Here is a 72,089-nt window from a genome sequence, read left to right as displayed (position 1 = left end):
GGGGGGGGGGGGGGCCGGGCCCCCCCCCCCCTGGATCCGCCACTGTCTACTGCTACTACAGTTGGTTTTGGTGTCTTCTATGTGTCTTGTGATGGCTGAAAAGGCAAATGTTGGACTAGTGAAGATGTCCGCAGGCAAGGAAGGCAAAGTTTGTGATTTTGTTATGCCTCTGGTCGTTTCTTAGTGCTCGTTTGACATCTCGAGCATGGCGCGTCTTGAATTCGGAGCTTGCTGCACCCTTTCTTAATGATTATAATAATTATTTGCTATTAGATACCCTACAGAGTACTGACGTAGAGCGTCTGACTCGGAGTCACAAAATATTATTGTAGTCAATGCTCTCACTACCTTTCTTTTCATTTATGAATTGTAATGTTATTTGGCCGACAGAATAGGTGTTTTTTCTAAGCAAAGTTGTACCACTTATATAAAGGCCCTTTTTTGTTATAGTGGTTACCTGTATTTTCTTCCTCTGGAAGGAAAAATGTAGTCGAGAATCTTTCCATATAGCCCACTTGTCTATAGTGGTCAGTGTTGTATTCCCCTTTGGTGGCCTCAATAGACAGATTAGACTGTATCTATATTTATATATAACGGTATCTTCATTATCTTCGTGCTTGTCGTGAAGTGAACTTCATTCTAATACTGATAATCATTTCGACATTCAACTACTTTTATACAATAACATTCATACAATAACAGCAAACTAACTTTCACAAACAAAATAATAAGTCTGCATTCCTCTTTATTTCTGATCAAAATAATGCTCTTCTCCTTTCCTTCTTTTTTCCACCCCATCTCATTTCGTCTGCATCATTTCCCTTTGTCGTTTTACTTTCTGTCTTCCATTTGAATTATTGACCTAGCAAGCAAAATAAAATCGAGCACCTGCGCCGCATTAAATTCTAATAACACAGGCTGAATGCAGCAACGATTCTTGATATATATGGTAAGCATTACATCTTTCTTAAGCCTGGATTAAAAATGGGTTCTATGAAATATGGTTCGTGACGCACATTAGTGTGGTTCTGTTTGAGAAACGATTATGGGTGAAAAACCTTTACATCCGATTGCAGGCTCTGAACTCTGATGCCCGGCATATACGTTTCTGTCATAAGTCGTATGTAGAGCTTTCAATATTCATATTAATTTGATGACGTATTTGGGGAAAATAACTCTAACTTGCTAGAGGTTCCACAACAGAATTAAACCTGAACGACATGATCAGAGGCGTAGCCTGGTTTTTTTTTTATTTAAAGAGGGAGAGTGGGTGGGGGTACAGGATGGACAAAAACGAGAAAACTCACTGTCTGCATTCTGCAGTAACGATTTATCTTACTTTACTTTAAACCACAATATGTCTGATATAGGTGAGGATATTTTTCATACAACAACTGACCCCTTTCCATTTCAATTTTCATACTTGGAATCCTCCTCCCCTCGAAAGCATGTTCAGTGCCATTTTATCATCGGGAGACAGCATGAGTAAATTAATAAACACCAATAGTGACATTTGCGTGCGGCGCAAATTCCATTACGCCTATTGTAACTGCAAATTACTGTCAAGCTCAAATATTGTTATATGTTTTTGTCTACTTGAAGAAAAAAAAGATAACTGATGTCAAATTCTTTATTTTCAAATATAGCATACTGTTCCGATTACTCTACCAAAAGGCTAACCTATTCGTTTAAACAGGTGAAAACTATAATATCTCATTCCCATTTTTTATAAAGGGTCTATCGCTGCAATACATTTAATTTTCTTCACGTGTATCATATTATTTCCTGATTGTTTTGAAATTCTCTCCAGAGGAAAAAAATGAACTTTAAACTAAGCGTTCATCTATTAAAGACGTACGTTCTTTAAAAAAACTGATTATCAAAACGACAAGGCTTTTTGTAATAGGTTAATTAAATTTACTGCTCTCCGTGCCCTAATTGATGTAGGGAAAAGGGTAATAAATTGTATACAATAGAATTGTTCAGCTAGAGCTAAGCTTAAGTGATCTATTACGAACCTGGCGTTGACATTGTGCTCATATTGCAATTATTTCGTTCGATTTTCCGAGATTGGTTGAAAGATTTCGAGTTACTACTTCTCGCAGTCCGAAGAATGGCGTGCAAAACTTTTTGCAATGAAAACAAAATGACCTTACTGATTTCTTTTCATTTTTATACCTTATTTATTTATTTATGTATTGTTACTTTGGCTCGTGCGATCCAATCAGCACCCTAATGATTAAAATTTGTTACCATGTGGCCCTTTCCGTGTATGTCTCCATGTCATTGAGAGCCCGAATAGTGCGAACTCTATAATGTTCAATGATAAGAGCTACCGCCAGTTTTTTGCTCACCATTAACGTCGGTTGCCCGGCAAAACGTCGCGTAGCGCTACACTACCTTTTGCTGGGAAGTTAAATTGCGCGTTCGGGCTTTTTTGTTTCCAGCGAAACGTAGAGTAGCAAAAGAAAGATATATTGCAAATTAATTGAGAACATAATAAATCAGGTAAATATCTTTCTCTAAGAATAATTTTGGCTGCATGGAACATAGAAACATTGTCGTTTTTAGCACCTGAAGTAGGTGTTAAAACTTCAAAAGCGTTTTTCTCGGTTCCCCCTTTTTTAACCAGCGCCCACGCTACGCGACCTTTTACCGGGCAACCGATTTTGTCCAGCTCCCCGCTGTCAGCACTTTCTTTCCCGCTATATCATATTATTTGCTAATGTCGCCGTTTTTTTCTTGTTGTTTAATTGCTTTCCTTATCGCTATCATCTCCATTTTCTCAATCGTCATCCCCATAATCTCAATAACCTTTCGTGAGAGCCAGAATGGTACTAGCTCCGTCTACAAGTGTATGAGCTAACTCCCTTCTGGCTTTCAGCAGACGACATGCTCGACCTTTAGCTTCAAGAAATGAAATGGCGCCAATTCATTTCCCATGGGGCGTCTCGTATTCTTTCTCGCGATTATTGCCATTATCGCCGAACCCATTCTTTTTTCCATCACTCACTTTTTTTTTCAAACCCTGCGTTCACAGTCGCCCAAAAACTTATAAAAGTCATTTTCTCGGTTTCACTTTGAAACATATATCTTAAAGACATGAAAGTAATTGATTCATTTATTCATATGCTGTCAGCATTAGTTAAAAAAACACACACAAATTTCGAAACGAATTTGTAAATTGAAGTTAGATTTAATCAAAGTCTTGTTAAACGTCCCCTTGGCAACATTTACACGTAAAATAAAAGACAGTAATCGTTTGCATACTTCTCTCTTTTTTTGGTTGATATTCCTCTCGATATTTTTCGTGCAGCCCCTTCGATTGATTTACGTCATTTAAAGTATTAATCATAAAGCCACATTACCATGGCTACAATTTGATTTTCATAATTCTTATTATTTTTTATCTCTAAAATTCCTTGATAGCATGTGGAGACGACCGGTTAAGCCCCTTTAACCTTATGTTACGTGATACATGGCGGATAATGCGCATGGATTGATGATTTCCCGGGGCTATGGAAAGATTTTTGTTCATGTCGCGGCGGAGCGAAAGAAGGAAAATGCATCATTCCGCCTATTGCTATGAAAATGAGCCGGGGAGATTGGCCCGGGAGAGCATTAACAGTGATGGCACTTCAATTGATTCTAAATTGGCAATCTCATGGGTTCACAGGGGTTTGCAAAATATCGAAGTCGATTCGTGTTTGAAATGAAACCAACGCGCTTTTTGAGGGGTTGTTGTTGATATTATGACGGGGGATCTAAGGATGAAATGAGTATGAAGCAGCGATATTGTCGAAGATAGTTAAGGAGTGGATTTGGGGAGATTATAAGATCTCTGCTCGGATTAGGCTTGAGAGGGGCTGAGGGGGTGGTATTTTTACGACTTAAGAGCCGATTATTTCTGAGTTAATAGTAAATGCATTTCGCAATCCAATGAAAATGATGGATAAAAAGTGCCGATATTCAGAAGTGGACAGTATAGGAAGTGATTATAAAAATGATGATGATGAAGAGGAGGAGGAGGAGGAGGAGGAGGAAGAGGAGGAGGGGGGAGGAAGGGAAGAAGGAGTAGGAAGAAGAAGAGGACGAGGAGAGGAGGAGGACGAGGAGGACGAGGAGAGGAGGAGAAGGACGATGATGTCGCGACAACATATGATAGTCGTTAAGATATTGGTGATGATCTTGATAATAACGACGAAGATGTGGAAGCCGATAAAGGTACAGCAATCAACCAGGTACCGGCCACATCGCGGGGGGGGGGGGTAGGCCGGGGGAGGCTGGGACATCGGTCTTACCCGGTGAATGATACTAACATTATCTAGGCCATTACTTAGCCTTAGGGTAAGGGTGCAGGAAGGAACCTATTTCACTTTCTCCTTATCTATTCTTTGTTCCTTTTCGATTTAGGGGCATGTGCCCCCATGCCTCCGTTCCTCCAAGCCCCTGATAGCTACCCGTCTATTGATGAATGTGACGATGGTTATGATAACCATGATGTTGGGGACAATGATGATGACAATGATCATGAAGGTGAAGATGATTACGATGATGTCGACGAGAGTAACGGTAACATTCCTCAATGGCTTCAATCGCCATGGATCTAAATATAGCCACAACAAATTTGAAGAATGGTGCTTGGTGCTGCCTTCAGGGATGCAATGTCATCTGCTAAGCCATTTGACTTTCCATCTTTATTACTATAATATAATATCGGCGGCCATGCTGGTCATAAGAGACCGTTAGGATGCTGCCTTATAGCTCGTTTGGATGTCGATATTTTACACTTTACAGGCGCCAGTGCCGACAATATAACCCCTGCCGACAGTGCAACCAATTTGAATTCTGATCAGAAAATTTGTATTTCAGAATTGTTGTATGATTTAGGGACGGAATCGACTGAAACAGTTCCGAAATTTTGATACATTTGCAAAGAAAATGTCACAAACCCAGCGTGCTATGAATACAAATAACCTTCGTTTATTTGCCTGTCTCTCTTTAAAGACCCTATCCGATGAAAAATACAACTTTTTATCAATGGAAAGCTAAATGAACTTAGAATACAAATATAAAAGAACTCAAAATATTTCCCCTTTCAGTATTGCACAAAAGCGAATTAAAACTTTATTTTACACACCTCTCCAAATTAGGGGTCAACAGGGGTCAAATTTATAGCTTAATGCAAAGTCATTGTGAATATACGTACTCCACATAAGATGATGTCATCAATTTGATAGTTAGTTTTAAGGTCGACAACTCCCGATTTTCAAAGCTTTAGATTTCGAGTTTCAGAGAGCTGTTACTCGTCTGACAGGCACTAAAGTAGCATAACTATAATTGGTATTATTGTAATCTGTGGCTTGTAAGCTTTCCTTTGATACATGTATATCATTCATCCATTTCATGTTTTACTTCCGACAGGGTCTTTAAAAATGTTACTACATCGACAGTCCGGAGAGGCTATAGGAGATCAATCAACATTTCCTTTTCTACGGAATGTTTATGATTGGCATTTAGAATGCATAGTTATTTCAGTCAGGTTTTGAAATCTAGCAACATACTCACATGAATTGCCTATTTGCATGAAATAAATTGGTTTTGAAGTTCAATGCATACAATCCGCATGCACAGCGGCCATTTTTGTTTCGTTCTTGTCCAACGTACTGTAACGAAGCAAAATGCAGCCTGAATGCCGAGTTCGGGAAGACATCATAAAAGAAAGAGTAACAAATCTTGACAATCAAATTTTAATACAAATTGTGAAATAAGCTAATGAAAAGATGTATAATTGCAATATTTTTATCGTACGGAGAGAGAGAGAGAGAGAGAGAAAATATATAGTTCTTACAGATTTATTTTATCATTAAACAGCTTACCAGTCGTGTCTGTAATATTTATGTTGTAAGAAATCACATTGATCAGGATTTCTTCATTCTAAAATGTAAAAAAGGAAAAAAAACAATCGAAGTCAAAAGGAGTATCATTTTCTCTTCAAGAGTTACGGGAACTGTCAGGTTTGATGATAACGCCAATAATTTGACATCGTTGCGTTGTACCTTCAGGCGTTAGATTTAACACGAATCTCTACTTAATGGAGCCATATCAGAACGAATTCAGCCGGTCCTCCATCCCACTGTTGACTTAAAAAAAACCCACCTTTTTGTTTCATAATTTATAGCTAATGGTTCCTAGAATATTTGATCGTTCTTAGTCTCGAAGGTAATTGAAGGACCGGGGGCAGTAGGATTCTTATGAACTTGGAGCTCTAAAATGTCGACACTCCTTTGAACACATTCAATAACGCACTTTATGGGCGCATCAGTGTTAGAAATTTTTACTCTTTGGATTTTATTTTACATGTGGGGGCTCAAACTTTTTTTTGGAGTGGATCATGATTCGTGCATGCATGAAGAGGCGTCGTGGTCTAGTGGGTACGTCACCGGATTGTAGATCTCATGGTTCGCGACTCGCGTCCCATCGCGGAACTTAATGTCCTTTGGCAAGACAGCTATTATCGTACCCTCAAAACGTGGATAAAAGCCTCGCTAGACCGTTATTTCGTTCTCTTGTGTTGTAGCGATATTTTTGTTGGGGGTGCATGATCATGAGAAGGACTATAACAGTGATGACAAGGAACATGATTTTGATGATTATGATAGTGGTGGTGGTAGTCGTGATGATGAGGATCATGTTCCTGATACATGTACACGACTTGTGATGAATATATTGGCTATATGCTGATGATGGTGATGATAATGGTTATGCTGATAATGGTGATGATATATGCTATGCTAATAATGGTGATGATAACTGTATGCTATGCTGATGATAATGATTATGTTACATGCTTGGTAGTGGTGACGATGATGATAAAAATGATGATGATGAATAGGAGTAAAGACTGCCAAGGTTGCGTTACCAGTATACAGGAAATGTGATCATGACCTATACAATGACCATCGAGTCCTACGTAAACTCGTCGACGGTCCCAGAACGCTCATTACTCGAGGCGCTTCTTGACGTTGACTTCAAATTAATTGGCAATATCACCTCAAACCTCGTACACAAGTTGAAATTGGTAGGATTTGACCGATTATGGATTCGATATGCAAGATGAATTTTCCTCTCAACCATGGTGTATGATATGAGGTGATATTAAATTTCAATCCAGTAATCTTAGAAAAAAATCAAAGTGCCCATTCCCCCTCTTTTTTAAATCCCAAATATCAACCCTTCTGTCTGGACGGATACTACTACCCTATAAAGCTCTGACAATTTTGACAAACTTATTGCACCCTACCCCTGATCAATACCCCTCCCTAATTTCAACCCCTAAACCATCCCCATTCCTACGTCAACGATGCTCCCCCTTAAACAAGAAAGCTCTCGCAAATGTTGAGATTATCATAAAAACACCGTACTCCCTGACCCCCTGACCGCCCCTTTCTACCAAACCAACCCATCATATACATGCTAGTATATAAAAGCGATGCTTCCCCATAAGGGTCTCGCAACTTTTTACAATATCATAACAACACCATACCAAAGAGATGACCATACCCCCTGATCACCCCCTCCTTTCAAATCACCCCCACGCCTTCGTTATAGGTGTGAACGTTGCTACCCTATATAGCTCTCGCAAATTTGACAATATCATAACACCACCCACCCTTAGCTTAGCCATGATCACGTTATGGCGTCCAGACAGTTTACCGGATTACACCGCAGTCCCGTCGTAGTCATATTCCATTTCCAATTTCCAGCGTTTGGACGATGAAATATGCACGAGCACGGACGCGGATGAATTTTTTTCTTTCTTTTCCTCACGTATCATCAAGACATGCCCGAAGGGGGCTTGTTAACACATGCAACGTTAGCTTTGCAAATAACTAAAGAAAATCGGCGGCGGATTGGGGGGTGTTTTGACATCCGCATGTACTATCGTGAACTTTACTTAATAGTGTTTGAAATAACAAAAGTATTTAGCATTGGTTTGTATTTATGTCTTCTTATTTACCTAATTTCATCCAAACAGCTCCTTTGTTTTTTCATCAGGAATCTTCGCTTCATACTTTGATTATTTTGTATGTAGACATTCATCGATACTCTCGAAGGAGGAAAATAGAAAGAAGCTGATTGCTATAAGTTGTTGTTTTTCTGCCCGGCAACCTTTTTCTCAGATTACTTCTCTTTTTTGTTCATTTCTACTTTCTCTATAATATATTCCACAATGGTGGCCTTTTTCATTTCCTTTCTCATCCTCATAATTTGTAAATTGGTGATGGTATGCTTGATCAGAAGATATCTTAAAGGTAGTATACTACTATTTTGAAACAAAATAATAAACATGTCTATTCAATGATCGGTCCAAACGTTTAACAAAAGAAAGAGACAAGATTGTGTATTCTTAGATTTATTTCTGCTTCCGTCGGAATAGAGTTCTCTTTAGAAATCAGCATAAATTATACTTTTAAATCATGTTTAGCCATAAAAACATATCTTTCTTAGATTGTGGTTTAAAAAAAAACGGTTCAAATTGCAATGTCATTATCTTCACAATTTATTGGAGAAAGCTTAAGATATTAACGTATCATCTTTCTACAATCCACCCATCTCGTCACGCACGACATCCAACGTTTTCCACATTCTTCTAATCTCCACAATCTTTCGACCCTTTCCCTTTAAAATTCTGATTATTTAGCGCTTCCTTGGTCTACCGAGCAATTTACAAGAGCGAAGACGCTTTTTTCACGAGTCACATCCGAGAAAACAGTCGATTATCTTCTTCCCAATTTTCCGCGGTTACGCGCTTTTTAGCAATGTTTTTTCACGGAGTCACCTCCTTGCTCTACTTATATTTAATGAAGGTCGAGGCCATGGATGAGGTCCGATGGGGTGGGGGCTCTGAATATGGAGTCGCTTTACTGTTCTACTTTTATCTAAAAAAGGTGTGTGTATGTGTGTGTGTGTGGGGGGGGGGGGACTCTGAAGATGGAGTCGCCTCACTGCTCTATTTATATTGAATGAAGGTCGAGGCCATGGATGAGGTCTGATGGGGTGGGAGCTCCGAAGACGGAATCGCTTTACTACTCTATTTGTATCTAAAGAAGGTGTGTGTATGTGTGTGTGTGTGTGTGTGGGGGGGGGGGGGGACTCTGAAGATGGAGTCGCCTCACTGCTCTATTTATATTGAATGAAGGTCGAGGCAATGGATGAGGTCTGATGGGGTGGGAGTTCCGAAAACGGAATCGCTTTACTATTCTTTTTGTATCGAAAGAAGGTGTGTGTGTGTGTGCGTGCGTGTACGTGTGTTTTTTTTTTTGGGGGGGGGGTTTGAAGATGGAGTCGCCTAATTGCTCCACTTTTTCCTTTATGAATTTGAAAGTGTATCAAAAATATATCAAACAGTGTTAATATATCCATACACATTAACACAGTCCTCTGTGGATTTTAATGAGGGTGCTTAAACATTGTCCATGTTGATGTGTTCGAAATACAGCCTCCAGACGCAACATCTGTGCCCCGAACATAATTACCCGTTCCTACACGTGTGCAGTCCGTCTCCATGCAAAGGTAACATTATCACAAGTTTACAGGCGATGACCAAAAGGTCAAATGAACTATGTTCATGATGTAACACGTGCTAAGTTCTTTGCTTAGTTCTGTTTCCCGAGGCTCTGCTCCGAGAACACGGACCAAAAAAACGTTACTTTAATAACGCGCCTCCATGCGAAGGGTTTCCCGCCTATACTGTCTCATCAGAGTGTGCGTATAGAATCCCTTAGGGAGCAGAACAAACTCGAACAAAACGTGCCCCAACATTGTTGTCTTTTCTCGTCTTCTTCCCTCCTACTTCTCTTCCCTAACCCTTATTTTGTTCTTTTATTTCCAAATCCTTCTTTAGGGCCCTCCGTTCTTCCGTTGTACATCCTTTATACGCTGTTGTTGGTTGGCATAAGACATGCTCATCCTTCTCCCAAAGTGTCTGACATTTTGATGTGGTTGCGAAATCGAATTATAAAAACCTCCGTCTTCCTCCCTCGCGGGTGTGCTATCCGTCTCAAGTCTCCCTTGCTTATGTTATGACTGACATTTTGTTTTAAATTCTGGTTGTAAGCTATTTTTGTCTTTTTCTTTCAAAACCTCACCCTTCCTCGTCTTTCATAATAGATGGTAGACTTCTTCTTTTCTTTCCTATTTCTTCCCATTGTCTATTTACATTTCTCTTGGGCAACCTTCCATCACTATCTCTCAAGTCTAAAACCAGGATGTGAATTACTCTGGGATTGTCGTGCTCGTTTTAAATGTCAATCAGGCAACAAAACCCTTCTATTAAAATTGATAAATCGCTGTATGTAGAATTGATGTTAATTTTGTTTAAAAAAAAAACTTTTATCGGTATAAATCATCGTTGATTTTATGCAGAAAAGCATTATTTTTTCATGTTTCGTTCAATTCTACACGTAGGCATAAATTATATATATATATATCAGTTTTATGAAAGTCTTACGATACTCAATTCAATGTTATGTTGTTTCTTTTGACTATCATTTGACTTAGCTTCCTTCGTCGCATTGTATCTCATTCCCATGCGAATTCTTATAATTCCTTTCTTGCTCACACCATTTTCTCCTCATTTCCATTTTCTCAATCCTGTATCAAATTGTTTCCATTTTCCTCATCTTGCATGAACTATCATTTTATTCTTTATCCTATATTTCAGGCCTTGTTTACCCTACTAAACTGCCGTCTCTTATTTTACTTGATATTTATTTAAAATGAAGAGGTGATTCACCCCTACCCTGCCTGCCCCCACCCTGAACTTGTTTTTAAAGACTTTGCCATCTCATCAACGTTTGATTGTTCGCTAATGCACTTTGCAATCGACAGTGTCTCCCTCGCCCACCACCGGGGGAGCTCCTATGACCGGCTCGGCGCGTGCTGTTACTACTTTTAATTTTACCCCGGTGGTACGCCGCTGCTACGAGTGTTGATGTTTGCAAGAAGAAAAGAGATATGAGAAAGTGAGAGAGAGAGAAAGGGAGAGAGAGAGAAAGAGAGAGAGAGAGAGAGAGAGGAAGAGAGAGAGAGAGAGAGAGAGAGAGGAGACCCATAGGGAAACATCTATAGGATTTATAATCACTTACACGGAAAAAGGGAGGCGCATGACTACAGAACACTGAAAGTCTAAATAATAAGTTACCATCTTCATGAGATAACATTTATCAGTAACAATATGATCCTTATCTTATTACGTAAAATTGGATAAATTTGAACAAATTTTCATAAAGCAAAATCATTTTCTTGTCAGAGCATTGACGTTAATGACCGTACGTCTGAAACCACTCATATCTCTAGCCCTCCCCCCCCCCCCATGATATCCGACAGAGTTGACAAGGTTGAGCCTTTTGCCAGAAGCAGTGTTCCATGTACAGTATTAAATATCCTCTTAGTCGCTTCCTCTTTTCTTTGGCCTTTACACACTCCTGTTGAAATTTCTTTCATGATATTATTTCATCATATCTGGCACACGAGGCGTTATTTTACTGATGTAGTACTGCGTCAGTCCTTGACGCACCATGTGAGAGTGACGTCATATGAAAAAAAAAATCGTTAAATGCTGTAAAAGATGCATTGACTTACTGGCGTATGGGCTACTTGGCTGGAGATGTTTCTATTAGCGCAGGTAATAACGTAAACGGATTGATGCATGATGGGTAACAGGTATAACATCATCTGTCACGACTGAGCAACATTAGACATAATAAGCAGCGATGCCACACCCTGTCTCCGGTCCCGACCCCCACATGCTTCACATGGGTTTTTTGGGGCGTAACCCTGGCTAGACAGGGGAGTTAACTGGTTGCTATACGCCTTGCTCACATAGGTGACCAAGTGATGTATTTTAACGTCTAACCGAGGACGTTAAGTAAAGAGTGATGTCCTGGTGATGACGTTCATGAAACCTTGATGCGTCAATAGAGGAGTCAAAGCCTTCCACATCTCCTCCTCTTCCTTATTTAGCCGTCACCTCCTGTCGCCCGTTTCATAAAACTTACCATTGATGGTAACTTTGCCATCAATGGTAACTACCATGGAAACCTTGATTTTAATTGGCTGTTGAGCCCTGTTACCATGGTAGTTGCCATTAATGGCAAAGTTACCATCAACGGTAAGTTTTATGCAACGGGCCCCAGGTCAGCATTCTGAGTAGGTGTATAGCGTTGTTAATACATCATTTATCTCTCTTCCTTAAGAGATGATTCTTTGAAATCTTATATTCCTAGTTATTATCTTTTAGCCCACTCATGACTGAGGGAGTTTTGTCGGGGGCAGGACTGGAGGAATATAACCTTTTTAAAGAATTATGGCTCCTCACTTGTACCCTCTCCCTCCTCGAATGATTTGTTGAGGCTAATGCTGGTGAAGATCCTTACTATCTGTTTGCCCCCATTTGTTGTTGTTGTTGCTGTTGACAGATTCTCGTATCTGTATATTGACTCCCAACATTCACAGTTCAATTATTAATTTAAAGGCATGCAGGCCAAAGACACTGCAAGAAAAAGATCATGAAGGTCAAAATAAAGGGATCACCATGAATTTACCAGCAATCGAGAGACGGAAAAATATAATATATATTTAAGTAAATTTTCAAGCTTTCTCCCAGGCCTGTTGCAATTTGACATTTTCTTATACCGACCAGTAACCATGGAAACAGTGATGTGCTCGAATAAGCATCCTCTGTAATTACCATGAACAATGCCGCGCTGTCAGGCAAACGAACGATATGTATACTTTGATGAAAAGTGTTCTTATGAGTAATGGCAGACAGGAGGAAAGGGGTGCAAGGGGAAAGTCAAGTTATGATGACAATTTTCTTTGTTTTGTATGTCAGAATTAACACAAAATCATTTAAAATGTACCTGAAAACGGGAAAACGTTATTGTTGTACTTGTCGCTTGTCCGAGTTTTTTTTCTCGGAATCATGCTACCCTCCCCTTTGCAAAAAAAATCAGCCCCTGCTGTTGTTGTTGCTTTTCGTATTTTTTTTTTTTTTTTTTACTTGTGCCCCCCCCCCCCCCCCCTCCTGCAAGAATACTGGATACACCTCTACCATTGTATCATTCTTCCTTCATCATCTGCATGCGATATCTTCAATCACGCTATCTGTCAAAGAAAGATGGGTTTGAGTGATGAGTTCCCGGTGTGAAACAGTCTCAATAGCCTGTATCTAATATCACTGCGAAAGAAAACCATCCTCATGTTTATTTTGCTATCCAGTCAGATATATATGGATTACGAGTATACCTAAACATGTAACGACGAGCTTTTACTAATATTCTAAACGTTTTGTGCTTTCAGCATGTTCAAAGCTTAAAGTTAACAGGCGAAACGAGTATTATTCTAATAGCCTAACCTTTAAATATAGAAATTTGAATAAAATGAATTTTAATATCGTTTTACCCTATTTTTCGAATACTTATTCATCATAGGTCGAGCTATCATTAAAGAAAATGTATTATGAGCTCAGTTAGGATGTGACAAACTGAAATGTTAAGCTCAAAGTACAAGAGGAGAAATAAATTTGTCGACATAAAAGGCACAATACTTTGTGATAATGCTCGTAAAGAAAAATCCATACCCACGTCATACTCGTGCAATCAAGATTAGAACCCGGTATACTCCTATAAACCGCGATTAATAGCATTATCGTAAACCTTCAATACATTCAACATAATTATGGAACTTCGTTGTTGCTACAGACTTTCTTTTATCTAGGCCTTTCTCATGATCACCACGGAATGACTCAAACAAGAAGGCCTTGTTGTGCACATCCCGCTGTGAACACAATCTACATACTTTAACACAAACATAATTATTTGGGAAATGACAGCTCAGTTCGATCAACGGGTATTGTGGCGACATTCTACTAAGCTAACACTACAGGAGCTGTAACTCATGTTTCGAAATGTGGCGGTGGCATATTCCTCATTTCCAATATTTGAATCCAGCCGTGCAGGCGCGGTTTGTATGGCTTGGGATTATTTATTTTTATTGAATCCCCCGTATTTCTTTGCATAATTCTATTTGTACAGTTGTATTCTCAGAAGATTCAACTCCACCGCTGCATAATTCTTTCCAGTGTTTGACCATCCGAGAGAATCAACTCTTACCCCCACTAAAGGGAAGTTTTCACTGTACCATGGGGGCACAGGGGCTGCGGCTGTACCCCCTTTCTGAGTTGTCTGATTGTAAGGGATAATACTAATGGGTTTTAATAACCTAGGGTAGCCACATCAATATCAATTCTGCTCTCCCTGCGAGCCCTGGAATTATTCTTACCCCAGCAATAATTGCCAGGTACCCATTAAAGCATGGGTGGAGAATGACACATGTAGGTTAATGTACTGTCAAAGAACGTTGGTGCCGGGCTGAGATTCGAACCTGCAACCCTTCGAAGGAGAGTCAAGTGAATGAACCACTGGTCATATCTGGGGGGGGGGGGGGTGAAGGGGCAGCGGCCACCCCTTTCTTTGGAAACATGATTAAAATAATATTCGGTCAAAAAGGTGTTACTCCGACTTCTCTCTCTCTCTCTCTCTCTCTTTCCTCCAATAGATCCTTGAAGCGTTGTACCAATGTATTGCCTCCTTCCAATTCGGACAGTTCGGGATCTGCCCCTGCAAAAAGAAGGGAAAAAGAACATGGCCATAAAGGATCTATGTGGTACATGTAGTACACCCTTCTCATCCAGTCCATTCCTCTCTGTATTTCAGTATACCCTATCTTCTGCAACGAACGATGACCCAATTTCGAATTCGCTGAAATGTCTATATATGCTTTGAGCTATGTAAAGGAGACGAGTATCCTATTACTGTTTGACCAAGACAGTGTATTACGATACACATAAATGGCTAGGGACTGGGGCAGTGCATATTGAGTTTATCAGCCGTGTGGGTGCCGTGTGATTAGCGAAATTCGTGTGATATAATATTACATATTTTAAAGTGCAAGATTTTAATAAATGGAATACAGGAACAAGAAGTGAGATTTGTCACTACATGGGGGATACTGAGGTTGTATTTCACTTCAGAATAATTGCTTTCTCAAAATTGTCATCAGTATTGAAACATTATTATCATTATTATTTTAAAAAAAATTATCATCATCATTATTATTATTATTATTATCATTATTATCATCACTGTCATCATTATTATCAATATTATCATTATAATTCGCAGTTGAAGTATTAGTAGTAGTAGTAGTATAGTAGTAGAAGTAGTAGTAATAGTAGTAGTAGTGTAGTAGTAGTTGTAGTAGTAGTAGTAGTAGTAGTAGTAGTAGTAGTAGTAGTAGTAGTAGTAGTAGTAGTAGTAGTATCGTCTTCTTCATAGGCACGTAGCCAGAGTTTGATGTTGTTGTTTTTTTTGGGGGGGGGGGGGTGGAGCACATACATGTAATCGATCGACGTCCTTGGGAGAGGTCTAAAAAAGTTCAACCGATCTTGGATTTTTTTGGGGGGAGCACGTGCCCCCCGTGCCCCCCGTGCCCCCCCCCCCCCGTGGCTACGTGCCTGCTTCTTCATCATCACCACAATTACTCTAACTGATTAAACCACTAAAGTGTGTTTCATGTTTATTGTCCCAAGTAGCCCTTCATATGCTTACAATATACATGTATTATTAAAAAACTGCTTTTTATGTCTCCTATAGTTCCTCTGCCCAACCTTCAATGATATTCTGACTTCTTATGTATACTATCGCTTTGTTAATCAATAACATAGGTTGTACAGGATATAACTACTTCAGAAATCAGATGTGATCTGTCCAGTTAAGGTTGCCATAGTAACCCCGAGGTGAGATAGACATGACTTCGTATTATAATTCCCATGAACAGTCTCAACCTTAGAGTGTATGCCGCGACGTCATATTTCGCGGTTGACTTCCCCTTCTCGTGCTTTCGGTATTCTTACAACATGGCTGGCATTGCGAGGATTTTAACGGTCATATTATTGTTTTTCTTCATGTATAACATTAATCATAATACCCTACACGTTCTTATAAATTCGTTTAACTGAAAAATGAAAAACGTAATACATTATGTATCGTATATTATTTTTTCTTACTTCATAAAAAGGCGCTTTAAAATTGTTTGTATTATTATCAATATTTTTATTTTATTATCATGGTGACAAATAATGATATACAAGGTCATGTATTTATTTTAACTTATATTTTTCTCTCACAACCATCATTTTTTTTCTGAAATTGAAATTTAGAAGAAAACTCTTGCGCGTAGGTTTGAAAACTTTCGGTGAAGTGCCCGCAGAAAATGGTGTATTGTTACCTAATGTTGTAATCTAAATGCCTGTGCATGTTTTGGTTCCAATGACGTTAGAGGACATCCATCTCCATTTTCTGGTCTTGAAAATGTCACCAACCCGATCTTTTATTCATCCCTGCTCTCGCTTCCAAATGCATGTATGAATGTTGGTCATCTCCAACTAATTTTATTACACTTGAATATGATATCAAAATATTATCATTTGAAACAGGCGTCTGTTTTCATAATCATTTAGTGTCCCGTGCGAGGGCCATTCAAAAACAAAACAAAATATGTGTTAACATTACATCTCTCAGGCTCCCACCATTCCAAAGCCCTGAAGAGCATAAACATAACAGTTTGAATTACTCCCGTGCGGTCGTGTGAACCGAGCGACATCTTGTTATCACCATAACACGCCTCGAGCTGTTTGTATTCACACGGTGATTTGATCTCGCGGGAGAAGTCATGATAACTCGCATGTTGCGTGTAAATACCGTTGTAGCACTGCTATGAAAGAGTTTTTTTACTCTCCATTTTATTGAAACGATTGCCACTTCATGCTTTATGTCGCAAATAGCATACGATAATAATTAAAGAGGAGAGTAGTTGATGCTGTTTATTCATCATTTTTTTTTAAACTGCAATTTATTGACTAACGATATCATAGAAAAAAACAGAAATAAAAAAAGTTTCTTAATTTTTATCTTGGATTTCTCTATTATGTGTCTTGTAAATCATACAAGACGTGACTTTGCAGTCGAATACTTGATTTGTCAAATTATAAGGCATCATCGGATAAATTATGAGCATGTGATTTCATTATTTTGTAAAACGTGATCCTATTCTTAGAAAATATTCTCGAAATAAAAAACGCTGTTTTTCACATGTTGTTTTTCAATCATGGCTGCAACAAAACATATTTCCCCTTTTCGTTTTTTTTTTTTTACCATTTAAAGAGGAGGTCGAGTTCTGGGGAGAGGTGAGACATAAATTGTGAGCTTTATCATTGTTATTATGCAAGTGTGGAAGAACATTAGAGAACAAATTCCCGAAAAGCATGGCTCTTCAAATGCCTTCATATTCTAAATATGACACGTAACAGCTTTAAAATATGGGCCTCATTGTTATGCCACATGTTTTTGTAGTCCCATTTACATCTTTATGTGGACAGTGCTTGTTACTTTTACCAACTGAAGACTGGGACGAATATCTTATCCTTTTTTATGATTCCAGAACCTTGCAATGCACACCAATACTTAAATGCTACATGATAAACTTTTTCTGATCGATTCCACACCGTTTCTTTCACAATGCAATATGATTATGACCAGAACTCAACTTTATCTTTAAGTGTATGTCACATAACAAATTTTGTTGAATTTAGCAATGATCTTGGCCAAAACATCCAGACTAACGTCTGAATGAAAACGTTTCCTGTCTCCTGAAGGTTTTACTTTATTCTTCAGTCATAACGGTGATATTCATGTTCTATAAGAAAGGTATTACATCGAGATAATTTGACATGGTCGTTGCGTAGTACCATCATGACTGCATTAATGTCGAATCGAGGAAGGCATGGAGGGGAGGCACAAAATAAAGTCGGCTTGCCAAATAAAAATGACGAATGAACGGAGTCGGAAATTAAACTGTCACGGCATGAGCGTGGCTGGATATCTCCACGGGGAATAGGTGAACAAGTTTAAAGAAGATTAGAATTTCGGAAAATGTAATGGGGAGGGGTAAAGGGAGAGAGAGAGAAGAAGACAGGAAGATTGAGGTTCCTTGAGATGAAATATAGAGAGAAGAGGGGGAGGGGTGAGACGGACAGACAGACAATGTCAGACAGAGAGAAAAACAGGGTGAAACTGGACGGAGGTTGGTATAGCACACATTATTCAAACGGACAAATATTGTATTAGTGTACAGTGAATACAGTACCTCGGAGGGGGGGGGGGGTCGTAGTTAGATCATTTTGAATGAGAGTATCGGACCAAAATATTCATTAAGTTTACCGATATCAAACTTCCCAGCACACAAAAAATGAAAATGAAAGGCCTTAATTTTTGTTTACATTAATTTTTTGCAGATGGGAGTTACGAATTTTGTCAAATCAAATCAGATTTAAAAAAGAAGGAGGTAGCTGCTGATCCATTAAAAAGAATATATATATATCATTTTCGAATACAACGGCACATCCGCGCACCGCTGCTGGGCTCAATTTTACTAACGTTCATTCCCTCCTCTGCATCGTCTGAAGGATCATTGAAGTTCTTGTCAACAAATTTATGGCGATATTATTATGGCGGTATATGGCGGATATGCAATGATGGCATGTCATAACGTCCTCGTCCTCGATATTGCTATCATGATCCGGGGTATTGTTTTTATATACGGCAACCTTTTATCGTATCAGTTGACGTTTTATTGGAAGGAATGGCGGTCAATAACTGACTCATTGCCTCCCATCAACATGATGAATACTCGCTATGATGGCATCACTAGGAAATAGATTTCGGAAGTGAGAGTGATATGAGTGGAGAGAAAAATGGAAAGGGATGGGATGGAGAGAGGGAGAGAGGAAGAGAGAGAGAGAGAAAGAGAGAAAGAAAGAGAGAGAGAGAGAGAGAGAGAGGGGGGAGGGAGAGAAAGAGAGAGGGGGAGATGGGGAGGGCGAGGAGGAGAAGGAGAAAAAAAAAGAACGAGAAGGAGAGATGGAAAATGGAGGAAGAAAGAGAGAGAGAGAGAGAGAGAGAGAGAGAGAGAGAGAGACGGGGGGGGGGCAGAAATACAAGGACATTTAGTAGGATAGACGTTCGAACCGAGAATAGCGAAGACACAATAATCATAAAGACAGGGAAAATATAATTGTCTACTACACCACATTGTCTGTGAAATTACGTAATGCTATCAAGGGGCATTAACAATATAGTACTGTTGAAACCATGACAACGGAATCCATTTTCCTTCAATATTGTCTGACATTATTTTTTTCCCCTTCAGTCTTATAAGATCATAATCTCATTAGATGAGTGTTGCTTTCTGTCTGGCGTATGTGTGAGAAAAAGTGTTTATGTGTGTGGGTGGGGGTAGATGTTTGGGTGCGATGGGTGAGGGGCGGCTAAAAAGGCTAGAACATGGATTAACATTTCAAACCAAGCATAAGTACAGGGTATTAACAAAAATATCGTATTCACATTGATAATGTGATTTTTCTTAAATCAATACGCACAGGAAATAATCGTTTCAAATCAATCATGTTAGTTCTGCATTGACCCAAAGATGCAAATACAGAACCTCATCTGTATCTTTCTTACTTGATAATTATATCCTTAATAAGAACCAACCTTCAGATAATGTTGATTGCAACCATCGAACATGATGTAAGCAAGGAAGCCCCGACACATATTTATAAGGCAAATAAAAAAAAAAACATGTTTAGCGTCCTGTTTTTTCGAAAAATAGGAAGGAGGAGGCCCTTTTTTTTTTTTCTTTCAAAATGGCCGCTCAAAATGGCCGCTCGTTACATTTTCCCTCACAGTCGGGGCTATTTTTCAAGATGGCCGCCGACATTTTTTTTAATTTTTTTTAATCAGAAATAGATCCATTTTAGCAGTTTTTTTCATGTTTTTTTCTTTAAACAAAAAAAAATCAACAACAAAAAATTTCAAAACAAAAAAAAAATAGGAGACGGCCCCCAAAAAGGAAGCGGGCGGGGACGCTAAACATGTATATATTTTTACATGGCCTAATTGCCAAACGAAAAAAAAAAGTTAATTAGGTAAGGCTTACGTAATGATAGTTTCGGAGCATAGGACCATTTACACTTGGAACCGTGGAAGGAAGCAGACGACATTGAGATCCAATTACCGAGGGTTGGCGGGAAACCATAATCAACACATTCCACAATGAATCACCCATGGTAACAAACAACAATTAGGCTAAATGAGCGAGAGGTAGGGGTATTTGTAAGTTCCCCTATGAGTGCAAGGTGTACCAAGTATTGGTAATGGAGAGGGAGAGAGAGAGAGAGAGAGAGAGAGAGAGAGAGAGAGAGAGAGAGAGAGAGAGAGAGAGGGTGGGGATGGTTACACTTCAATCAATGTGCATGCAAGAACACGCATAAGGCTTGCGAGCGAATGATAAAATGAAGTGTTTGATATTAGTAATGTATGATTCATTCGCAAAGGCGTGAATTAAAAAGGTCATAAATCTCAAGTCACTTTTCCAGCGAGCCAATTGGCATACATAATTAAGTCATGCACTTGCTCACTCTATTTCTTATCAATCACTGAAACAAGGATATATCCTAAACTTTTTTTTAAGGATGTAGGCCAATGGTGGTGTTCGAATAGTATTATTAAAGGTAAAGACCAGTATTGGAAACGCCCCAATTTCAAAAAATGAAATGGAAGCTCTCATTACCAATCATGTGAAAGAATATGTTTTGACTAATACATGATGATAACAAATTTGCCGGGAAACCGCCTACTAATTCATATATTTGGTAAATTCGTTTCTCTCATGGTCTGTGAGAGATATAGGGTAGTCCCATATACATGTTTCTGTGTATAGTGCTTGTAACTTTACAAAGAAAGGGCCAAATTTCTTATCATTTTAATGATTCCAGAACCTTGCAGATGCTAGATGCTAGATGATCAACCTTTTCTGATCGATTCCACAACGTTTCTTTCACAATGCAATCGCATGACCATAACTGGTCTTTACCTTTAAGATATATGATATATAGAAGATGTGTTTTTCTGAACAAAGAAGCGAACGAGAGATGAAATGAAAGAATAGCGAACACCAAACAGATTAGAAAACTAGTTAGGTAAAATAAGTGACCAGTTAACGCTAATTAATTAATTAATTAATTGTGAACCAAAAAAAAGAAGGCAATTATGCCAAGTTAGAGCTGCACAATAAAGTAGCGACATGGCTACTAGCACCCCTCCCCCTCAAAAAATGAACAATGATTTGTTTTTTTAAGGAGAGAGAGAGAGAGAGAGAGAGAGAGAGAGAGAGAGAGAGAGAGAGATGAAAGTGGGAAGAGGGCGGGAAGATGAAAGGGAATGAAAGAAAAGTTATAAGACCCCTTTCCACGTCCTCCCTCCATTTCATCTTCTGGACCAACGCTACGCTACAGGACCTGAAGACAAGGTTCGTAAAATTATACTCAAACACAGAAAATACATCAAAAATTCATCCTGCCTCACCTTAATCCAACACATTTGGTTTGGAAGAGATATAAAACAGTCATGGTACGGATCGATCTCATATTTAGACATCCTCTTCCAAAATCCATTAAGGCCTATTCCCGAAAGACTTATCAATCTTGCGACATCTCACGCGATAGTATCATTTTTCTTTTTAATATTGCTTTTTTGAAACACAACTGTTTATGAGCATCTTCACTTGAAAAACCCCTGAATACAATCTATCTAGATATTAAAGACAGGAGCGTAGTTACGGGGGCATGGGGGCACTCACCCCTAGTCACTTTGCAAAGAAGAGAGAGAGAGAGAGAGAGAGAGAGAGAGAGGGGGGGGGGGGGGGGGGGGGGAGAGAGAGAGAGAGAGAGAGAGAGAAAAGGAGAGGGAAATGATCATGATAACAAGATGGTAATAATGTCCCTTCCCTTACCCCTCCCCTTAATCGATGGCATGAAAATTCGCATTACTTGCACCTATGGTAAGAGCCCCCCCCCCCCATACCTTTACCCACGGGGCGGCAATGATTTATTTTGAGGAGAAAAAAAAGGTACTCGGGCCTTTTATAATTCAATGTGACAATGACGAATAGACGAAAATTGTTTCAAAACATGCACCGTTGCCTATAATGCCATTCCATGTATTAAACTGCTTGGATTTTAAGATATAAAATATTCATGGAATTAAGAAATCCATTCCAATTTCCATTGAATATTGATGTCGTTATTTGGATGTAAATTGTCTCTCCGACTAGCGTCATTAAATATTTAGTTTGACACAAACTGCATGCGGCTATATTGATGGATTTCCTTTCTGTTTAAGAATAGCCCTTCAATCCTACATCTACTTTTTCATAATTTAGAATAACAAAATTACCTTAGAACGATATTATACAATTTTTAGTAAAATGTTCGTGTATGTGAAATAAGATATTGACGATGAGAATAGTGACCTATATACAATACCAGTCGTAAAAGTAAAATGTAAGCGAAGTACCACTGCCCGTATATCGAAAAAAAGTTGTGCTATATTACAGTTTCGTTTTATTTATTTCTATGATCACTGATACGCGAGTATCATTTGCTTTTAGTTCAAGTTTTCTCAGAATATGAGGCAGATTATCATGAAAATATATAAAATAATCATAAGAATTAAAATATTATAGGATCGAAGGATCCCCCTTACTGTTATTTAATGGAAATGTTATATTAATTGTACATGCTCAAATATGCATTATACTCATTTCAACCAACTCCGAGAATTTAAAGTTAGCCAAATTAACTCGTAGTTGCCCCTATAGCGATAGTGATAAGTGCTGTTTGAGACTGAAACTAATTTCGAAATCACTTTTCATCAATTCAATCAATCTTATTAATATAAACCGTCGTGTTAAGTGAATTCGATACGGAAATTTATAATAACCTTTGCAATATAACCAACGACTTTGTTTACATCTACAACGAGCTATCAAATTCACGACTGAGAAATATTATGATGATCATCATAATTGGCAATACTTATTTTTGGTAATTCAACAGAATTTTGATTTTGCAGCTGTTACTGGTAGACTCTGAACGCGTCCACGTGAAATTGATATGGTTGCCGCCATTATAATCCATAACACTCTTTATTGCATGTAGGCGTTTTTCTCATCGTTTCTACTGTAAACATGGTGAAGCTACATCATGCAATATGTCATTCTTTTTGTGGGTTATTCAAACAGGACTGTATATTTATCCTTATTAACAGGTAGCTGACGAGCATTCAGTGTCTCTTCCTACAAGATGATAATAAAGAATAATAATATACTCTCTAAAAAGAAATCGAGTGATCACGGACGTCACTCCTCTGGAGAGTGAAAATGTAGTGAAAATAGAGTGAACATTCACTCTTTTCTTCTTAGAGAGCACTCTAAAATCAATCGATTTTCACTCCTAAACAAGTGATCACGGACGTCACTCCCAAGAAAGTGAAAATAGAGTGAAAATTCACTCTTTTTTTAAAGAGAGTATGTTCATTAAATATAGCGCTCTCACGCAATCGGTTTTACAGCGCTTAACATGGTATAAAGGTGAGCAAATTAGTTAAATAAATACGTTTTCATGTGCTTCTTAAAGATGTCTAGTGATTCCAGAGGCGGGGTACATTATGATCGATAAGCTTTTATTGATGTAAGTATAGGCCTAAATTGCGCATAAATATATATAACATTGCATTGGGAATAGAGTACTTAACTTTTAAATAGTTACATGATCACCCGAATTTCGAGCTCAATTATTATTCTCTCCGACCAGTTGCGTAATACGTTGTAAGGCCCGTTTAAAACCGAAGCGTTTTTTTTAAATATTTTTGTTTAACGATGACGTTAAGTGTAATACTCGTCACATTTCAGTATCTTAATATTATACAGATCGTCTTCCAATGAAGACGCGCAAATTGTTGGGCGCAGTTGCTATTCACTTTACACGAAAAAATATCGCGGCAATTTTCTTGCGACGCGGCGGTTTACTGCACCATAACATCTGAATAACACTTTACAAAGTGCCATACTACTACACTGTTTCTGATGTGTCCTTTTAATGACATTTTGAACTTTGTCAAGCGGGGAATCATTTTTATCCATGTAGTATAGTCATTGTTACGAGACTTTGTCATTCAAACATCATTATCATGGTTATCTCACTGAGTATATTGAAGCTCGTGGTCAATAGACAATATAGGATAAACACATCATTATCTGATAGCTCGGGTCATATTGGGATTTTGGACTAATCAAACTGCAAACAAGTTGTATACGATCTTCAAACATGGGGGTTGGTTGAATGCAATTAAAATTTGGGTTCTGTTTGGGAGGCGTAGGCGTAGCCAGGGGACCAAGGGCGGGGGTGCCCCCTGTTCATGCGGCTGTAAAAAAAGAAAAGAAATCCCTAGAACTTATAGGGGTCAAGATCTTAACCCTAACTCTACCTATGCCTCTTGTGTTTGGAGGGACTCTGTACTTTGTGCGCCATCCCCCCCCCCCCCCCTTTTGCTCAACAAGTCTGGATATACCTGAGTTGGGGAGAACGATTGATCACAATAGAATAGGGTGTCGCTATTGATCAAGGTAGTTCAAAGTAGAAACGAGGTGACAGATAGTGACTGATTGAGCACTTTATTATTGACCCCGTATTTTCGCGCTTTAACCGAGCTTTCTTTCGAGAATGGTACCTTTCTAAGCTTGAAATATAGGACCTATAAAAGCTCATATAGATCATTAGGATATATTTTCTGTCTTGTAGCTGCCTCCTTGGTTTATTGTCATATCGTTCATAATGGCTGTAATAACCGTATTAAATGTGCATTGAACATAATATTAACAGGTGTGCGCATAATGTTTAACGAACATTTTAATATGGTTATTCACTGATTAATATATGGCTTATACAGAATCGCATCTATCATGTCTATCCTGTCTGGAAGATAAATATAATGTGCTTGTGTGAATAATTTATGAGCAGTGTCCAACTCTCAACTCCCAGCTATATACCGAAACTAAGAGGGGGAGAGAGAGGGGGATGGAGAGAGAGGGGGAGTGAGGGAGAGGAAGGGAGAGAGAGAGAGACAGGGAGAGAGGGAGAGGTGGGGAAGGAAAGAGGGGGCATAGAGAGGATAGATGGGTAAGAGATGAAGGGGGAAAGGGAAATGGGACCAAGTGAGATAAACAGCAAATACAAAAGGGAGAGGGAGAGAGAGAGAGAGAGGGAGAGAGAGAGAGAGTGAGAGAGAGTGTGGGAGAGAGTGGGAGAGAAAGAGAGAGTGGAAGAGATCGAGAAAAAAAGGGAATTGATGGAGAGTTAGATGTAAAAGAGCGTGAAAGTGACGTTGGGGAGAGGGTTAATGGAAGTCATTGATCTCGGCTCACTCGTCGCATCATGATCCTCTTCAATCTCGACTTCCTGACGTGTTAATTCACACTTTCATACCTCCCAGCATCATGAACATGCTCTCGCTACACGAGACTAAAAGCATGGGGGCGAGGGTCCATGACGCATCTATAATGCATCAACACTTTCTCAGGCCTTTGCCATGCAGGGGATCGAACTGAATCATGCAAACCTGGATGCTCATAAAAACCAAACGGGGCCCCCTTGCACAAATCTTACCATTGGTGGTAACTTCGCCATCAATGGTAACTACCGTGGAAACCTTGATTTTGATTGGCTGTTGAGCCTTGTTACCATGGTAGTTACCACTGTTGGCAGAGTGACCACTGATGGTCTTTTTTTCTCACATTATTTTTTCGTTTCTTACCCCCTTTTTAATTGTTAGAGGGCCTGGAAACAAAGAAACATACACACATACATACAAAAACACAAAGTGAGTTATCTGCAAGACTGATAATGTCGTCATATCAAATAAATCATAAACACCTGAATATCCAAACCCAATACCATTTTCCGAACATCCATAATGGTCCTATACAGTAATCATGCGAAATGGGCGTTCCCAACAAAAGTATGCGCTTTCTGCAGTATGTTTTCGCCCTCTTCTTTATTTACTGCATACTGTTATAATTTGTTTATTATTTATCATGACAATGAAAAGGAAATAAATGTGATTGACGTCGATGCGTTTCATTCAATTTCAACACGGACACATCTTTTAGAATGTGTCTACATTATATTTATATAATCAGTCTGTATACCCGAGAGATGTATAGATTTTAAATGAACTAATATACAACATTTCAAAGAATTATATCTTTATTTTTTTAATCCGATGGATCGAGATCTTAAAAACAAATGTATTACCCGGGTTTGGTCTTCAATCTAATAAGGTTGTTGCCCCGCATTAAACGATCATCTGACCATCTCTATTTCTTTTCAATTTCTACAGAGTGATAGCTTGTGAACTCTCCAATTCTACTCTAGCAAATGGGTTAGCATGCACGTATCAATATCAGAGATATTGCACAACCTTGAAAATCGAGCTCCTTTAGATATCCATTGATTATTAATAAAAACTAGAGCGACATAGTAATGAATGGATGGAAAGGGAAAGGTACACCTCCAATATGATATTCTCGTCTTGTTTTCATCCTTCATGCTATTGTTTGAAATTTGATGATAGCCGCCGGCAGTCATTATTATCTTCGTCCGTTCAGCGTAGTGTGTGAAAAGACGATAACAACCCAGGGGGTGATAACAAAAGAGAAACTAAAACGAATAAAACACGAACGCATGGGAGAGTTAAAGCTATGGTCACAAATCAGAGCAGCGACCGACCGATCAGTAGCCTGCTCGGTCGCTGCTGGAATTAAGCATCGCCCAGCAATTAGGTCGGTGCTCGGGCGGCGACCGCCCAGGCACCGAGCGTATTTTGGGCGGCGAGTGAAAAATGAGCAGGCGCCGCCCAAATTTTAACTCCGCGCTAAAACTTCAGCGGCGACCGAGCGGTGCCTGGGCGGCCGCCGCTCGGTGGCCGGGCAGCCGCCGGGCAGAATTGGTTAAAAACTCGCCGCTCGGCCGCCGAGCAGCCTACTTTTGGGTAATGTGACCATAGCATAAGGTAAAAACGGGTTCGAAATACACCGTGGGGGAGTTAAAGCCCCCATCACACCAAACCAGTTCTCACTATACGTTCTGGAACCGTCCTAGAAAATCGTAAAACGGTTTGTGGTCGGGGTAAAATGTGTAAATAATGTTTATAATACGACCCTAGTTCGTTTATAAACAGTTCACAACACGTCAGTCTCGTCTGTACCCTGTCCACAGTCGGTTCATTTCAAGTTCAGATCGGATAAATTTGCCGTAGTCAGTTTAAACCAGTTCTTAACTAGTTTTACCTCGTTCCCGATATGTCCAAACCATTCTAACTAGTTCGCAACTTGTTCTAAATAGTTTGTAACCCATGCAACTACCCCGTTAAGAGACTGTTCAACTCGTCCCCATCTCGTTCTTGGTGCGTTCGAACGCGCTCCTATAGTGCGAATGCAATCCCTTCCTGGCTCGAGGGCTTTAAAAACCCAGCGCGTTCTTGCTAATTGATGCTTGACCACGTCACGTTGTTACACGCTCCTAGTAGGATCGAAGTACGGCAATTCCGTTCATAGTACGGCAACTCCGTTCGGGGTACGGCCATCTCGTTTTAAGTACGTTATCACTCCGTCTATTGCAGGACGGCGTAAATGAGCAGAATAAAAAGAAGTTAACTCAATCTTGATGAAGATCCCACTGCACACAGAATTTATTGTCTGGGACTACACATAAAATAATGTTTGGTCCAATCTTTTAAGCTGTTTCTTGTCTTATTTCGAACATAAGTGCTTTCTCTATAAGCAACCCTTTTCAAGCATTGTCAGGATATAATAATCCTCTACTCTGGGGGTGTTTCACAAAACTTGTCATCAGTGAAGGACAGTTTTTGTTATAAGCTACTGAAATCCTTGCTTCTGATTGGTTACCAGTAGATTTGTCACTGATTTGTGTCATTTGTCATTGAAAAAGGGCTTTGTGAAACGGGTCTCTGATGTTGTTCCACTCTGACATTATACAAGGAATGAGAAAGCTCAAACAAATTAATTGTTTTTCACCTTTAACAGAACACAACTTTCCCTCAAAGCTATAATAGACTACCCATGCACGTAAGTCTTGTGACAAAAATATCTCGAAAGAAAATTTGTTCATGTTTGGCTCGGTATACATTACCGTCCGTTGCCAATGGCTAAGTGATATAAACAACCGATCCTACATTGTAGGCATCAACATTTCGACTCTCTAAGGATGGCAAGAAAATTCATTTTTTCTGTTCTACTAATTTTTAGTCCACTTTATCATTTCACACATACAATGAGTCGTTGATGAATGTTACGTCGGACAAATCGAAGCAAGATGTCATTGTTGTTTAGATATTCAATTATTTAATAGTACACGATAGCAACTACTTAAAAAAAATCAACCTAACGCGATTTGAATAGCCTTGTGCGTCACCTATTGAAATGTGCGACCAGGGCCCCGTTTCACAAAACTTGTCATCAGTGAAAAAATGGCAGTTTTTGATATAAGCTACTGAAATCCTTGCTTCTGATTGGTTATCAGCAGATTTGTCACTGATTTTTGTAATTTGTCATTAAAAAAAGGCTTTGTGAAACGGGTCCCAGGACAACTACATATTACGTAATCTGAACATGATTTCTATGAGACATACAATAGAACATTGAATTTGCCCTCGATTTGATTTTTTGAAAACAGTTGCGATCGTGTTATAGGCTAAAACTCTCGCCTATCTCTTTAATATGTAGGCGATTTCTTGTTGATATTTAAAGTTTTAGCTAGTCACATGCCCGCAGGCCAAGTTTTGATGATGACTATTTCTTCCGTTTTCTCTGTCGCCCGTCTTCCCGCCTAAAACACTGAGCCAAATTTTCCATCATATGGAAAAGTACTTAGAGGCGTATATTGTGCAAACTGTGCTATACTATAATACTGCAATGTTGTTTACAAATATTTTAGAGGCTCTCGCCTTCATTTTGATTTAATTTATTTTCTTTTAAAGAACACTTTTCATTAGTTTCTGTACACGGTAGTAGATAATATGATGTTGTGGCGATGGCGAAAAAGCGCCTACACCGAGTGGAAGCGTTGTAGAAGAAATTTGTGAGAGAAAAAAATCGTAGGTAATTACGGTCTTTATTTCTGTTGCTAAAGTGCTTTCGGCAAACAAAATCAGATAGAAAGAAAAACAAAAACGTATAAAGACACGAAGCAACAACTATTTTGCTTGAAGCCTCCCAATGTTCTAGAAAGAACAAATTAAATGGCTCTGATTCGAGCAATCCATCCGTATTCTTTTCATGTTCCTTTGTATGTATATATATTTTTAAAACGGAAAATAAAACCAATCCAAAGCAATGTATCCCCAAGTGTTTTAAAGGTAGATTATCAAAATTATGCGCAAGTCATCATGCATATTGTACTTGAAAAGAACACGGTATTTTGCCCACTTGCTTTCAGGAAACGAAACAAATTGAAAGATGAAAATAAAAGCAATGACTGTTTCACATTAAGATTTCATACATTTTCTCAAAGTGTTCAAGATTTAATGACTTACACTGCAATTAAAGGAAAACAAAAGGTCGATTAGTACCTTTAAAAAGAACATTCATGCAGAGCGCGTCTCACAACTCTCGCTTCAACCGCGGCGCCCCTCCCATTTACACCGAACGTTTCATACCCAAGTAATATTCAATAAAAATATTAATGAAAATCATTGAGGAAAGCACGCTTTACACATGACTAGACTTCATTTTTCTCGTACGTGAGTTGCATCGAGTCTGCGCCGCTGCACCCAAAGTGCGCTTTAAAGCATCCCTCGTCAGAGACATCGATTTTTAAGGAGGAGATCGAGTGCCGGTGAAAATCGTTTTTCGTCCTTCATCGTTCATATACCTAATACTAGGGAATATATCATCGTAGCAATTTAACATGAAGATTATTGCCCTTGAAATGATCTGATATTTCAATTATTCTTTAAAATACTTTGAACTTATGGGACATTATTTAATTGGTTTCTTTGTAAAATATAAAGTAATCGTACAGGTCGAGAGCTGAAACTACATGTTTAATTAACAGGGCATCGATATAAAACTCACAATAGCATTTAATTAAAACAAAATGTTAATAAACATGGATTAAACTTTTAAAAATAGAAGTTGAGAAATAATTAACACTAAAAAAAGAAAGACACTTTTACTTGCGTTGACGATCATGTTTGAGTGGTCTCCTATTCCGGAATCTATATACTCCGTGTTGTTTAACGTTAGGGATTCGCAAGTAGTGTGATTTCGATAAAATTATGGTGATTCATAACCATATATTTATAATTACACACAATTTAATATTCAAACTTGATATATTCAACAAATTTTAGCAGAAAACGTCTAGACATTAGACTTTCGAAGATGCAAATAGTTCACCGGGATATTTGAAAATAATCTTTAAACATCTTTAGCATCTTTCGCCACAAGCATCGATTTTCAACCACCGTGTCTCCACAAACATACTTTCGGAAGGACAGGTGCACGCGCAACAGGGCAAACATGACAGACAGCAAGATAAATATTCGGACGTGTTTCGAAATAAGCATTGTTCATTTTATTCACACACTTTAGTCAATATGAAAGAAATATCATCAATCATAAAAATTAACATGACTGCATAATCTTACTGTAATAATCAGGCTAAATCTGTCTATATGCGTAGTTGTGTATGGCGAAGAAAATGTTAACATCCTTGGCAAGTGTGCATTAAATCATGCAAGAGCTTAAAAAAATATATACCATGTTGTGCATTTATCCCATTTATACACGAGAAAGGTCATACGTCATGTCCATGCTTACATTAAAACGATGAAAATTGTAAGCAAATATGAATTTACATAATTCTTTTGCTTTCCTTGACAATAAAGTCTTGAAGCATACGGGCACTATCAAATAAAACTTTTAATGTCGGTTCTCTGAAACATTTCGATAATGTGTGAACAAACCATACTTTCATAATTTTTCCTGAAAAAAGCAGACCCGTAAAATACAGTTCCGTACCTTGAACATCATTTAGCAAGAAAAATACATAGCAAATATGGAGGAATTTAACTCTCGTGTGAGGTATAGATCTACCAAGGGTCAATATGGCAAGGAATATAGGGAATACAACTTGTATGCAACCTAACAATACTCACATGAAATCAAATATTTCTGAAAACAATCTCAAATTCTTTGCATGGTCAATCTGAACATCCTTATTTGAAATGGTTGAAATATGAAAAACTTAAAAACTCTAATTTGAGTTAAGAAAAATAAACAGTGAATGGTTGGATACGTATACAAGAATCTTATCTTAGCATTGCATTCGCTTACTGTCAATCAAATGCAATAAAAAAAAAAATTAAAAAAAGATAGCAAAAGATTGACAAAAATATTTTAATCCAAAGCTAATATTCATGAAGAATTTCAGAAATGAAACATATAGGCCTATAAGTCATGAAAAGTTGTTTCCCTGTCAAAATCCTCTCTCGTCACAATCATTTAGATCATATTAATAACCTCATGCACAGCTGCAGTGTGCAATAAAGAATACAATTTAACAGATTTTTTAAATTGAAGTGATAAATCTGAAAGCCAAAGACAATTTTCTAATCAGTGTAAAACGCAAGCCAAGGTGAGCGTGAATACAGTTCGTTAAAACTCATATTCTAAGACATAATTACTTTTGCCCAGTCATATCACCCTCTCCAATAAATCATGGGGCTATCATAAAGCCGACACAAACTTTCCCTCATTGGCTGGGGGTGGTAGCAATTCATTAAGAAGAAATTGATCAAGCCAGGATATATGATATTACGACATAATAAGCTCCACCTGTTTGAGCCAGTACAAGGTGCTCCAAGAAACAAGGAAGATTATTATTTATCTTTCCTTTCATCTTCACCTCGATCGTGATATTACGATAATGAATACCTTTTGATGAAGATATAATGGTCCTCCACAGTTCAAAATTTATAAAGGAGAATTGAACAGGCCAGGATATATGGTTTTGATATTTAGACATTATAAACCCCTCCTGTCTGAGTTAGCTGCTACAAGGTGATCCAAGAAAAAGAAAAAAGGGCATTCCTGCATCTCCACAACTTGACTGTGATATATGAAAATGAATTCGTTCCAATGAAGATATACTTTTGAAGAGATTATGATAAAATTAACTTTTTGGGGGAATGTTTGATCTCAATATGTACATTTTTGCTGTGAGGCGTCAGGCTCTCGCACTGTTGAAATATCTGGTCCTTTCAACAAAAAATCCCTGTAGATTGTACCAATATGATCGAATCAAATAATGTGTTAATAGTACAATAATAATGACCATTTATATAAATGATTCTGAACTTAAAAAGTCTAGGATTAACATGATTTTTGAGACAAAGTTGATTGATAAATGATTATCTCCTTTTCAGATGTTTTAGCTAATTTACTGAATGTTGCTACATCGAAACTGCTACCTTTCAACAAACCCAACAAGAATGATCACTGATGATAGGCAAGAAATGGAGCTCCTAAGATTTTGATTACTTAAAGGCCCTATCCGATGAAAATACAACTTGATATAAATGGAAAAGACAATGAATGTAGAATACAAATATAAAGGAATACAAAGTATTTACCCTTTCATTATTGCACAAAAGCAAATTTAAACCTCATTTTCCGCACCCCTCCAAATTAGGGGTCAAATTTGCCGATAGCAAGTTTTTAGGTCCACAACTTCCAAATTTCAAAGCTTTAGATTTTGAGTTTTCAGAGAGCTTATACTTCTCTGACAGACACTAACATGGCATATAATTGATATTATTGTAATCTACGTATAATTCATCCATTTCATCTTTCAGTTCGGATATGGTCTTTAATGTGAAACCATTCATCAAACATTAATTTATAATGACGATGTTTACACACTCCATGATATGAAGCATCTGCAGATGAAACCCATTCTTCGACTAACCCTCATAACATCAATTCCATGTAATGCACAGTGATTCAAAGCTAAATTTAGATATGGCTGGTAAATATAGTAACACTTTGCTTTCAATGACATTCAATGGAAAAAGATGTTTCAGTTTCTTTTCAAGTTATACCAAACACGAGCATAACAATTAAGCCGCCAAGCGTAGTTCATACCTAATCTGAATTGCAATATGTCTAGCTATGAAATGTGCTATTCAAACAAGGACCTTCAAGCAGAATAATCTTCATTTCAATATTGGATAGAGATACTTAAGACAAGAAAATAAAAAGTGAGAGAGAATCAGAGAGAGAGAGAATTTGCACATATAAGAATTGGAAAAGGAAAGTGAAAGAGTAATGCTGGGAATGTCACATATTAAAATCAAAGAAATTACCAAATGGATAACCAATTTCCCCCCTAATTCCTGATAACCTAATAAAAACAAAAAAAACCTTGTCATTGTTTTCAGGTCATTGATAAATAAATGTGCATCGGACAAGCATTCAATGATTGTATCTCCTGATTTTAGTCAAACACAATTATTAAAATCTTTACCATTTCACTATTTGATTCTATTTCCACCTCCCTATCTCTACTCCCACTAATGCCCCATTCCTTTTCAAGAGAACTGTTCTCAATACACGACAGGCACGAAGCTGCTATACATTAGCCTAAAATGTCATGAATTTTGATGAACACCAGCCGATCTATGTTGAATTCATGACTTTACGCTCTCTTGATTTCAACCACCCTTTCCCCCCTTCTGAAAATTCTGACCGAGGCATCTTCCTCACCGAAAATCCCATCTCCATTTATCATCATCTATTGCATCCTCTCATGAATCTGGTAACCTTTAGAACAATGCGTCTGACAGTTTGTTTTCCTATTTACGAAATGAAGTGAAAATACATCTAAACTGGACTTTAATGACCGACCGATATTTCACTATACCCTACTTTCAAATGCTATAGCTCAGCATATTCAATCTATTTTCAGATTGCTTACAGGTGGCATGCTCTTTGTCCATTTTTCCATTTTTGCTCTCCTTCATTTTTTCATTTTCATGATTACCTAAATGGTTGCTTTGGAGGGAAAAAAAAATAAACATAAAACAAGAACTACAAACCAAAATAAAAGAGAATGTCATAGAAGATTAAGAAGTAGATCAACAGCGTCAAAACTATAAGAAGGGATACTTTGATTTTTTATTCCCAATTTTCTGAAGGTTAACTTTAACAAATATGAATGCAAAACTGCAATGTACAACTAAAATATTTATTCATGAGATAACAGGTTCAAATGTATACTAGGACAGCTATTTTGTTTCTTCAGAATATAGTTCTTACAAATTGGAACCAAACCATATGAGGCCTACATTTACACAGACTAGATTATTCAAGAACAATACATTTGATTGAGAAAATGATTTTCCTCACTGATGTATTAGGTAGAAAAGAGGAACAAAAGTATAAACAAAATTACCTATTTTTATCTCTTTCGTGAGTGGCAGACAAAACTGATCCCTAGTTGTTGTAAACTAGACATCCTGAGCCCCATTCATGAATTTCATTTGCATTTTGATCCTCAGTTTTCAAATCTTAACTACTCATCCCTGGATAAGCCTTCTCCTCTATATAAAATGTCTCTTCCCCGGGCCCCGCCCCCTTGGGAGCGATGATCCGCTTACTATGTTACTCTCTCCCATGAAAATCCATCAAAGAATCATGAATGATCGATGTTGATGCGTTCATACCCGAGGCACATCATAATCACCTCTCTCGCGCTTTCTCCGTTCCACAAAGAGAGCATTTCTCCCGTCTTCTGTTCCAATATCAAGCCATCTTGGGGAGTGAGGAATGAAATTGATTTTTGTTTCAAGAAGATGTTACAGTTGGGTACAGAATTGGTGACAGGGGAATGCATTGGACAATTTGATTTTTCGTATTCTGTATCTTAACCTGTACTGAGCCACCAAGATTAGAATGTTATGTACAGTGCACAATTTTTAAATATAGAATCTGACAAAATGGTATCATCAGATACCTAATACAATATTGTAATTTTGATGGTCCCAATGTCCTCGTTATAACAAGTTTCAACTGTATTACATAATGAAATTTATGACAAATACAAGCTCTTCATTTCAATTCTTTGATTTCATTATTCATCTTGATACAGTGTCAAAGTGTCTAGCACAGTTCATAAACTTCATGAAGAAAAACAAGTATCACTTACAAATTTACAATTCAGGCAATGGAAAGGTCAAGTCAAAGGCAGATAGAGGGGGGGGGGGTCATGGGGCCTGAACCCACATAATCTGATGAACTTTTTGTTCTTCTTTGTGCTTGTCAGAAACGATTTTAGAGTACTTCCTCTCCCTTTCACAAAATTCTGGAGCTGCCCCTGAAAGAATGTTAATATTTAATTTTGATACAAGAGCAATGTACATGTACCTACAACAAACTGAATGCAGAAATATGGTCTGAAAAATATAAACAGCTGCAAGAAAAATTGACTTCTATTATGAAATTCAAACTCCATGAAAACTCTTCAGTAACATTTCCCCATCTCTTCTAGAAGTCAGTAAGATTTCAAAGCAAAATGGTCAAGAAAATAAACTATCAGATAATGGTCAGTGTTCCAAGACATTACAATATCTTCAAGTTTTACATGTAACTTTACAAAAATATAACCAAATGACAATGATTGTTTTGACTTCATTATTGCAAGGACAAGGACTGTTGAAATTCTGACACAGTTTCTTACAACTCATGAAATACAGATTTACAATAAAGAAAATATATACCGTCTGCATCAAATCCATTTCTTTTCATATACTGGTAGCCTTTATTAATGATATGCCTAGGGGCAAATTCTGATTCACTTTTCTAGTACCTTTTAATGCCAAGGGATTATTATGAGAATCTAGAACTCAATTAGCTTCTTACCACTGGCTTTATTCCATTTCCTTCCCAATATATCATGTCTTTCTCTCTCTTTGAGCATTAATTGCACTCCTGGAATGCGACTGAACAGAATATATAATCCTATAATGGAACTAGTAGAAGATCAAAGAATGCCCTTCTTTTCAAAGGGTCATTTTTGTTTTTACTATAGCGGGAAGAAAAAGTGGTTTGCGAGAGAATATGTTGTCTGTTTAGGGCCAGAAAATGTAATAACTCTGCGTTATTGTTTTTGTGACCACCTGTATAGGAAATAAACTGTTAATAAATGTCACATTTGTCATTTCCCTTAAAAATCGCTTCTCATATAAACATAATTATATACTAAAGGAAACTGTACATAAAGGCCACCTGCCTACAACAACCACTTTTCTTGTCACCCTTGGACCATAGACCCATGCTTGAATGGTCTTTATATACAGGTTTTATATAGGAGCCCCCCAAAAAACATTCTCAACATTTATGTTACTTCCACTTGATTTCAAAGACGGAAAAGTACAAATCCGATTGCAAAAATAATTCACTTTTGATTTGGAGAATCTGGGATCCACCATGACAGAGTACACTCTACGATCATGAATGATATCAGTGTGAATCCATCTAGGGATTATCTTGTCATGGGTTCCACTTAGATAGATAAATGTATCCAGGGTTCTCTCTCTCTCTCTCTCTCTCTTCCTTTCATGAGGAGAGGAAGTCTTCTTCACAGAGGAATACACGCAAGCATGTTCCCAGATTTACGGTTAAGCATGGTTTGTGGCTGAAATTTTTCATACAAAACTATGTTCCCATGCATTAACTTTCATAACTACACAACCTTTAAAGCCTATCTGCACTAGTTTGGCCAAGAGGGATTAGACCTACCTGCATGGTCACTGACAGGTGGTTATCTCATCGAATCAGCTCTCAATTAACATAAGAAAAACAGGATCTTGGGAGACCAATGGTCACCGCTTAGGCATTGTTTGCTATAGAGAGGGCACAAGTATCTACAAGTAGTGCAGTCCTGCTTTAAGAGAAAGCATTTTAAGTACATTTTGAAGAGTAATCCACATTATTTGTTACGTGTTGCAGTATTAAATCCCAAACAGCAGCTCCCTAGAAGCTATATTGGGATGTCAATCATCACATCACCTAGTAGAAGCACTGTGTTCTATGCCGAACCAGACTAACCGGACACTGCATGAAAGGAAATTAAAGAATCTCAATTTTTCGAGAGAGTAACCCACATGAATGATTTAAGTGAGGAAACAAACAGTAGATAACCTTTGTTGCTTATAGAGTTTTTAATGCTCTCCAGCAATTGGATCCCTGTGTGCCTCATAGATGACCTTTAAATTTTTGAAATGTAGGCAAGGTCCAAATCTCAATGGAAGACAAACCTTGAAAATTTCAACCTATAGACCTCTCTGAATGAAAAAAAAACACAACAGAATTGTGGAATTGTGGAAATGTCCATTTGCAAGACATTAATCTTCTATTGTCACTCTCCACCCAGGTGAAGTAAATGGGTACCTGGTACTTCTTCTATCACAGGCAAGTGAGTATGCATAGGAACCCTGTTGTGCGCGAAAACGAAGACAGTCCTAGAAGTAAACGAGGTAGCGATAGAAAATAAACAAAGTAAGAGCCTTGTGACTTCAGCTCCATTAATCAAGATGTTAGCAGCAGAAGTGAAAAAGTAATGATCATGGAAAGAGAAGGAATATAACAGTAAGATGGAAATACCAACAAAAAATCATCCCTATATGCCATTCATCTTCATGTAAAAAAAAAAGAAAGTAAGAAAAGAGTTGCGGTTTATGGTTTACCGCAGCATTGGTAGACAGGCCTGCACCTTTAGCTATCATTCAAGTGCCGTCCAGTCCGATCCCCCAAGCACACGTACCCAAGACACTAACCTATGGTGATACATAAAACATGGGTAGCGGCTGTCCATTGAAGTGATATGCATGAATAAAGCATATGTCTAGTTCAGAACTGCATTAACTGTACCGGAGTTTTACCATTTCCTGCAGGGGTGTTTGAGTATAAATTTCAAATGACCAGGAGTACTTTAAGGCCTATATTCGAAGCAGCTTTATACTTACTTTTAACTAACGCTTTAACAGCATTTACGCACAAGAGGAACGCTATCTTTAAAAGAAGCATGTTATAAAGATGCATCTTAAAAAAAGGATCGCTTCCAATAGGTAAACAGTATGTACCTTGTACACACCAAAATACAATTTGTATTTCAAAAAAATATTTAAAAAAAAAACTCATTCTCATTCAAGACAATGCCAAACCCTCTGATTTGGCAGGTGATATTTTGTTATAGAATGATTTTCTATATGATGATGATTTGCAGATGGGAAAATGTAATCATAGTGTAGCTAAAGAGTTATAAAAATTGGAGTTTCCCCATATCTATATCTATATACCATGAACAGAGGGAGGGAGGGAGGGTGGGACGGTACATGTATTGAACTGTATTCTCTGTATAATGTGCAAAAAAAGAAGCAACATACCCTGAAATTGAATTCTGTGCTTTTCTAAAAAAAAACCACAACAAATAACTGGAGCATGAAAGCATACAAATATTGAATCATCAATGTTTGTCAAAATATACATGTAAAATATTGCAAATAATGTGATGTTCTCTGTTCAGCAAAGGTATCTCTAAACGAAAGAACAACCCGTTAGATCAAGACTCAAGACTATAAAATGACATTGTACTAGTTGTTTTCAATGTCTTCAACAATAATTTTCAAAGGATTAACAAAAACTTTGTGTAGCACTGCCTTGGTCATGAGAATTCTGTTCTATATCCCATAGCTATAACTTGTTCCGGGGTTAAGGCAATACCTCCTCTTTGCATCCACCCACTGTTCTTCGTTGACTTGGTCCCGTAATAAAAATCATCTTCATCGTCGCTGTATAGATCAAAGTATTCCCACGCATTGTCTCCGCTTGGCTTTGAGGTGCTAACGACTTTCACCGTTTTCTTCAAGACACGTATGACTATCCATGCAAGCACACAATGCCAGATGAAAATGATAAAAACGGTGATTCCAACTCCCTCGTCGCGTCTCCACTCCCGCCCCGTCATGCTCAGAGTGCATCCGATCTGGACCAACCACGTGCCCTGGACCAGGGAGCACCCGCATCGGAGCCACGAGAGTTGTTCAAATTCCGGCACCAGAAGTTCCCCCACGACCACCAGGGCTGAGAAGTAAATAAGAGTACAGACTGGTGTGTACATACACCTGTCACATCCACTGGGCAAGCTGTTCAGGTGTGCTGCCACAATGGCGTACTCGCAGAGCAGCGCAAACAATATACACGGTTTAACCCACACACGCATCCAGCTTGAATAAAAGTCACATGAAATTAAGACCACGCTGTATAAGGCATACGGTAACCAGATGACATAAATGAACCACCGCGACTCATCGGTAGAGGGCGTCACTTTGCCTTTCTCAAGGCGTGGCATCATCTCGATGAGCAGGAGGACGATGACGCTGGTCGCGACCAGGATGCCTTCTATCCATGACCTCTTGAAGCACTGCTCGATCATGACGCTCTCCATCTCCTCGTTGAGTTCGCTTTTCTCGCGGTAGCGTGTGAACTTCTCGTAGCTCTGCTTGAACGTCCAGCCGATGGCTACGAAGAACATGAAGGATCCAAAGATGGTGAAATCCTGCCATGTGACAGCCATCTTGGATCACAATGCGAAGGGACCCTGTGAGATGGGTGAAGGTCACCTTCTCCCAATCAGCTAGGGTGATCGATCCAGGCTTTGGGACATCATCAGTCACCTGAAAAGACAGATATATAAAGAAGAGTAAGAAGGGGCATATTTACTCCATAAAGATTGTACTGGAGAAGGGCAATAACTGATGAAAATGGGAAGTCTAGTCTGAATAGAAAAACAATCATTGACATGGAGTATTCAACTGATGGCAATTTTTTTATTAAAGTGTAATGTAATGCAACCTAGGTAGCTATCTATTGCCTGTTTCAGAAAATCAAAAGCCTCCTTAATAGACATATACAAAGTAGTCTTTGATTTCAAACAAAAAGTAAAAGGTTTAAAAATAACAAATTGTTTATTATTAAGCAGAAAAAGAAGGGGCAAGAAGAGATATTTAATAAGCCTTTTTTAAGGGAGAAGAGTTAACAATGAGACTTTTCAAAGTAAATCGAAACACAAACTTCATGGAGACTAATGAAAAGGGGATGCAAATAGGATACAGTTACAATCAACTTTACACTTACGAGTAGACATCAATCTCTCTTTATGTCTCATTCATTAATTAATAACCCATAACCGCCTAAATGACTTCGGTAGGAGAGTGGGCTGACTGAGAAGGAGGCGGACCAGAGTATACTCAATTTGTTGATTCACAATCAATGCACAGGGCAGTAAAGTGCAGTATCCAATGTAAATACACATCCTTGGCTGCCTGCAAAAAGGCCGAAAGAGCGTTGTATTGTCAATGTCAGTAACGTCCTTCTTGCATGCAGCCGACGGTTTGTACTCCGTGTTCGAAACCCAAGTAAGGCATTATTGATTTCAAGGAAAGAGGTGGATGTAACCGGTAAGTGGAGATACTCAAACGCGAAGTACTTCTTAGATAAGACGAACCTGATCTTCAATGAAAGACAGATTATCGTGATTAGTTTGTCTCCTCCCAAACCGGGGGATAAATAGATAGGGATGAATTAGCACGAAGGACAGAGCTCCTGGAAATAAATGTCTTGTAAGTGGATGAAGTCATCACATTTCTATGGTAACGGAAGACTTATACTCCGACGCACATCCTTGAAGAGAAAAGTCAACAGAAATCAGGATCCCGTTCATCACCAGGTAATGAAAGGAGAAGGAAACCTTTTTGGCGGAGAGAGCGAAATGCTTCCCTGAATATCTTGCAGCCATTCCAGGTAATAGCAAAATATCAACCATGCCATGGCCTTAGGGAGCATGCTCTGAAGGAGAATGGGATTAAAGAAAAATATAGACGAGGATAAGCTTCTCCCTCCAAGCATCAAGCTAGCCGTATTTCTTGAAGATTCTACAGATTCAATGGGAGATTACCATCCGACTGTTTCTTCATCCCGATAAGATCTTCAGCTATCTTCTATGAATCTTAAGTGAAAATACTGGCATTTAGAAGGCATATATATTAGTTTCATTGTCGCATGCACTGTGAGATTCTGGGTTGGATGTGTGTGCAATATGAAGTAGATGATGATGATGATGATTCACAGCATTTGTATGGCGCCATATATCTGTATTTTGAAATACATTCAAAGGCGAGAGCTCCCCCAATAAAGTTGGCATTTAAATGTCTGAAGAAAGATGTGAGTCTTGAGTGAAGCTTTGAAGTGGTCCAGGTTGTCAATTTCGTGAATAAATGATGGGAGGGGGGTGATAATGATGATGGTAGTGATGATGAAGATGATGATGGTAGTGATGATGAAGATGATGATTGTAGTGATGGTGAAGATGATGATGGTGGTTGCCATGGCAATGATCACGATGATGATGATGATTGTAGTGATGATGAAGATGATGATGATTGTAGTGATGGTGAAGATGATGATGGTGGTTGCCATGGCAATGATCACGATGATGATGATGATTGTTGATATTGTTATTTCTAATGATCATTCTTTCATATTTTGTATTGATGTAAAGCACTGTGAAGCCATGGAAAGTTTGTAAGAGAACTACGGAAGTGTAAGTTTTATATTGTTGATGTTGCTATTGTTATTATTATCACATTGAATATTTCTATTTAAAACTTGCATCTGTAGCTTCTATCCTGTTATCTTCTTAGCAGTGAGTTAGCTTGCAATATTTTCAAGAAAGCAGGTGCAGACGTAATCTTTTGATGTCTGGAAATTCTGGGTTGTTCCATCTCCAGGGAAGTGGAAAGTCACACTAGATTTAGATCCAAACCTCGAGTGAGATGCTAATGGGGGCACTTTAGAAGGGGTGCCTAATCACTCGGGAAGAATGGGGTGAGAGAGAGAGAGAGAGAGAGAGAGAGATGAGGAACAAGTGGAATGAGGGGAGAAGGAGAGAGAGAGAGAGAGACATAGAGAGAGAGAGAGAGAGAGAGAGAGAGAGAGAGAGAGAGAGAGAGAAGGGGAGGAGAGAAAGGAGGGAGGGGAAAAGAAAGACAGATGGGGGAGGGAGGGGAAAGAGAGAGACAGAAAGGAAGGGAGTGTAGGATAAGGAAGGAAAGGTGGGGTGAAGGGAGGGACAGGGAAGGAGGGAAGCCAAGAGAGAAATGTAAAAAGTGAGATGGAGACACATATACGAAAGCAGAGGGAGGAATAGTGTAAGAGGTGCTGTGGAGAGACAGGGGGAAGGAAGAGAGAGAGAGAGAGAGAGAGAGAGACAGAGACGTCGAGGGAGGGAGTTGAAAGAAGAAAACAAGAGTAGAAAGAAGGTTTCACTCACTTTGTATCAAATGAGGCAATGATGAGAGCAGACAAGCCCCCCATTAGCCTTAGATCATAAATTGCTCACGGGAATTTGTCTTCCCTACTTCGCGCACTTTGCAACCAGCCATTTCCTACCCCGTTTTCTTCTCTTCGTTGTTCGATTGGGGAATCTGAAGGTGAATTTTAGCCACACTAACAATCTCTCATCGATTTTATATGTTCATCTACACGAATCAATTCCAGTTCCCACTCCTAAAAACAGTTACATTTACTCCTTCAAAATCAATGCGTTAGTTCACCCGTTGCCTACGGGAGCCGCATGTTACCTTAACAAGCCTGGGGAACGAGCATATCTTTTCAAATTTGTAACAGAAGACTGTCTACGTGATCACTTTAGTGTGTAAAAACAATAATAATATCCTTATTTCCTTATTTCCTTATTTCCTTATTTCTTTATTTCCATGATTGTGATAGATAACATAACATACTAACCTAATATTGCAATCAAACAATAACTGTAAATGATTTTGAAAGCAAGAAAAATATTGAGGTTTATATTTTCCTGGAAAGGGAGAGAGAGAGAGAGAGAGAGAGAGAGAGATATATATATATATATACAGAGAGAGAGAGAGAGAGAGAGAGAGAGAGAGAAAGGATGGCAGAAAGGGTGGCAGAGAGAGAGAGAAAGGCTGGCAGAAAGGGTGGCAGAGAGAGAGACAGAGAGATAAAGATGGAATGGAAATCAGGCATCGAAAATGCAATTTATAAGCAGAGGAAAGGCACGAGTGTTGTTGACAATGCATAAACCTGCGCTCGTTCAAATCACTTGTCGGCTACATTTATATTTGCCAGGCACTCCAGAGTCAAAGGATATACTCTGGATCAATATTGACTGAATTTGTAAAGATCCACCAACTGCGAGCACGAGTCTGTCTTCATATGTATGTATTACATGACAGTCAGCTAATGAGTGAATCATAACAAATACAAGAGATAGATACTACAATCAGAGATATGCGAGTTATTTCCAAGCTACAATCTACACATGAGACTCAATCAGTTTTGTACATACACATGTACGCGCTGAATCAAAATTAAAAATAGAAAATCAGATTTTCACTTGATATTCTTACCTACCGGTATTCAATAGATTTTTTCCCTTCTCTTTTGTTAACATTTTGGCTAAACCTCAAATAAAATTAGAATTTCTCAAATTCATAATGCAAATTCATAATGCAATAACCATCAATTACTTCAAGATTCATACTAGGTAGTTGTCAACTAGCTACATATAGCTAATGTAGTACAGTATGTTCTTGCAGTGTTAAGAATATATCCTGATCTTTCAAATCTAAAGAAAAAAACTGAATGTTCAAAATGAATTTCTTTTATTTTTGCCTTTCCCCTCACATGTAAATCATACAGCACAATTTTTATCAAAGCACTGCTCAAAAGCATTGAATGGCAGCAATGAGCATTAACAAGAAGAAATTTATTAAAGGTAAAGACCAGATATGGTCATGCCATTGCATTGTGAAAGAAACGTTGTGGAATCGATCAGAAGAGGTTGATCATCTAGCATCTAGCATCTGCAAGGTCCTGGAATCATCAAAATGATAAGAAATTTGGCCCATTCTTTGTGAAGTTACAAGCACTATACACAGAAAGATGTATATGGGACTACCCTATATCTCTCACAGACCATGAGAGAAACAAATTTACCAAATATATGAATTAGTAGGCGGTTTCCCGGCAAATTTAGTGTCATCATGTATTAGTCAAAACATATTCTTTCACATGATTGGTAATGAGAGCTTCCATTTCATTTTTTGAAATTGGGGCGTTTCCAATACTGGTCTTTATATTTAAATGATTTGCACACAGCTTGCTAAATTCACCGCATCAACCAGAGCATGTATACACTGCACATTGATTGCCTTCTACTCAACGTTGACATCATAATAACATGAAGTAAACCTTTTAATTCTTATTCCACCATACTGTACGTCAATGAGGGATTTATGCTACCGTACTACAAAAATATCTCTGAAGTAATGAAATGGTTATAAGCTTTATAATCGTATAAGCTGTATAGTAGCTGTATTTACGTCATAGAGACTTGCAGTGAGGGGATTATTACAATACAGCTACATTTCTCCCTCAAACATGAATAGAGTGAAGGAAAAGAAAGAAAGAAAAAGAGAAGAATTGTGGAAAAATGCAGGTATGTGTGTACGTGACATCCTGTAACACCTCCAAATTTCAAGCTGCTGCAGTCGACTATCCTTTCTACTACACAAAAGCAGTGGTTTTGACATGTCATAAACATGGTCTTATGATAAATGTCCCTAATGCTGACTCATGATGAAAGCTCAAAAGTTGAAACAAAAAGCTGGAACTATTAACAAATCTGAAATGAACATCAAAGGTGTTATCTGTTAAAGCCTGAAATATCTTTTTGAAATAGACAAGAATATTTATATGACAATGCATGTTATTCCATAATTAATCAAACCATATTCAAAGGGTTCAGGGGAAGAATGGCTAAACACATAGGCCTTATGAACATGCACATCATAATTTTCCCCCACGTTTGAATGCAAAGAAGAAATAACATATCCATCCATATCACTCATAATTGATCATCGTTGCCCATGGCAACCAAAATGAACTGAGATATCCTTCACCATGTGCTATCACATGAAAGCGGATATCTCTCCCCAGCTTGCCGACACTTTTCATTTTCATCACAGACAGGTATGGACTGTTATCTTCTTCCACAATGAAATTGATATTGAAACCCTTTGCAGCTTGAAACGGACCCTTCTACCACTGGAAGATACTCTCATAGGGTGGTATTCTCGAAAGCGGCCTAAGTTAAATCAGTGGCCTAAACCAGGTTTAAACCATGGACTATCTTTTTTGCTATTCTCGAAGGTGGCCTAAAGATAAGCCAGGCTTAAATACGTCATAGTTCGGCCTAACTTTAGGCCGCTCAGAGGGCAGGTTTAAATACGTCATAGTTCGGCCTAACTTCGCGTGACGTCACTTTTTAGTTAAATCGACTGTCCGCGGAGAGTGAACGGTAAGTTTTGCATTTGAATTTCTATATTTGATAACAATTTACACTCTTTTGTATGGATAAGCGCTCATGAAAGTTACACCAGCTAATAAAGTATTTTTGTTACTTTCATGTTGCTGTACTGTTGATAATCTAAAATGCTTTTAACTGAATAAATTTGGGGGAAACTTGGTAAATGTTCACAGTGTTCGCAGAGCAGTCCCATACGTGCAAATAATTGTCGGTTAACATTTTTATTTCCTGAGATTGAGCAATTTCTTACCGGGTAATTTTTTTCTTGGCACTATTGTACTTTTGTACGCTTATACCACCTTAACATCACCTTAAAAATATCATTGCTAGACGTAGAAACTACTTTTATAGTGGATTTTCGAGACGCTGTTGCCTAAAAGTGGACTAGCACTAGGCCTAAATCTAGATCTAGCTGTCTCTTTCGTTCGTTAGCCTCTGATTTGGTCAGCTCCTCTCTTTCAGGAGCCGACCCTACCCAAATCAGAGGCTAACGAACGAAAGAGACAGAAATTTCGGTCTGGTATCACCTCTGCCTGAGCTGCAGTGCTAGTTGTGGCTGTTGGTGTGATCATTTCCTACAGGATGATGATGATTTTCATAACCACCCCCAAGAAAACATTTTTTTTTTAAATGTTAGGCCTACTACTAGACCTAGACCTCTAGCCGGCTCTAGACTAGATCTTAATTTCATCAATAAGAGTCTAGTCTAGACAGGTCTAATACAAATTGAAAGGAAATGGACAGAAGCTTCCTTTTTTTGACATAGGTCTACATTTGCTGATAATGTTACAGTAGTTTAGGCTTATAATACTTGTTAATAAACTAGACGTCTACAGAGAAATTGTAATTTCTTATCAAATATCAACATATTTTTTCATCTTGATTTTCTGCTATTTCAGGTTCTTTTCAATTGATGCATGGCATGGGGATGGAGAAAAAAAGGCCTCTCCCAAGCTATGGTGTCCAGCCTTGTGAAGTCCATCTCAATAGCCATTGCCAGGAGATGGGAGCTATACATCACAATTCCTTCAGCAAGAGAGGCAGTCCTGCAGAGTGCAGACCCAACATGAATTGTATAATTACTGCCATTTCCCTGGCGTTAATATGGTCGGTGCTATTGATTGCACCCACATAGGCATCTCCAAGCCAGTTGGCCCAACACCAGTTATTTCCTGAACAGGAAAAAATAGATACTCCATTTTCTTGGAAAGTCTGCTGGTGAGTTAAGCTGTAATTAGGCCAAAATTTTGTAAACTAAATCATGTTTATACAATTTGTATTAAAAAGATCTGCTGAATTTATGAATCTGCAGATGTGTCTACAGATACATTATGAAGTTATTTAAAATTGTTCTGTCTGATAAATGTAGGTGCAACCTACACTCAAACTTTTATTCATTTTACATGGGCACGAGCTAATATTTCAGCTCGATTGCCATGGCTACCAGTCATTCCTGACAGTGACAGCTTGGCCTAGACTTTTGGGCGAAACTATCTGAAAATAAGACACAAATAATCAACAGTTGAATAACTACTTTCAAATTTGGGTCAGAAGAAAATTCAAACCTACCACTAACAATTCTGGAACAAATAAGACTTAGACACCTACAGACTACAGTACAGTGCAGTAAATTTTACTTTTACTTTTTCCCCTTTCACGAAGCTCATTTTGGGAGATAACATAAACAAAGACAATCTTTGGTCTAATGTTAGATTGAACTGAAATGGAAAAGTTGGGCTCTAACGATTAGGGCCTTGTAAAATCTCCATTCCAGGCTGTGTTTACATCTAGGTTAGGCCAACTGTCGGCTCGTTATCTAAGTAAGATGTAGACTTGATTTCAGGAAAGGGACTAACTTCGCTATAGACTTTAACTACTTAGGGCTTTCTTAGGCCATGACATGGCAAGTACAACTTGGTGCAAGCACATTTAAGAGATAGTACTGCAAGAATGTGTATGTTTGTTCTCGACTTTAAAAGAGATACCGGTAGTCATTCTGTAAATCAATGATTACTAGTAACTGAGTGGGGAGGGGGTGCCTAGTCACTGCCTACATGATAGGCGCCTTAAGTTTTTTTTTTTAAAGTTAGCCTATTTTTGACACTATATAACTAAGACCAATTATCAATGGAGTAGATCTTTGATATTTTAATGAGGTCTAAACCTTTTTATTTTTGTTTCAGGATGATGTTTTTCTTCAGTAAAATAAATGAAGGCAAATTCCCTGATAACTGAGACAAATTCAGAGAGAGGAAGGAGAACTACTGAGCTGCTGAATTTCTGACAGGTAGGCTGTACGAATAAGTTGTTGTTTGTATGCCCAGGTACTTCAAGAATGGCATTTGTTCATTCACATTTTTCCATCAATACTTTCATGTAATTGATTAATATGCACTCCACTTTTACCACAATGTACATGCAAGACCTTTTTAATGTTTAACAGAAATAGGTTTCAATGTGCTTCCTTTCATTCTTTTCTCTTTTCATTCAACAGACATACTTGCAAGGACTATGAAGTTCTACTTAGCCTCTTCAATGAACCAGACTCCATCTGCTGTAACTGTGACTGCATGGGGATCAAAACCTGTGTATTATAATCCTCATAACATGAAGCTATGGTAACAAACAAGCAACCATTGATAAAAAGCCTGATATGTCCTTGTTGTGTGTGTGAACCACAAAGCAACCATCACTCATAAGGATGTTTTTATGTACATCAGATGTTCATTGTTTCACTGGAAAAATTGTGATTTTTAATCATTTAAGAAATCATGTTTTATAATGCGTTTTATAATATAGTGCAAGTCATGATATAACAGATTCCCTGCAAAAGAAACACGGCTCAAAAGTAGACTAAGCTTTGTTTTAAAAAAATGGGAGAAATTAGTGTAACGAATACATAACATTTAATTCTAATAATTTTAAGTAGCAGATTATGAGGCTATTGGAGCTTAATATTTGACCTTCAATTTTATAATCGTATTCATCGTGAATTACAATCTTTTCTGTTTTAAGAAAAATAAATAAATTGAACATAATTGTTGATATGTTATATACAATATTCCTTTCATATCTTTTGATTGTAAGTGCGCATACTGTTGGGTTCATCGAATTATACATGGAAAAAGTCTTGAAATAGAACAGTGAGAGAACAGAGAGCGAGCGAGAGAGAGAGATAGAGTAAAAGAGAAAGGGAACCAAATGAGAAAGAACAATTTAATGGTCAGAGAAATAAACAATGATGTGAGATAGTATATGTGTGTGAGAGAGAGAGAGATGGAGATAGGAAGAAAGAGTTGGGGGGGGGGTACAGTGCCCCCTTTTTCAAATGCCCCTTTTTATATAGGAAAGTTCCCTTTTAACTTTGTAAGAAGTGCCCCTTTTTCCATAGGTAAAGTGCCCCTTCCCCTTTTCACCTCTGATAAGTGCTCCTTTCATTTTGACACGGGCCCCTTTTCCTTTGACAAGTTTCCATTTCCTTTGCAATAAGTGCCCCTTTTCACTTTTGAGAAGTGCCCCTTCACCTTTGATAATTGCCCTATTTAAATCTGAGAGGTGCCCCTATTAACAAAATTATCGGTGCCCCTTTTCTTTCAACAAATGCACATTTCCTTTATTATAAGTGCCTCTTTTTCATTCTCATAAGTGCCCCTTTTAAAATATGTTCAATGCCCCTTTTCAGGTGCGATATGTGACCCTTTTCACCTCTGATAATTTCCCTTTTAACAATGATACAATTCCAGCAAGTGCCCTTTTTGTTGGTGGTGCCCCCCGCTTTGGAAGTCGCTCCGCCGTCCCTGGACGTCATATTGCTCAAGTTGTCGAGGTGATGCATCCTCTCCACACTGCGCGCATCCATTGTCTTAGCCCATTGTCTTAGTGCATTGTGACGTCATATTGCTCAAGTTGTCGAGGTGATCGATGCATCCTCTCCACACTGCGCGCATCCATTGTCTTAGTGCATTGTGACGTCGCAGCTTCGGTACTGAGCATGTGCAGAAACCGTAACCATGGTGAATAATCCATGGACTAAGTTAGGCCAGGTTTAAACCATGGATCAGTTAGGCCACCTTTCGAGAAATGAAAATGACTTAGGTCAGCGGCCTAAGTTAAGCCTGGCCTAACTAAACCACGGTTTAACTTAGGCCAGGTTTAACTTAGGCCGCTTTCGAGAATACCACCCATATTGTTTATGAACCTGCCAATTTGACTTAACAAAAATGTACACAAGTATATATATAAATATACATTGCTACATGCGCTACTGTTGGTGGTTGTTACACCATGGACCCTACATGGTCACACAGTATAAATCTTGAATGAAAAGGAAGCAGAAAACAAAAACTGGTATCATAATGAATAGGAATATCACAAAATAACATACCTGTACGTCTCCAGGGAAAGAGAAAGAGAGAGAAAGAAAGACAGAGAAGACAGAGGAAAGAGGAGGAGAGAGAGAGAGAGAGAGAGAGAGGAGAGAGAAAGAGAAAGAGAAAGAGAGAGAGAGAGGAGAGAGGAGAGAGAAAGAGAAAGAGAAAGAGAGAGAAAGAGAAAGAGAGAGAGAGAGGACAGAGAGAAAGAGAGAAAGAGAAAGAGAGAGAGAGAGACAGAAAGGAGGGGGAGAGAGGGGAAAGAGAGATCTGCAGAAACGAGACAGAAATGAAGAGATGAGGGGGTGGAAGAGAGGGGGGTGGAGGATGTACTTTAAAGAGGATGTGCCCACAACATTCAAATTATCTTTCTCCCATCCTTCACTTCAACAGGTTATTGACTGTCAATCTACATGTACAAACACACTGGGGTGTTACCACTCTTGGGTTTCCACCTATTATTACATCCGATTAACCTATGGATCGCCTTTGAGGTAGTTGCTTTCACTAGCAATCGTAACCTGAGTAGCTGACAAGAGTTACTGAAGGGTTGTTCACATATGCCAATCAACGAGGACGCAGTTTTACTACAGGATTTTCTAAAAGCGTGCTGTACTTCACATTTCTGAATCTTATAACAAGTCATCATCATTATTAGGAATGGACAAATCCATACAGTGCTATATTTGACGGATTCGTTGGTTCATAAAACCGCCGACGAAATAATTAACATAATTAAGATAATTGCCCCCATGTTAGTCTGTTAAAGATGTGTACTGTGTATTAATTTCCATTAAAAAAAAAAAAACCAACATGTACTTTAAGCATACCATTCACAGAACGGAAAAGGACCAGACTTTAAGGTTAAGGAACCAAGGAGGGTCAATCTATCATTTGATCTTTAATGGAAATTCAAGGAACCATGTTTCTCAACTTAATGATATTAACATACTTCTGTCCAAGATTCCTTTGACGTGCCATGCCATTCAAAACTACGTCACTGTTAACCTTGCAAGAAAATAGCCTCCTCTTTCACGTAGCACACAAACTGTGGCATATTCTCTCCTTGCTTTTAAGAAACGTACAAAGAGCAGACCTAGCAGACTTTCTCTTAAACTGCCAACTAACTGAGAAGAAGAAAATAAAATCAATATATCAGTGCCAAAAGCACTTAAATTCGAACCTCACTCCAATATATTATTAACCAAGGAGTCAATAGCATCGAATACTCTTTTGATGCTCAACAGATATATGCAAAACAGTTCACCTCTCTTGGTCTCTACATCTCTCTCTCTCTCTCTCTCTCTCTCTCTCTCTCATTCTTTCTGCATCTCTATGTCTAACTTTCATATCTCTCATCACATTATCATCTCTCTCTCTCTCTCTCTCTCTCTCTCTCTCTCTCTCTGTCTCTTTTAAAAAGGAGTCAAAGGCATCTACATCTAATACTCTTTTGATTCTCAACGGATGACATATGTCAAAAAGTTCCTCTCCTTATCGAGTTTCCATCCCTGTATCTATGTCAAGAATGCTATTAAGATTTAAGAAGCCTTAAAGGTAAAGACCAGTTATGGTCATGCGATTGCATTGTGAAAGAAACATTGTGGAATCGATCAGAAAAGGTTGATCATCTAGCATCTAGCATCTGCAAGGTTCTGGAATCATCAAAATGATAAGAAATTTGGCCCATTCTTCGTAAAGTTACAAGCACTATACACAGAAAGATGTATCTGGGACTACCCTATATCTCTCACAGACCATGAGAGAAACAAATTTACCAAATATATGAATTAGTAGCCGGTTTCCCGGCAAATTTTTTATCATCATGTATTAGTCAAAACATATTCTTTCACATGATTGGTAATGAGAGCTTCCATTTCATTTTTTGAAATTGGGGCGTTTCCAATACTGGTCTTTACCTTTAAAGGTGATGTACAGTGTTGAACTATTGATAAAAGCTGGAAGGGAAAAAACTACAACTAAAATTTGTATCAAACTGTTAAAAGACAAATGGGTTAATAACAGTCACATTTCTTCATTATCTTTGAGCAATAAACTTGAATCAACCTTGAAAATAAATGACATTTTACTTTAAATTTGGCTGAATGAATGCAATCTCTAAAAATGTCAATCCATGCCTAGGATTGAAAAAGGCATTAAACACAAATATTCCACTAAAGCACACAAATAAACACAATATTCCACTAAAACACACACAGATAAACACAATATTCCACTAAAAGATACTAATCGAGAAACTATCTCTTTAATCTATAGATCCAAGTGAGTATGACAGTTGAACCTACGGAATGAGCTCCTTGTCATGTCTGATTTGTCTTATGATTAAAGTCTAGAGTAGACAGACAACACAAAAATAGGCTGCTAATCGGGGGGTTGCTTTTCAGATTAAATTTGTTCTGCCATGTCGTTGCTTGAGGTCCCGTCTGCAATTACAGTCAGATCAGATGCCACTTCTCCTTCCTTGCGTCTCTTGTGTGTATTGTTCTTAAAGGTGGAGCAACAGTTTGGGAATTTGCAAAAGACAGAGCGAAAGAACTTTCATCCTTCCAACAAGTAGAAAAACACAGGCCTGATATATGCACATACTATCTATACAGACTGCTCCTACAATTTGACAAAACTATCTACTTCTCTGTTCTTTGTATTGATTGAAAAGTGGATAACAAGAAATATGTTATTCCATTTTCTGTAACTTCTTCCCCCCCCCCCCTCCCTTCATTCAATTCCTCTTTACCTTTTATACAATCATGGGAAATGGCTTTATGCTATCTACTAACATATACATCTATACCTTCTTCATCTTTTTCCTCTCCCTCTCATTCTAATAATGCCTTTAGCTTACTTGTTTTTTACATGGCTGTTTACGTCATTCTCATTCGGGTCTCAAAATGAACATGTGTGAAATTGATATATTCTGCCCAGAAGCACGATATCCTGACATTAATTAAATTAATTGTGCTTTTTACATCTGTTGGTCAGAATTTGTCTGCATCTCATTTTTGTTCTATCTCTAAATTCTCTACATCTAACATTCTCTCTTTCCCTCTAACTTTGTCAGTCTCCATTTCTTTCTCATTCTATATGTCTCCGATATCTGTCTGCTTATATTTTTACCTCTCTCGGTCTCTACGTTTCTCTCTCTCTCTCTCTCTCTCTCATTCTTTCTGCATTCTGCATCTCTCTGTCTAACTTTCATATCTCTCATCAAATCATCATCATCTCTCTTTCTCTCTCTCATCCCCGTCACTCTCTCTGTCTGTCTGTCTATCTTCTCTCTTTTTCTCTCTCATCACATCTCTCTCTCTCTCTCTTTCTCTCTCTCTCTCATCCCATCCCTCTCTCTGTCTCTATCTCTCTCATCCCATCTCTCTGCTTCTCTGGATCACTCCACTTCTCACTCTATCTGCTCCTCTCTCTTTCTGTCTCTCTCTCATCACTTCTTTCTCTCTCATTATATCTCTTTCATCACATCTCTCCCATCTCTCTCTCTCTCTCTCTCGCTCTCTCTCTCTATCATCCCATCTCTCATTCACATCTCATCTCTCTGCACCCCCTCTCTCTCATATCTCTGCCTCTCTCTATCCCCCTCTCCCTCTCACTCCGTCTCTCACCATCGCTGTCCCACTTTCCCTTAACTCATTTAAAGATCTCCACGCTTGGACTCTTCCTGTATCCCGACACGTACGTACACCGTACACCGGCATAGAATGCTCCCTGCTGGAGGAGCTTCTTCACTCAGGGCCTTATGCTAAAGGCATGTCATTTGGCTTCTGCAATTAAGTGTGTCCCCTTGCCTTCAAGAAAGGGGATAGCAGCAGTTGTGAGGGAGGGAGAGAGAGGGAACGTGCATTGGAAGTATCAAGTTGCTTGCCACGTTTCCCAGGCTAGTACTAGCCGACATAAGAATGACCCCTTGCAGCTCGTGATGGGGTGAGGGCGAGGAAAAAGGTGAGCGGGTGAAAGGTAGAATACTTACTGAGGAGAGTGAGAGGAATATGGGAGGAGATTAAGAAAAGGAGAAGGGGGAGATGAAATTAAACAAGAAAGTAAGAATTTTTTTTTAGGACAATACACATCACCATCATCCATCTGTGGGGGAGGGGGCAGAGGGAACTGGACACGGGGGCCATTACCATCTCCATCAGGTATTATATCCGGAAACTAGATTAACCATCATTCAATCTTTGTTGATGCTATCTCCATCTTTTCTTTGGCTGATATCTATACCCCGAACCCCCACCTCTCCTCTCATGCTCTGCTACATGAATATATTCCCATCTTATCAACTTGTTCTCTCCGGTTCTGTCAGACCCACACTTTCTCCTATCTTCACCTCTGTCTCATCTCCGTCACTCTCTCTTCTTTTCACACGTTGTCATTCCTCCTCACTCCTCCCTCTTCCCTCTATCCTGTTTTGTTACTCCTATCACGGATGTCACGCACTGCATCTCTGCAGCTTCCAATTTAGGAAACTGCATAGGAAATACATCAGAAACAAAGAGTGAGAGTGAGAGATATAGAGAGAGAGTGAGAGAGGGGGAGAGAGAAATAAGTCAGGGAAAAAAGCGCCCAAAAAGTACAATAAAGAAAGAGAGAGAGAGAGAGAAAGACCTGGATACAGAGACAGAACTGGACAGTCAAATTTGTCAAATTACATGCATTATGGATCTTGTAGAAAATTGATGCACAGAGAATAATCTTTTAAAAGGTAGTCATCATGAAGGATGTGCTTTTACAAAAGCCAATGAAATGATAATAAAAACCTAATATTCCTGATAATACCCATTAAAGTATGACAAAAGAAGAAGAAAAAAAAGTGGGGGAAAATCCCACAACAAAATTATATTACTGTGGGGCGGGACCTATCTTCCCAAGATATGAAAGTGTTATATAGAGATTGGGACTGACATGTACAGTGTACATCAAAGGATGTATCATGCAATTTGCATAAATTAACTCCAGTCTGTAGGAATACATTTAGTTTTAATAGAATGTAGATGTCACACCAACATTTATGTTTTCCTTAATAATGATTGGTTAGTGATCACCCATACCACAGAAACATGATCTTGACAAAAAGGCATGTCGTATGTGAAAAGAATGAGAGGAGTAGCACATGTCTATACGTTGATTAAAAATCCTTAGTATGATTTGATGAATAAATGCAGCATTCCATCATCCAGTAAACAAAAAACTTTAAAGGGGTGCACTTGCAATTCTATAAAGAGGAAAGTATTATAGATAATGCATAATGCATACTTTCAAGCAATCGTGACATCTTCAGGAAACATGGCCGACAAAGAAAACAAGGTTTGTTTGTTTGTTTATTTATTTGTTTGTTTGTTTCCCTCACTGCTTAGATAGCATGTGTATGCTTTAAAGGTCATTTTAAACCCCTCTTCATCAAATTTCTCTATTTCGTAATTCAAAACCCAAATTAGAGCAGGGTCTAAATAAGCTGTTAAAATGATTCCAGCAAATTGCACCGCCACATTCACCTTGAAGATATCTAGAATTGAACCGATTTCATTTTCCCATGCATGCCATTCTTTCATTTCTAACACGGTAATCATTCAAAAGTAATTATTGATGGACAGGAAATTGAAATACCAGAGATCCTTTTTTAAATAAGTAACTTAATCTTGTCAGGTAAAGTTTGTTTTGCAAACAGCCCACATCCCCGTATCTCTCGTTAACGTCGCCCCCGGTATCTAAAAACGGCCATGAATCCTCCCTTATGCATGAGGTATGAGGACAAGGAGAGCGCCAGCCTAAGTAGTGGTGACGGATGGGGGTGAGACGGGGTGAGAGGATGGTGAGAGAGAGGAGAAGTGTGCTTCAGTTCCAGGAGGACGGGTTGACATTTTACTGAGAAGCTCTTCACCGCCGCGTAACAACCATGATCTATATTGCCCTCGTTCTGCCTCCGCAGGGAGGGGGAGGCTTGGGAATATGGGGAGTTTAAAGATAAAGCTTTAGTTCTGGTCATGATAGAATATAAATTCTCACAAACTCCAGCAGAACTTACACTGAATGTTTAAGATTACAAATAAAATACATGGGAATACGGGTAGTTTAAAGATAAAGCTTGAGTTCTGGTAATGAGAGACAATGAATTCTCACAGAATCAAAGAATACTTACACTGAATGTTCAAGATTACAAATGAAAGACATGCATGTGCCAAACGATTTTGGTAGAAATTGTATAGGGGCCGAGTAATGAGCATATAGAAAGATAAGGAAATCAAGGTAAGAAGGCACAACGTGCTTAACACAGGTCACTATGTGCAAATGAGACTTGCAGTTTTATTGATGATGATTTCCAGCAAGTTTTTGCGAGGTTGTTTTTTATTTTACTAGTTCTAACGATCAATCTTCTGCAGGGTAAACAATCCAGAATGAATTAAAGCCATGTTCTCTCGCCATATGATGCCCATACCAGAGCTCAACATCAGCTTTAAGGTATGGGGTGTGATTCGAAAAGATTTTCACCATCCATGATGTACATGTATCATGTACCGTTTTTCCTCCGTAGGAAGGGGGTAGGCAAGGAAATAGGGTGTGGGGAGGGGGCAAGGAAATAGGGGTGGGGGTTAAGGTATGGGGTGCCATTAGCAGAAGCTCCTCACTAAAATGTACCAACCATGATCTATCTTGTCCCTGTTGGGCTGGGGAATCAGGAGGTCTATAATGTACAGGGTGCAGTCTGTGGAAATCCATTCCTTGCAATAGGTTTATTTGTATGAAAGCAGGAGGATGAGATAAACATGATGGCCAAAGTTTGAAATAAATTGGACCAACAAGAAGAAATTTTTGAACGTTTGAAATATGCGATCACTAAGGACAGATGTGAATCTCAAATTGGCAGAATTGTTAGTGGAATGTGATGTATTAGCGGATAACTCTGTTTGTCATGTTCAAAAATATGATTCATTTCTGTTTTTCTCCTAAGTGCTTTCTCGCTTGGAGCAGTACTTGAAATATACATGTACCGGTAGTATGGATATAATGTACATGTTGCATTTCATTATAGGTCCTCTCAGGAGGAAAAAAGACCCTCCTGAGTCATACATTCTTGAAAAATTGTAATCTTAGTAATTTTGTGTGTTGGAACAAAAGGGAAACTTGTTCGCCACTTCCATAACTGAGACATAACCGATTCAGCCATTTTGAAGAGCCCATACCTACAGGTGTGTATAATGGTTATAACTTTCAAAAATGTGTAACATTCTCAAACTTTCACCAGTCTACTTCTCTGAGTTTCCGCTTTCCTCTAGAGTAGTTTGTTATCAAGGTTGGATTTCCCTTTAAGGTGTATTTGTGTGGGTTGGTTTACTGCTTGTTTGTATGTGCATGGGAGTTAGGGATGAGGGCATAAAAAGATAAGAAAGATGGATAATGGGGAGAGAAAATGAAGTGGGAGGAAGAGATACGCATGAAAGAAGATGGGAATGAGAATATGAGTGAGAGAAAAAGTGAGGTGAATGGAAAGACAAGGAGAGAGAGAGATGGGGAGGAGAGAGAGAGAGAGAGGAGAAAGAGATAAAAGAGATATAGAAGAGGGGAAAGAGAAGAGAAAATGAGAGAGAGAGAAAGTGAGGTGAATGGAAAAACACGGGGAGAGAGAGAGAGAGAGAGAGAGAGAGAGAGAGAGAGAGAGAGAGAGAGAGAGCGAGAGGGAGAGAGAGAGAGAGAGAGAGAGAGAAGAAAGAGATAAAAGAGAGAGAGGGGAGAAAGAGATAAAAGAGAAATAGAAGAGGAGGAAAGAGAAGAGAAAATGAGTGAGAGAGAAAGTGAGATGAATGGAAAGACAAGGAGAGAGAGAGAGGAGAGAGAGAGAGAGGTGAAAGAGGAGAAAGAGATAAAAGAGAAATAGAAGAGGGGAAAGAGAAGAGAAGAGAAGAGAGAGAGAGAGAGAGAGGGGAAGACTGAGGAGGGAGGGAGGGATGAAGAGAGCGAGGGAGAAAGAAAGGGGGTGAGGAGTGGGATGAATAAAAAAATGGACACAAGACATACATGTTCATGTACATGTCTGAATGCAAAGGAGATGGGAGCAGGGGATGTAAAAATAAAGGAAGCGGATACAAATAGATTTACAATTAATTGATAAAGAGAATAATGCAAAGATAGCTGTTTCCTAGAACTAAGGCCACTGGCAATGTTTTCCAATTGATATATTCATCTGGTAAATATCTGGATTGCTGGATTATGCTTAATATCTAGTTCCCAGAATCTCTGGTAATAGAAAAATATTTTATCATGAATAGATAAGAGCTCTAGAGAAAAAGGGATCCCATATGAAGATTGCTCAAGAGACAGTTAATATGAACACTGAACAATAACAACCTAAAGAAGAAAAAAATTACAATTTAGTCTGCATTATTCTAATCATAGATAAAGTGATATAAAGTGAGGGAGGGAGAGAGAGAGAGAGAGAAAGGGAGGGAGATGAGGAAGATTGATGCAATGATGCATCAATAGTTTAATATCCATTCATCATGTCTTCATAATGTTCTAAAAGAGGCACAGGGGAGCGATATGCCAAGGAAAACTGCATAATTATAACATATATATATATAACAAAACTAGAATTATGAGAAATATCTTTTAAGTGTCCATGCAAGTTTAATGCAATTATTTCAGAAAGGAAATAAGGAACTCAAACTTGTACAGGATGTTCAAGCAAAACTTCAAATAAAGGGTATCAGCAAAAAATGAAAATGATACAAGTAATAAAACTATAAATTTCAGATCGCATTTGTTTATTTGATCATATTTTTGCTGATCCAAACAACTTCTCTATTGCAAATCACACACACACACACACACACACACACACACACACACACATACTTGTAAGGACCTGGAATTGGGGGTATGGTTTTGTCACCGGAAAACAGGGACATTTTACTTAATCAATTACTTGAATTCTAATTATCAGAATGTTATCATAAACAATTCATTTATACCAAAAACAATTTGCTTTCATTTGGGTTTGTTTGCATTCAAAGTGGGGGTTCTCACACATATTTTTGTTCTTTTTAAGGAACTCTATATAAACGAGTGGGAGCACTGGCGGCTCTGTTTTTTTAAAAACTGTTACAGTTCTCCTTGGATCAGATATAGACCTAATCAATGTCTGTAGAACTTTGCAGGAATTATTAATATGTGACGTCTGTCCTATCTGTGAAATTGAAACGTTAGCAGTGTCCTAGTATTCACACTCTCAATCTCTATCTTTCCCCCTCTCCCCCCCCCCCCCCCCATCCCTCTCTTTCTCTCCTCGATCCGTCCCCCTCTCTCCCCCAATCTCGCTCAATTTCTCTCGATCTCTTTAAAAAAATATTTGTATGTATACCTTTTAATACTTTTGTGAGACTTCTGTAGATTCTGTTGATTCGTAATCATCTGTGGTAAGCTCTGCTCCAGGATGAGGAAAGAAAGATCAAGAGAGTTCAAAATAACAGGAAATAGCAACCACCTCTTATCCGGCCTAGGCCCATTTTGTCATTAGACCAAAATATGCGGTTTCACTTTAGAAAATGTTTTGAGAGTGTTGGAAATGTGCTAACATAATCATGACCATGTATTTTATGTTTGGTTTCGTTTAAAATTATATATTTAAAGTACTAATTTTGTCATACATGTTTGATTTTATCTGCCACAAAAGTTTTCGGCCGTGATGATTATTATCTGTGTCAAGCCATTATGTATGGAAATTATTTCTTTAATTATTTGTATATGATATTTGGATATACTGTATATGATGGAATTTGTTTTGAAAATAAAGAACCCTGTGGAAGGGGAAAAAAAAAAAAAAAAAAAAAATAGTTCATAGCCATTTAAGTTATGGATTTTTTGCAAACTCTGTTTAAAATAATAAAAACTAAGTAGAACGGCCATAATACAAGTAAGGCCTTACGACCAAAAAAATAAATAAAAACAAATATATGCGATTTACAGCTGATTTTCTTCGAAAGCAACAAGGATTTGGTTTTTGTCATTTTGTCATTAGACCAAAATATGCGGTTTCACTTTAGAAAATGTTTTGAGAGTGTTGGAAATGTGCTAACATAATCATGACAATGTATTTTATGTTTGGTTTCGTTTAAAATTATATATTTAAAGTACTAATTTTGTCATACATGTTTGATTTTATCTGCCACAAAAGTTTTCGGCCGTGATGATTATTATCTGTGTCAAGCCATTATGTATGGAAATTATTTCTTTAATTATTTGTATATGATATTTGGATATACTGTATATGATGGAATTTGTTTTGAAAATAAAGAACCCTGTGGAAGGGGAAAAAAAAAAAAAAAAATAGTTCATAGCCATTTAAGTTATGGATTTTTTGCAAACTCTGTTTAAAATAATAAAAACTAAGTAGAACGGCCATAATACAAGTAAGGCCTTACAACCAAAAAAAATAAATAAAAACAAATATATGCGATTTACAGCTGATTTTCTTCGAAAGCAACAAGGATTTGGTTCTTCTATGATTATAAACACGACGATATAGTTTTTCATATATATATCATATGTATTTTTACAATATGTGACCAAGACAATTTTCCATGTGTTCTTGTGAATTTGGATGAATACAAAGAATTTGATTTAACACAAAAATTGAAACCAATAAACAATAAATATCAATAACAATGTAATATAAAGGAGGGCTTTCTTTCCAAATCACAGTTCAGTTGCACAATTACAAAAAGCATGCAAACATTTTGAATGTACATACATCTTCTGCACTTGAATCACAGGTTCTCCTCTTCCGCCTGCTACATCGGGTGGCCACAGTGGCGAATCCAGGGGGCGCCCCCCCCCCTTGGGAAAAAACCGTGTAAAAACACGTTAATTTTACCTTTTTTTTGGAGATGCCCCCCCCCCCCTGGCGCTCAAGGGGGGGGGGTTAATTTTTCAAATTTTAGAGGGCCAAAAAAAATTAGTGCTCATAACCCGAACATTGCACAACCATCCCCCTGCCAAAGAGACGGATAATGACAAGAGAAAGAGAGAAAGAGAGAGAGAGATGATGGGGAGGGGTGTACGTCAACAATACTAGGAAAGTTGTCATGCTGCCCTTTTAATTCTCAATAACTTATAATCGTCTGCACTCCGTGAGGTCATTTAGCCGTGTTAACCGATGGAAATGAAGGAAGATGGAGAAAGAAAGAGAGAGAGAGAGGCGCGCGCACACCCACGCACACACACACACACACACACACACACACACAAATCTCAATAGATTTCAGCCTGTTCCTTCTAAAACACAAATCTACATGTATCTATCAAAACCCCAAATAAGATTTGAGTATACAGGAAAGCTAAAAAATACCTGTCAAAAGATAATCTCTTAGGAGATCATTTTTTCTTCACATTTAAAATCTCCTTGAGGCTATTCAGTCATTGAGTAGATGTTCGTTTTTTCAATTATTCTTTAAAATTCAATCTGTTTGCTGTCATAAGTGACTGGTAAGAAGAACTGCCTCTTGAATATTAATAAAGTTTCTGAATGGGTACTTTGATAGTGTTGATTGCGATACCCTGGGATTTTACAAGTCTATCATGCCAGAGTAGAATTATCTTTAAAAGGTAAGTATAAGCTTCATATTGGATGTGTAAATCCATGATCTTGAATAGAGCGAGTGATTCCCAGTAGTATAGCTCTTGGGAGGATGGTTGTCGTGCTGTGTCTATACCATTTGGTTAACTGCAATTGATGGAAAACTGCTAGGCCCTAATGATCATTTATCAACAAAATCATGTATATGTTGTTGACTTTGTATTCTCATCTATATTATGTATAGTGCCAAGAGCATTTTTTTTTTCAATTACAAGATTGAGCATGCAATCTTTATTTACTGGGTGAAAGCCAAACATTTCTTCCAGGAAGCCTAACATTGAAAGAGCATCATGCTTAATGGACCCAAGAATCTGACTGTCCAGTTTAATCTCTGTATCCAAGAACTTAAAGAAACATTTTTTAGTATTATTAATATTATCAAAGGTGGCATACACATTGTAAAGCAAACAACAATTATGATTACACCTCCAATTCTAATACTTGATTTAATTTCATGAGATTATGCCCAAGAAAAATCCCATCATCTACAATACACTATTGGTATGTACATGCACATACATGTACTTGCAGCTGTACAGATATCATACAAAATATCTATTTATCAACCTCTGAACATAGGGAAAGAAAACAGCTGTAAAGAGACATAATTTCAATTGCCTCTAGGCATAAACTTTGTAGAACATGTAAGAGGTTCATACAAGAAAATCATCATCATTACCATCATCATTATCATCATCATCATCTATACATGCCTACAGTGTATGTACATGCTCTGCACTCATGTACAAAACAAAACACTATTTTTCAAAGTCTATTTTGCTATGTGTGAACACAGTGAAAAAGAAAACAGCCATAACAAGAGATTATTTCAAATAGCCTCCAGGTACCACCTGCCCCATCTGTATTATTTACTAAGGACGGAGATGGCAATGAACCTCATCAATCTGGCTCATGTATTCAATCTCCATCACATTGATGATGATGATGATGATGATGGAGTATAGTATCCATGGCAACCATGTGGTGCAACAGGTAGTGTGTGTGGGTGTAGGGGTCGACTGAGGTCAGGGATGCACAGGGCTTACTTAGCTCACATGTGCAATCAATCACACTCCTCTCTCACTATTAAGTGCTAGGAGGAGTGAAATTGAAGGGGAAAAAAAGAAGATTTTTAAAGAAAACAGAGGCACTTGCAAAGTTTCAACACCGTACAAGTGAGCAGGGAAAATCAAATGCCACTGACTTGGTGCATTGTTTGATGTTTGAATTCATGCACTCAAATTTGCTGCCATTTCCATTTCGTCTTATTTAAACAAATTATAGAATCAAGGAAAAGCATTGTAACATATAAAGTGGCATATGGAAATAAAGTTTCAAACCTTAACCAGCAATAATGTAGAGTAAGAAAAATTGAATTATACAATTTTTATATTTGTCACCTGTAAATGCGTGATATCATCATAGCTTAGAAGAGAGGAAAAAGAAAAGGATTGAATCATCATTCAATATACTCTTCTCAGATCTCAAAGGGCATTGATTGAAAAGCTAATGGTATGCATTAACACCTTTTTGGCTCTCACCTCTCAGCTGACAATACAATAGTTATCCATACTGTATCCCCCTCCCCCTCCCCCCCCCCTCTCCCCCTCTCCCCCTCTCCCCCCCCCCCCTCCTCTTCGCCCTCCCCCTCCTCCTCCTCCCCCTCTCCCTACCCCCTGCTCAGCTGATGATACAATCATTATCCATGAGTGATGAACATGAACTTCCAAGCTATACTAGTTGCCAAGTTTTATATCAACTTCAATCACCATTACACCCCTATCAAAGGCAATAACATTACCATCGCCATGGTTACCATGGAGTGGACAAACAGGTAGAATTAACCTCTTTTAAATTGATGTTTGCTGGACAACAAAATTCATTGGTTGTCTCGGAGGCACACCTAGGGCAATCAGTCCATTATCAAGATAACTACATTGAAGTGGGTCATTCTTTACAAAACATTACAAAACAAGCCAACTAAGCCTCTGGCAGTTTCCCTGTTAAAATCATGATAAAGTGAGAGTTTTTTCGTGCAAAACATGTTGTTGCCGCTGCGCATGGTTAAAACTGAAGACCTTTTTTTAATTACATTTTTATTTAATATGGAAAGGAAAGTATGTTTATGCCTTCATCAGATGAAAGTACAAGAAGGCCTATATGTACCTTTATATCTACATGGAGGTCTATATGGGATTTTATTTCCAGATTAAAACTTTCTCTGAATTGTTCATAAATACTTCATTTCCAGTGTACCGGTATTTTGTTATATAATGCATGCCTGGCATCACTCTTTTATCTTTCCACTCTGAATGGAATGACCCCTATATTATGATCCCCCCCCAAAAAAAAAAACATGAAAAAAAAAACACAAACCATTTACCAGTAGAGAATAAGACATTGGTTTCAATGACAAGCAAGGTGCGAAATCTGCAGCTTCCAATATCATGATCAGATTTAGGATGAGATCGATATCTGCTTGAACTTTTTGGACAGCATAATGTATGAGGCAGCCAATATCAAATCATCACGTACATCATGAGGTACGTGCACTATGGGGTCTGGCCTCCAGCGCCAAAATTTAATTTGGGCTTCAACAATTTTGGGGTTACCAGTCGAGCAGGTTATAATATAATCATATCTTCAGTTGAGAGGCAGAGGGACGTTAACTCTGTGTTAGAGGAAGTGAGCGAAAGTCCTTCTGGCTTTCTGCAGATATATTATGATATAGCTGGGCAGGGGAAGACTTGCGCCACTATAATAAGAAATGAGATGGGAAGGTGTTATTACCGCATGTACTGGTGTACAGGCTTCTGCAATTTTGTAAACACACACGAGAATAATGAAGATTATGTGAGGACACGGCCAGGCACACTTGGAGTGCAACACGTACAGCACTATTATTTCATGTTCAACAAAGCAACCAACTACATGTACGTGTTCTTTCTGTAGTGATAACTGAACAAAAGCATAGCAAGTTTCACTTTCTGATATTGAACAGAGTGCAGATCATATTGCAGGTTTATCAAAATAAGAGGAGAGCAAGTTCATTTTGCTTGCTTGCTTGCAAGAGGATATGCCTACCTGCCAACTTTCCAATGCAAATATAGGTATCTCTAATCTCTAATAGTAAAATTGGGAATACTGTGTATTCTGTATACTTTTCCACACAAGTTTTCAGGAAAAAAGAGATAGGAATCTAAATCTGATCAATCTATGGTTTGTATATAAGATTAGTTCGGGGCAAAAATATGAATCCTTCCTCCACAGTAGCAATTCTTGGCAGCTTCAAGTATGAGAATGTGGAGCTCATCATGATGCAAGTTAACAAAGTGCAAGTATTTTCATGATGTGAGAAATACCTAAAAGAAAAGTGATTTGTTCAGATATTTTAGTTCAAAATTCAGATAACATCTAGAAATCTTTTTTGTCACACCTACAATACATTATGGAGAGATAACAAGATAAAATATGCCATGGAAAGACTGGTTTCAAAGTGAATATCCTCTACAAAATTGTACCAAATGTAACAAATACATTGAATTATGAGAAGTTTCCAATCATAAAAAGTGTGAAACACCTCAAAAAACTTCGCAAGGTATAGTACAAACCATGTACAAATTTCAACAATGAGCTGAAATACGATTTGCTTGCAACTTTGATAAACCACCCAAGGAAGAGGATGGAGAAGAAAGAAATGAGACGGAGACGGAGACACAAGATCCTGCTTTTACATCTCACCTCAAGCCCCTCTGCAGGTCAAGAAGGATATCGAATCTAGGATAAGTCGGTTGATTACCAACGAATACCCAATTCCTTTCAATGGAGGAGGCGGCAACGTCGGTATCGGGTGTCCCGGATGCCACGGGCCAGTTAAGAGTCTTTGGCAATATACGTGATTAATCCACAGCAGGAGTACATTTGAGTTAGATGAAATTCCGTTATAGCACCGCGACAGGAGCAAGTAGCTCGGTAATCCAATTGACAGACAATACAGCTCTACAGATGAAGGGGAAGTTTATTTAGCCCGATGTGAAAGGGTATATCCTTACAACAGGAGAGTTTAAAGAGAAGTTGAGCTCTTGAAGAGATGAAAATAATTTGTTATCTTTCTAATGCAAAGGGCTTTTTCCAATTCCTATGTACGCTGGTCATGGAAGGAATGAACCAGAGGCAAGATGTATGGAAAGAATGCATGTCATATAGAAGATCATGTCCCCTGAAAAGAATTGCTCTTCAAGTGCTCTCATATTTGAAATATGATGAGAAGTATCTGAAAAGTTTTGACTTTTCAGCTATCATGCCACATGCTTGCTTACTCCTACAAACATATTTCAGTAATAATCAGAGTATGTGAATTTCAGTAAGAGTAAATTTCTCATAATTTTGATGATTCTAAAACCTTCAAGAATGCCCAAAATGTTAGGAACTTCATCATCAACCTTTCCAGATGGCTTCCTTTCAGTTCCTTTCATATCAAATGTAGTTGCACGACCAACATTCAGCTGGTGTGATAGCAAAAGGATGAATGGCTATAGAGCTTTGAGACTATTTTGCCAAATGTGAAAGGCTACTTTAATACTAGAAGAGCTTAACAGATTAATTGATTGGTTACAAAGGGCATTTTCCAAATTGAAAGAGATATATATATGTAGGCCCTAATCTAATTAACCCATTTTAATCTTGACCCCAAGAAATACTGGCATGCAAATTATTTGATTGGATGTTCATAACTATATCAAAACTTATTAAATTCTCTCTGGCTCTCTCGACTTTCTAGCAATTCATTTTTGTTTAAATACATCACCCAAATACTGCAAAGCTATTAAAGTAACTCTGCATTCAGATTACCATAATTCATCATAAGTAGTTTGTTGTTTCCTTGTCTGTAGTTGTTTCCTTGTCTGAATGTTCTATATTCTGAACACACTCGATGTGAATCATGGCAGCTGAATATACTTCTGTCCACCAACCTACAAATACAAGCAAAATCACAAACTGGAATGCCAATACCCCCTAGTAGAATCACTAACCAGAACCCTTTCCCCATCCTCCTTCTATGCTTGTTAGGCATAAATTCCTGTGTAGTCCAGTCATGTCAGGAATGAACTGAAGCCAGGCAAGATGTATGAAAAGAATGTTTGCTCAGCTCAAGGCATAGCTGTAGAGAATCCATGCTATGGGCTATCCAGTCCACAGGAATGACAGCTAGGTCAGTACTTCTGTACTTTGTGCAAAGTACAAAGTACAGAACTGCATTGAGACAGTGTGTGCATGGATACAAACTGTACAAGAGATAAATGGTCACCAATACTACAACCAATGGTCATGTGTATCTCATTCTTTAGGGACCTATACACAAATTTGTGTCGTGGTTGAGTGGTTTAAGGCGCTTGACTGGAGATGCGAAGATCGAGGGTTCGAATCCCGACACGGCACTAATATCCTTTGGCAAGATATTAACCTGCACTTGCTACTCTCCACCCAGGTGTTAAATGGGTACCCGGTAGGATGCGACCGTCATTGTTGGTCAAACAGCTTGTGAGCGTCAAGTAAGGCCCGGCTGGAATGCTCCCCAGGGAGTGGAGATTGTGCACACAGTGTGTGCGGGCAAGCACTGAATCCAATGACCGGGGTAATAGTATATTTGTAAAGTGCTTAGAGACATTTGTATTAAGCGCTATATAAAAATTAATATTATTATTATTATTATTATTATTATTACTATTATTTTGTTCATCTTGTTTTTTTAAAACCACATCTGGGCCCTGTTTTGTAAAGCTTGATATCAATAACAACTGCCATATAAATTATCTATGACAAATCTGCTTACAGCCAGTCAAATGTAAGGATTTCAGTAGCTTGTAACAATGATTGTACCTTGTTAATTGTTACTGATATCAAGTTTTATGAAACAGGGCCAATACATGGTTAAAAAAAAAAGATGAACAGAATTTCCTGGTGATTACTGATTAGGGCATCAAATAAGATTAAATAAAACATCACTTGGAAGTTGGAGTTATCATTTCTATTGCATAACTTCTGACTAGACACATACAAGTTTACTTTGTGCTACAACTGTACATGTAGGTGATATATAATGACAATGACAAAAAGAAGAAAAAAAGGTAGTGAAAATAAACCTGATTGTGTTGGATTATCAGACATATTGTTCTAATCGATTCTCCCAGATATTCCTCTTTCAAGGATCGGTTAGAGCTAATAGTTAGCTTACAAAGTTCTGCATCCTGCATTTTAAAACTAAAAACCACAATGGGAGATATTCATCCAATGTTTGACAAATGATTTTCCTTTTTCCTTAATTTATATATTTTTTGATATTCATCATACCTATTCCTGTTAACTTAGGACATGAAGTTGCTCTTTAAAAAGAAACACCACTGCCCCTCATACAATAGGAGACACAGATATTTTGATTAATATGGCCTCTTCTAACAGGATAGTTAAAACTAAAAGCTTGGATTTATGTATTTTCAAATAAACTTGGCATTTAAATATTTCCTTTTATTCAAATGATCTCTTCAAATCCACAACTTTCCAGGGTCTTAGTGTTAAGATTAAAGTTCTAAGGGTCACTAAGACAGATGTATATTGATGCTGTGAAACTGATGTTCTTAAACACTAGTCATGGACATGCTATCTCTGCACTAGTGTAGGACATTAAAGAAAGGGGGAAAGAGTAGAAAGCAAGAATGGTAGCAGTGAAAACCAGCCTTTAAAAAAAAAAAGAGCAACGTCGCACTGACCAATAAATCTGACAACATATACCATAAAATTGCTTCATTTTTGCATAATTTGTCTGTTCAGAACCAGAAGGGTCTTACCTTTGTGTTTAATGTATTGAGTTAATGTCTTTAAAATTTGATTGCAGATTTACTAGATTACTCACTAACAAATTTTAAGTTTAATAATGAATAAAAAGTTTGTAATGAGATTTGGAAAATTCATCTTAAATACACAGATTTTTTTTATAAATTGCTACACTTGGATCTTTCTTCATTTTCCACCTGCTCCTCTTACTTTTTCTCAGCCTTGTTGTTTGAATATTTCTTGGTTCTATAGTGTACATGTATGATGACTATGGTGAGCACTTCAGAATTGGAATATATTTCATGTACTTTTGGGTTGAATACGTTATGATATATGTATGATGGAAATTGAGCACCTGTCACTTCACTGCTCTTGTGAGGACACATGCACACATGGTATCTGTTAGCAAGAATAGGATTAGCAGGATTAGAAGGCATATCATTCCAGGACAAACAAAGATACCCGAGTTCTAAAGTAGATCGAGTCAAGGGGGAATAAACACGTCCTCACTTGGTTCCCGATCCGACTGATGCAAGGAACATTGCATTGAGAAGTACTATTAAACTTAAAGTTAAAAATAAGACAAAGACGAGAATAAATGTAGAGTAAGAAGGACAAGAACTTACCTAATTCTAAGATATCCACATACAACACGAACGTGCCCTTTGGTACCAGGTACAGCAGTGTCCATCAACTACTAAATAAAGGCAAGTGAGCTCGAGCTCGAAGGGTGATGATCTTGACCCGAGTAGTGTGAAGACCAAGCGATCTCAGCGGGGAGCGTCCCCGGCAAACGCCAGACAGGATGAGGGACCAGGATGTGACAAGTTAGAGCTTCTGGCAGCACTTAAATCATTGATATTTCCTTTGTCGAGACGATTAGAAATTCCACTGATATTCCTTAAGATGTTGTGAGTCAATGAATGCATAAGATCACATAGTGTCGGGATTCTTGTCTAGATAGAAAATATGGTTTAACGAGTTATTCCGTCACTAAGCCCAGGCTCACTGCCAAGAGCGCACTACGAATCGAGTACGAGTCGAGTGCACATGAACTTCGCTATCGCTAGCTTACGCACGCAAAGCATAGCAAGCTAGCTGCAAGGAGCTTGAAATAAGAAACATGTGGAAATTGAGTGCATCCAGGCTGGCTAAGCCCAGCTGATGCTGAATGACTCGATGCTTTGTTTAGGAAGTGCGTCCAGGTGCGATTTACGCATGCGTACTTGCCCATGTCCAATTAGGATGCTGCTCAATGTCTTATCCTTTGAAATCATGCATCTAATCTATTGCATTTTAGGTATATCTGTCTAGCTAGGTCACCTTTGTAGACAGACAGATAGAAAGAGGTTGATAGATAGTTTGAAAGATAATATAGTAAGAAGATAGATATAGGATATCTCTTTCTCTTTATACTGTCTCTCTAGATATTCTATATTGAACCTTTAACTATGTATCCCTGTATCTTTATATCGTTGTATTGTATTTTTTCCGTCAATCAAAAAAAAATCAACAAATATACATTTACAATCATAAAGACACACTTCAAGGAAGACGGAGCGATGGCCCTCATATACTCAGCTTTGTTGGCATAACAATGCTGTTTTACAGAGGGGTCCATATAGACATAAGAGACATGTACATATAGATAGTACAGGAGAAAGGAAAACTTACAATAATGATAAGAGTAAATTGGAGTAAAACAAGAAAAAGGAGAGAAATATTTACGATATATACAAGAGAAAAAGTAAGTAAATCAACAAAAAAGATAAATATATATAATATCAAAAATATCAAGTTACATTGTATTTAAGCATGACTATAACTAATAAATAACTATAAATAATAAACTTTAACAAAATAACAAGAGCTAGTCAAAGTTGTATGACCCCGTTCAATAAACCATGATTCATGATAATAAATCAATCAATAAGAGTAAACATTGAATCTTAACGAAGTAATTTTGGTTTGCCTGAACGTTAAAACAATTCTGTTGTTATGAAATGTTTACACAAATAATTATATAACTCAAAAAATATATACACTATGTAGGCTATACGTTAATACTTTCATTTTACACAATCTGATTGACATATTTTATTGTAATTCTATTCATATAAATAAATCCATAAAAGTACTTATTATATTTTTCAAGAAGATCTGTTTTGAATATAATTATTTCCAAGGCTTTTCGTGATGAACAGTTTTTAATTTTATTAGACAGAGTATTTCAAATACATGCAACAGAATATGATACAGTGACTGTTAACATAATGTTTGTTCTTACTTTTATGACATTGATATTATGATTTTCATTGGTTCTTGTTTCATATAAGCATGTTGTAAAAATTTAAAATAAATATACAATGAGGGAGGTTGTTCTTTAGTAGATCATGAATAACTTGTTGGGGGGGGGGGGGGGGTAGTGAGCACATTTTTAAAAAAATTTGGGGGGCCCTCGAAAAATTTGAAAAATCGCACCCTCCCCCCCCCCTTGAGCGCCAGGGGGGGGGGGGCAACTCCAAAAAAAAGGTAAAATTAACGAGTTTTTACACGCTGCCCCCCCCCCCTTCTCCCCTGGATCTGTCACTGCCTCAAGCATCATCATGTGTCATCAATCATTGCTTTGTATTGAAGAAAAAAAGGTTATGGTTTGTCCAAATATGAAGAATTCGATATCAATATAATAATCATAGTAGAATTTAATTCCTTTGTAAAAACCTGGGCGAGCTCCCTGCAAGATTTCATGCTGCCAAAAAATTGGTAAGTTGGTGGTTCACACCTTTCTCGAAAGGATGTTCAAATTTTAGTCCCAGAAATAGTCAATGACCAATGTTGGAAGATAGAGGGAGCTGTAACAATTTTCTGCACGGTTGTTTTTTAATTTCACTTCAACGCCTTCCACAAACTGCAAGGCTACAAAAGTGTTGAAGTTCCCCCATAGCTCATATTTTGGTTGAACTATTACTATAACACTTCCAAGAAAAGGACTTTTTATATTAGCCGAACCAGAGACTGTTTCTGTTTTTTAACTTATCCCCACTCGAAAGGGCCAAAATATTGTAACAGGTAAGACATTTATTTTCCGAATTAATTTTCTGGCTTCATAATTTACCTCTAAAGCCAAAACTGTTTTTCTCTGAGAACAACAGAAATAAAATAAAATGAAGCAATAATAATGCAGTAAGAAAACGATTGCCTTTTAGAAGTGGCGTAGACGGGGGAGAAGGCGCGTGCCCTTTATCAAATACCAAAAAGAAAAAAATAGAAAGAAACGAGACATGAAAGGAAAACAGATGAGGAAAGGAGCATCTCCCATGACACCCCCGCTCTGATCATCTTGCTGCCATACGCATTTGATCCACTTGGTGATACTCGTGCCACTCCCCTTCGGTGGTCATTGCCCCCCTCAAAAACTGGATCGACGCCACGCCACCGCTGGATGATCATTCCTGTTATGCCTAACTGAGGAAGATGTGTCCACTAATTGCAAAACTAAGAAGCAACAAATCAAATTTATGTCGTGAAAATTTCCAAGTGCTGACATAATTATTGGTAGTGTCAGGGTGCATGCGGTAAAGGTGTAATTACCTTTTTTGGCAGTGGCATATCTAGGTATTTTGCCGCACGGCCAAGCAATGAAATTGCGCCCCCTATAACGAATTGT

General features: G+C 38.1%; 1 protein-coding gene and 1 long non-coding RNA gene across 4 annotated transcripts; one reads left to right on the top strand and one right to left on the bottom strand.

Annotated features, from left to right (window-relative positions):
* Window positions 1-38,681: 38,681 nt before the first annotated feature.
* Window positions 38,682-69,597, bottom strand: LOC105442492. 2 transcript variants are annotated; one of them, XM_011674644.2, is made up of 3 exons: window positions 69,049-69,597; window positions 59,318-59,379; window positions 38,682-39,836 (listed from the first exon to the last, which is right to left on the bottom strand). In XM_011674644.2, exon 3 carries the CDS (start codon window positions 39,734-39,736, stop codon window positions 38,825-38,827), a length of 912 nt encoding a protein of 303 aa, XP_011672946.1. In that variant the 5' UTR covers window positions 39,737-39,836; window positions 59,318-59,379; window positions 69,049-69,597; the 3' UTR covers window positions 38,682-38,824. The 2 variants fall into 2 exon arrangements, with proteins under 2 accessions (XP_011672946.1, XP_011672945.1); XM_011674643.2 differs by lacking the exon at window positions 69,049-69,597 and adding an exon at window positions 60,707-60,799.
* On the top strand, window positions 46,395-48,296 carry LOC105442926. Of its 2 annotated transcripts, XR_004062271.1 has the most exons (3): window positions 46,395-46,786; window positions 47,752-47,855; window positions 48,063-48,296. It is a non-coding gene; the product is annotated as an uncharacterized LOC105442926 (long non-coding RNA). The 2 variants fall into 2 exon arrangements; XR_972566.2 differs by lacking the exon at window positions 46,395-46,786 and having other exon boundaries at window positions 47,681-47,855.
* Window positions 69,598-72,089: the final 2,492 nt, after the last annotated feature.

The sequence above is a fragment of the Strongylocentrotus purpuratus genome, unplaced genomic scaffold (assembly GCF_000002235.5).
Source record: "Strongylocentrotus purpuratus isolate Spur 01 unplaced genomic scaffold, Spur_5.0 spur5_scaffold_8, whole genome shotgun sequence".
Classification (NCBI taxonomy): domain Eukaryota; kingdom Metazoa; phylum Echinodermata; class Echinoidea; order Camarodonta; family Strongylocentrotidae; genus Strongylocentrotus; species Strongylocentrotus purpuratus.
The sequence above is the reverse complement of the archived record's forward strand: the minus strand, read 5'-3'. Positions and strand labels throughout refer to the sequence as shown.

Coding starts and splice junctions, on each gene's coding strand:
- LOC105442492 (XM_011674644.2), bottom strand. CDS start 39,736: ATGGCTGTCACATGGCAGGATTTCACCATCTTTGGATCCTTCATGTTC.